The sequence below is a fragment of the Cnephaeus nilssonii genome (genome assembly GCF_951640355.1).
Source record: "Cnephaeus nilssonii genome assembly, chromosome: 20".
Classification (NCBI taxonomy): domain Eukaryota; kingdom Metazoa; phylum Chordata; class Mammalia; order Chiroptera; family Vespertilionidae; genus Cnephaeus; species Cnephaeus nilssonii.
The window spans coordinates 45,399,842-45,468,265 of NC_137091.1; the positions used below are offsets into that span (position 1 = coordinate 45,399,842).

At 60.8% G+C, this 68,424-nt stretch overlaps 3 protein-coding genes across 4 annotated transcripts; all 3 read right to left on the reverse strand.

Moving 5' to 3' along the window:
- Nucleotides 1–15,128: 15,128 nt before the first annotated feature.
- JOSD2 (Josephin domain containing 2) lies at nucleotides 15,129–19,101 on the reverse strand. 2 transcript variants are annotated; one of them, XM_079799340.1, is made up of 5 exons: nucleotides 18,958–19,101; nucleotides 18,279–18,438; nucleotides 16,668–16,793; nucleotides 15,487–15,681; nucleotides 15,129–15,405 (listed from the first exon to the last, which is right to left on the reverse strand). In XM_079799340.1, exons 2-5 carry the CDS (start codon nucleotides 18,422–18,424, stop codon nucleotides 15,306–15,308), a joined length of 567 nt encoding a protein of 188 aa, XP_079655466.1. In that variant the 5' UTR covers nucleotides 18,425–18,438; nucleotides 18,958–19,101; the 3' UTR covers nucleotides 15,129–15,305. The 2 variants fall into 2 exon arrangements, with proteins under 2 accessions (XP_079655466.1, XP_079655467.1); XM_079799341.1 differs by having other exon boundaries at nucleotides 18,279–18,486; nucleotides 18,958–19,095.
- A 418-nt stretch (nucleotides 19,102–19,519) lies between these two features.
- ASPDH (aspartate dehydrogenase domain containing) lies at nucleotides 19,520–21,415 on the reverse strand (the record flags this gene model as incomplete). The annotated part of the gene is made up of 7 exons (XM_079799369.1): nucleotides 21,346–21,415; nucleotides 20,975–21,119; nucleotides 20,628–20,712; nucleotides 20,388–20,537; nucleotides 20,079–20,299; nucleotides 19,853–20,007; nucleotides 19,520–19,563 (listed from the first exon to the last, which is right to left on the reverse strand). Exons 1-7 carry the CDS (start codon nucleotides 21,398–21,400, stop codon nucleotides 19,520–19,522), a joined length of 855 nt encoding a protein of 284 aa, XP_079655495.1. The 5' UTR covers nucleotides 21,401–21,415.
- A 3,027-nt stretch (nucleotides 21,416–24,442) lies between these two features.
- LRRC4B (leucine rich repeat containing 4B) lies at nucleotides 24,443–42,738 on the reverse strand (the record flags this gene model as incomplete). The annotated part of the gene is made up of 2 exons (XM_079800590.1): nucleotides 24,443–26,290; nucleotides 42,442–42,738. 2 exons carry the CDS (start codon nucleotides 42,736–42,738, stop codon nucleotides 24,443–24,445), a joined length of 2,145 nt encoding a protein of 714 aa, XP_079656716.1.
- Nucleotides 42,739–68,424: the final 25,686 nt, after the last annotated feature.

The following is a 68,424-nucleotide window of genomic DNA, read 5'->3' on the forward strand; positions in this document are numbered from 1 at the left end:
ATATATAGCAAATAGAGAGAGAGGGAGAGAGAGAGAGAGAATGAGACAGAGGGAATGAGCGAGAAAGAATGAGATAGAGCAAATGAGAGAGAGAGAAAGGATGAGATAGAGGGAAGGAGAGAGAGAAAGAATGAGATAGAGCAAATGAGAGAGAGGGAATGAGAGAGAGAGAAAGGATGAGATAGAGGGAATGAGAGAGAGAACTGATGAGATAGAGGGAATGAGAGAAAGAATAAGAGAGAGCTAGAGAGAGAGAATGAGATGGAGGGAATGAGAGAGATACAATGATATATAGTGAATGAGAGAGAGAGAGAGAGAATGAGACAGAGGGATTGAGAGCGAGATAGAATGATATATAGCAAATGAGAGATAGAGAGAGAGAGAGAGCGAGCGAGAGAGAGAGAGAATGAGACAGGGAATTAGCGAGAAAGAATGAGATAGAGCAAATGAGAGAGAGGGAATGAGAGAGAAAGGTTGAGATAGAGGGAATGAGAGAAAGAATAAGAGAGAGAGAGAGAGAGAGAGAGAGAGAGAGAGAGAGAGAGAATGAGATGGAGGGAATGAGAGAGAGAGAAAGAGACAGAGGGAATGAGAGAGAGAGATAGAATGATATATAGCAAATGAGAGAGAGAGAGAGAGAGAGAGAGAGAGAGAGAGAGAGAGAGAATGAGACAGAGGGAATGAGCGAGAAAGAATGAGATAGAGCAAATGAGAGAGAGGGAATGAGAGAGATAGAAAGGATGAGATAGAGGGAATGAGAGAAAGAATAAGAGAGAGCTAGAGAGAATGAGATGGAGGGAATGAGAGAGAGAGAATGATATATAGTGAATGAGAGAGAGAATGAGACAGAGAGAATGAGAGTGAAAAAAATAATGAGACAGAGGGAATGAGAGAGAGAGAGATAGAATGATATATAGCAAATAGAGAGAGGGGGGAATGAGCGAGAAAGAATGAGATAGAGCAAATGAGAGAGAGAGAAAGGATGAGATAGAGGGAAGGAGAAAGAGAAAGAATGAGATAGAGTAAATGAGAGAGAGGGAATGAGAGAGAGAGAGAGAGAAAGGATGAGATAGAGGGAATGAGAGAGAGAACTGATGAGATAGAGGGAATGAGAGAAAGAATAAGAGAGAGCTAGAGAGAGAGAATGAGATGGAGGGAATGAGAGAGATACAATGATATATAGTGAATGAGAGAGAGAGAGAGAGAGAATGAGACAGGGAATGAGCGAGAAAGAATGAGATAGAGCAAATGAGAGAGAGAGAAAGGATGAGATAGAGGGAATGAGAGAGAGAACTGATGAGATAGAGGGAATGAGAGAAAGAATAAGAGAGAGCTAGAGAGAGAGAATGAGATGGAGGGAATGAGAGAGATACAATGATATATAGTGAATGAGAGAGAGAGAGAGAGAATGAGACAGAGGGATTGAGAGCGAGATAGAATGATATATAGCAAATGAGAGATAGAGAGAGAGAGAGAGCGAGCGAGAGAGAGAGAGAATGAGACAGGGAATTAGCGAGAAAGAATGAGATAGAGCAAATGAGAGAGAGGGAATGAGAGAGAAAGTTTGAGATAGAGGGAATGAGAGAAAGAATAAGAGAGAGAGAGAGAGAGAGAGAGAGAGAGAGAGAGAGAGAGAATGAGATGGAGGGAATGAGAGAGAGAGAAAGAGACAGAGGGAATGAGAGAGAGAGATAGAATGATATATAGCAAATGAGAGATAGAGTGAGAGAGAGAGCGAGCGAGAGAGAGAGAGAATGAGACAGGGAATGAGCGAGAAAGAATGAGATAGAGCAAATGAGAGAGAGGGAATGAGAGAGAAAGGTTGAGATAGAGGGAATGAGAGAAAGAATAAGAGAGAGAGAGAGAGAGAGAGAGAGAGAGAGAGAGAGAGAATGAGATGGAGGGAATGAGAGAGAGAGAAAGAGACAGAGGGAATGAGAGAGAGAGATAGAATGATATATAGCAAATGAGAGAGAGAGAGAGAGAGAGAGAGAGAGAGAGAGAGAGAGAGAATGAGACAGAGGGAATGAGCGAGAAAGAATGAGATAGAGCAAATGAGAGAGAGGGAATGAGAGAGATAGAAAGGATGAGATAGAGGGAATGAGAGAAAGAATAAGAGAGAGCTAGAGAGAATGAGATGGAGGGAATGAGAGAGAGAGAATGATATATAGTGAATGAGAGAGAGAATGAGACAGAGAGAATGAGAGTGAAAAAAATAATGAGACAGAGGGAATGAGAGAGAGAGAGATAGAATGATATATAGCAAATAGAGAGAGGGGGGAATGAGCGAGAAAGAATGAGATAGAGCAAATGAGAGAGAGAGAAAGGATGAGATAGAGGGAAGGAGAAAGAGAAAGAATGAGATAGAGTAAATGAGAGAGAGGGAATGAGAGAGAGAGAGAGAGAAAGGATTAGATAGAGGGAATGAGAGAGAGAACTGATGAGATAGAGGGAATGAGAGAAAGAATAAGAGAGAGCTAGAGAGAGAGAATGAGATGGAGGGAATGAGAGAGATACAATGATATATAGTGAATGAGAGAGAGAGAGAGAGAGAATGAGACAGGGAATGAGCGAGAAAGAATGAGATAGAGCAAATGAGAGAGAGAGAAAGGATGAGATAGAGGGAAGGAGAGAGAGAACTGATGAGATAGAGGGAATGAGAGAAAGAATAAGAGAGAGCTAGAGAGAGAGAATGAGATGGAGGGAATGAGAGAGATACAATGATATATAGTGAATGAGAGAGAGAGAGAGAGAATGAGACAGAGGGATTGAGAGCGAGATAGAATGATATATAGCAAATGAGAGATAGAGAGAGAGAGAGAGCGAGCGAGAGAGAGAGAGAATGAGACAGGGAATTAGCGAGAAAGAATGAGATAGAGCAAATGAGAGAGAGGGAATGAGAGAGAAAGGTTGAGATAGAGGGAATGAGAGAAAGAATAAGAGAGAGAGAGAGAGAGAGAGAGAGAGAGAGAGAATGAGATGGAGGGAATGAGAGAGAGAGAGAAAGAGACAGAGGGAATGAGAGAGAGAGATAGAATGATATATAGCAAATGAGAGATAGAGTGAGAGAGAGAGCGAGCGAGCGAGAGAGAGAATGAGACAGGGAATGAGCGAGAAAGAATGAGATAGAGCAAATGAGAGAGAGGGAATGAGAGAGAAAGGTTGAGATAGAGGGAATGAGAGAAAGAATAAGAGAGAGAGAGAGAGAGAGAGAGAATGAGATGGAGGGAATGAGAGAGAGAGAAAGAGACAGAGGGAATGAGAGAGAGAGATAGAATGATATATAGCAAATGAGAGAGAGAGAGAGAGAGAGAGAGAGAGAGAGAGAGAGAGAGAGAATGAGACAGAGGGAATGAGCGAGAAAGAATGAGATAGAGCAAATGAGAGAGAGGGAATGAGAGAGATAGAAAGGATGAGATAGAGGGAATGAGAGAAAGAATAAGAGAGAGCTAGAGAGAATGAGATGGAGGGAATGAGAGAGAGAGAATGATATATAGTGAATGAGAGAGAGAATGAGACAGAGAGAATGAGAGTGAAAAAAATAATGAGACAGAGGGAATGAGAGAGAGAGAGATAGAATGATATATAGCAAATAGAGAGAGGGGGGAATGAGCGAGAAAGAATGAGATAGAGCAAATGAGAGAGAGAGAAAGGATGAGATAGAGGGAAGGAGAAAGAGAAAGAATGAGATAGAGTAAATGAGAGAGAGGGAATGAGAGAGAGAGAGAGAGAAAGGATGAGATAGAGGGAATGAGAGAGAGAACTGATGAGATAGAGGGAATGAGAGAAAGAATAAGAGAGAGCTAGAGAGAGAGAATGAGATGGAGGGAATGAGAGAGATACAATGATATATAGTGAATGAGAGAGAGAGAGAGAGAGAATGAGACAGGGAATGAGCGAGAAAGAATGAGATAGAGCAAATGAGAGAGAGAGAAAGGATGAGATAGAGGGAAGGAGAGAGAGAACTGATGAGATAGAGGGAATGAGAGAAAGAATAAGAGAGAGCTAGAGAGAGAGAATGAGATGGAGGGAATGAGAGAGATACAATGATATATAGTGAATGAGAGAGAGAGAGAGAGAATGAGACAGAGGGATTGAGAGCGAGATAGAATGATATATAGCAAATGAGAGATAGAGAGAGAGAGAGAGCGAGCGAGAGAGAGAGAGAATGAGACAGGGAATTAGCGAGAAAGAATGAGATAGAGCAAATGAGAGAGAGGGAATGAGAGAGAAAGGTTGAGATAGAGGGAATGAGAGAAAGAATAAGAGAGAGAGAGAGAGAGAGAGAGAGAGAGAGAGAGAGAGAGAGAGAGAGAGAATGAGATGGAGGGAATGAGAGAGAGAGAGAAAGAGACAGAGGGAATGAGAGAGAGAGATAGAATGATATATAGCAAATGAGAGATAGAGAGAGTGAGGGAGAGAGCGAGCGAGAGAGAGAGAGAATGAGACAGGGAATGAGCGAGAAAGAATGAGATAGAGCAAATGAGAGAGAGGGAATGAGAGAGATAGAAAGGATGAGATAGAGGGAATGAGAGAAAGAATAAGAGAGAGCTAGAGAGAATGAGATGGAGGGAATGAGAGAGAGAGAATGATATATAGTGAATGAGAGAGAGAATGAGACAGAGAGAATGAGAGTGAAAAAAATAATGAGACAGAGGGAATGAGAGAGAGAGAAAGATAATGAGACAGAGGGAATGAGAGAGAGAGAGAGAGAATGATATATAGCAAATAGAGAGAGGGGGGAATGAGCGAGAAAGAATGAGATAGAGCAAATGAGAGAGAGAGAAAGGATGAGATAGAGGGAAGGAGAAAGAGAAAGAATGAGATAGAGCAAATGAGAGAGAGGGAATGAGAGAGAGAGAGAGAGAAAGGATGAGATAGAGGGAATGAGAGAGAGAGAAAGGATGAGATAGAGGGAATGAGAGAGAAAACTGATGAGATAGAGGGAATGAGAGAAAGAAAAAGAGAAAGCTAGAGAGAGAGAATGAGATGGAGGGAATGAGAGAGATACAATGATATATAGTGAATGAGAGAGAGAGAATGAGACAGAGGGATTGAGAGAGAGATAGAATGATATATAGGAAATGAGAGAGAGAGAGAGAGAGAGAGAGAGAGAGAGAGAGAGAGAGAGAATGAGACAGAGGGAATGAGCGAGAAAGAATGAGATAGAGCAAATGAGAGAGAGGGAATGAGAGAGAGAGAAAGGATGAGATAGAGGGAATGAGAGAAAGAATAAGAGAGCTAGAGAGAATGAGATGGAGGGAATGAGAGAGAGAGCTTTTGAGAGAGAGAATGACAAAAAGAGAATGAGAGAGGGAATGAGAGAAAGAGAGAGGGGGAGAGAGAGAGAGAGGACGAAGAAGAAGAAGAAGAAGGAGGAGGAGGAGGAGGAGGAGGAGGAGGAGGAGGAGGAGGAGGCAACAATGAAGAAGAGGTGCCATCCACCCAGAGAAAGGGGGAGGGAGGTGCGGAAGTTCATGGATGAGGGACAAGTAGAGATAGAGCCAGTTCTCTTCCCCTTTCTGAGCCTCAGTGTCCGCTCCTGCTTTCCCAGGTTGTGGCCCAGGGAGCACTCAGGACTTAAAGACCAGAGAAGAGTCAGTGCCCATGTGCCTATCATTGGGCACTCCTGTCTCCCGGGTTCTATTCTAGCACTTTCTATGTCACTTTCTCTCCAGTCTTATTATCTCTCCCCCACTCCCCCGGAATGGCTATTATCATCCACGAAGAAGAAGTAAAGTTGGAGCCCAGTGGTGCTGATTGAAAGCCCCAGGACAACTAACCTCTCCGTCAGGAAAACCTCAAACCCCCAATACTGAGAGGGAAGGAAAAGGGAAACGAGGAAGCTGGGGGAGTGGAAGGGGCAGGAGGAGCAGAGGGTGGAAGGAGACGCCTCAGGGAGTGGCAATCACCCAGCACACAATTAGTGCCCCTTCCCTTTCCAGGTGGAGCACATAGAGAGCAGGGAGAGAGCTGGAGGCAGCAGGAGGGGAACTAGAAGGAGAGAGTGTGAGGAGGGGAGGCCATGCTTATAAAGTGCCTGGCACACAGTAGGTGCTCAGGAAAGAGAAATCATTGAGAAGGGAGGTGAAGAAGTCACCACAGAGGAAAACAGGAGGAAAGAGCCTTGGAAGAGAGGGCTGCCCTCACCGGTGTCACTCATTGGTTAGAGCATCGGCAGGAACACTGAAGGGTCTCAGGTTCCAGTCAGGGTGCATGCAGGGGGCAACCCATAGGTGTGTCTCTCACATCCATGATTCTCGTTCTCTTTCTTTCTTCCTTGCTCTCGCTCCCTCTCACTCTCCCTCTCTCTCCCCCTCCTTCCCTCCCTCCCTCTCTCTGAAAAAGCAGTGGCAAAAAATATCCTCAGGTGAGCATTGACGACAAAGAAGAAGAAAGAGGAGGAGGAGGAGGAAGGAGAGGGAGGAGGAGAAGGAGGAGGAGAAGGAGAAAGAGGAGGAGAAAGAAAAGATGGAAGAGGAGGAGGAGGAGGAGGAGAAGGAGGAGGAGGAGAAGGAGATGGAGGAGAAGAAGGAGGAGGAGGAGATGGAAGAGGATATGGAGGAGAAGGAGGAGGAAGAGGAAAAGGAGATGGAGGAGAAGAAGGAGGAGAAGGAGGTGAAGGAGGGGAAGAAGGAGGAGGAGGAGGAGAATGAAAAGGAAGAGAAGGAGGAGAAGGAAGAGAAGTAGAAGGAGGAGGAGAAGGAGGGAGAAGGAAGAGAAGGAGGAGGCAGAGGAGAAGGAAGAGAAGGAGAAGGAGGAGGAGGAGAAGGAGAAGGAGGAGGAGAAGGAAGGAGGAGAAGGAGGAGGAGAAGGAGGAGGAGAAGGAGGAGGAGAAGGAAGGAGGAGGAGAAGGAGGGAGAAGAAGGAGGAGGAGGAGGAGAAGGAGAACGAGGAGGAGAATAAGGCAGAGGAGAAGGAAGAGAAGGAGGAGGAGAGGAAGGAGAAGGAGAAGAAGGCAGAGGAGGAGGAGGAGGAGGAAATGAAAGAAGAGAAGGAGGAGGAGAAGGAGGAGGAGAAGGCAGAGGAGAAGGAAGGAAAAGGATGATAAGGAGGAAATGAAAGAGGAGAAGGAGGAGAAGGTGAAGGAGGAGAAGGAGAAGTAAGAGAAGGAGGAGAAGGAGGAGGTGAAGGAGGAGAAGGAAGTGAAGGAGGAGGAAAAGGAAGGAGGAGGAGAAGGAGAACGAGGAGGAGAAGAAGGCAGAGGAGAAGGAAGAGAAAGAGGAGAAGGAGGAGGAGGAGAAGGAAGGAGGAGGAGGAAATGAAAGAGGAGAAGGAGAAGGAGGAGGAGAGGAAGGAGGTGAAGGAGAAGGAGGAGGAGAGGAAGGAGGTGAAGGAGGAGAAGAAAGGAGAAGGAGGAGGAGAAGGAGAAGGCAGAGGAGAAGGAAGAGAAGGAGGAGGAGAAGGAAGGAGGAGAAGGAGGAGGAGAAGGGGGAGAATGAAGGAGAAGGAGGAGGAGGAGGAGGAAATGAAAGAGGGGAAGGAGGAGAAGGAGAAGGAAGAGAATGAAGGAGAATGAGGAGGAGGAGGAAATGAAAGAGGAGAAGGAGGATGAGAAGGAAGAGAAGGAGGAGGAGGAGGAAATGAAAGAGGGAAAGGAGGAGGAGAAGGAAGAGGAGGAGGAGGAGGAAATGAAAGAGGAGAAGGAGGAGGTGAAGGAGAAGGAAGAGAAAGAGGAGGAGAAGGAAGGAGGTGAAGGAGGAGGAGAAGGAGAAGGAGGAGGAGAAGAAGGCAGAGGAAAAGGAAGAGAAGGAGGAGGAGAAGGAAGAGAAAGAGGAGGAGGAGAAGAAGGAGGAGGAAGGAGGAGGAAGGAGAAGGAAGGAGGAGAAGGAGGAGGTGAAGGAGGAGGAGGGAGAAGAAGGAGGAGGAGAAGGAAGGAGGTGAAGGAGGAGGAGGAGAAGGAAGGAGGTGAAGGAGGAGGAGGAGAAGGAAGGAGGTGAAAGAGGAGAAGGAGAGGGAGGAGGAGAAGGAAGGAGGGCCAAGGGTGGACATTGCCAGGCACACAGTAGGTGCTTGTTTAGTGTTAGTTCTGTTCCCAGAAGAGAAGAAACAGAAAAGGGTGGGGGGACTCCAGCAGAGAGAATGAACAGGAGAAGCTGTGAGGGAAGGAATATATGTAAGGCTGTGGTCACACAGTAGGTGCTTATTAAATGCCTATTCCCCTCCTGGCAGAGAGTCCAGAGAAAGCAGCAGGGCTGATGGGGGTGGGGGAGGGGCAAGCAGAGGGGAAGGAAGAAGGGAGAAGGCAGACTCTGACCCACAGGCATATGGAAGAATACCCAGCAGGCGCTCAATGCCTGCCTGCCTCCTCCCCAGGAGATGGCCTGCGGGGCTGAGAGGAGGGGTGAAGCAGAGGAACCCGGAGGAGAGTGTGCAGGTGAGGCAGGGGGCGGGGGGGGGGGGGTGCCAGGAGTCGCTCTGTATGTGCACACCATCTTCTCTGGAGGAGAGACAAGGAGAAAAGGGAGGCCCAGACACAGGCGGGAGGAACGGAGGTTGGGGGCCAAGCACGTGACAGGCTGGGGGTCGGGCAAAAGGGTCCAGGTGCCCAGGAGAAAAGTCCAGTAAAGGAGAGGACGCACAGGGAGGGATCAGCGGGCAGATCCTGGAGCACAGTAGGCGCTCACTAAAGGCTCTGTACTCTCTCCTGGATGAGGACCCAGAGAACACAGCGAGGGAGATAGAGGCAAGAGGAGACGAGGTGGGATGTTAATCGTCTGGGATACAGTAAGCGCTCCATATTGAATGTTTTAAGAAAGAGCAGATGGAGCAGAAAAAAAGAAGTGAGAGATGTAGGAACAGGGAAAATTGAAGGAAATTGTCTGGTATACAGTAGGTGCTCAATAAATGAGTATTTCTACCATCCTGGCAGAAAGCAGAAAGAAGCAGAGGACAGCAGAGACCACAGGTCTGTGGAGACCGGAGGATAGAGGAGAGGAAGCACAGACAACTGCTTGGCATACCACAGGTGCTCAATAAGTGTGTGTTCCTTGCCTTGGAGGAGCAGAGAGGCCAGAAAGACAAGGAGGGGACAGAGGAGAACAGGTGAGGAAGAGAGTGTGAGGAGGGGAGAGGGTAGTAAACTGCCTGGTACACAGTAGGCACTCAACATGTGTCCATTCCTTCCCCCCCCCCCGCCCCCCAGCCCTCCAGAGGGGCCAGAAAGTCAGAAACCAGAGGAAATAGAGAGGGAAGGAGTTCGGGAAGGAAAAAGTGTAATGAGAGGAGACGGTGCAAATTCCCCTGGCACACAGTAGGTGCTCAGTAAATGCTCATTTCCTTCCCTTCCCAGGAGAGACCAGGCAGAGCAGGAGGAAGTGAACAGAAGCAGGGTGGAATGGACCGGAGAGGGGAACAAGTATGAGGTGCAGAGGCAGTGTGTGAAACTGCAAACACTAGGAACTTAATAAATGCCCACGTCCCCCCCGGAAGGGAGCCAAAAGCACAGGAAGAACAAGCAGAGGGCACTGGAAGGGCCAGGGGAGAGAATCAGGTGCCAGAGAGGCAAGGAGGCAGTCCAGGTACATACAGCAGGTGCTTCATACATGCTGGAGGCAGGCGGGCAGCCAGAAGGGAGGCCAGAAGGAGTGGGAGTCTGAGGGTGGAGGCCTCCTGGTGGATGTCCCTCCCCCCACCCCAGCTCAGGCCTCCCCCTTCCCGCCCAGCCCACCCCCAGCTGCCCTGACTGGAGCCAGGACAAGGGTGCATTGTCCTGGGCCTGGCACAGCCTGGTGGGAGGGAGGGGGGCTGCCCAGCCCTTGTCGGCTGTGTCTGGGGGGACAGGGGTTGGGGCACCTCCTGATCTCTGTCTCTCAGTCCCTGAGTATCTCTGCATCTCTGTATCCTGCAGTCTCTCCCACCTCTGAGTCCCTGCATCTCCCTGTCTCTGGGTCTCTCTGTATCTCCCTGTCTCTGGGTCTCCCTGCATCTCCCTGTCTCTGGGTCTCTCTGCATCTCCCTGTCTCTGGGTCTCCCTGCATCTCCCTGTCTCTGGGTCTCTCTGCATCTCCCTGTATCTCCCTGTCTCTGAGTCTCCCTGTCTCTGGGTCTCTCTGCATCTCCCTGTCTCTGGGTCTCTCCCTGCATCTCCCTGTCTCTGGGTCTCTCCCTGCATCTCCCTGTCTCTGGGTCTCTCTGCATCTCCCTGTATCTCCCTGTCTCTGAGTCTCCCTGTCTCTGGGTCTCTCTGCATCTCCCTGTCTCTGGGTCTCTCCCTGTATCTCCCTGTCTCTGGGTCTCTCCCTGCATCTCCCTGTCTCTGGGTCTCCCCCTGCATCTCCCTGTCTCTGGGTCTCTCTGCATCTCCCTGTCTCTGGGTCTCCCTGCATCTCCCTGTCTCTGGGTCTCCCCCTGCATCTCCCTGTCTCTGGGTCTCTCCCTGCATCTCCCTGTCTCTGGGTCTCTCTGCATCTCCCTGTCTCTGGGTCTCCCTGCATCTCCCTGTCTCTGGGTCTCTCTGCATCTCCCTGTCTCTGGGTCTCTCCCTGCATCTCCCTGTCTCTGGGTCTCCCTGCATCTCCCTGTCTCTGGGTCTCTCTGCATCTCTCTGTCTCTGGGTCTCCCTGCATCTCCCTGTCTCTGGGTCTCCCCCTGCATCTCCCTGTCTCTGGGTCTCTCCCTGTATCTCCCTGTCTCTGGGTCTCTCCCTGCATCTCCCTGTCTCTGGGTCTCCCCCTGCATCTCCCTGTCTCTGGGTCTCTCCCTGCATCTCCCTGTCTCTGGGTCTCTCTGCATCTCCCTGTCTCTGGGTCTCCCTGCATCTCCCTGTCTCTGGGTCTCTCCTTGCATCTCCCTGTCTCTGGGTCTCTCCCTGCATCTCCCTGTCTCTGGGTCTCTCCCTGCATCTCCCTGTCTCTGGGTCTCTCCCTGTATCTCCCTGTCTCTGGGTCTCTCCCTGCATCTCCCTGTCTCTGGGTCTCCCTGCATCTCCCTGTCTCTGGGTCTCTCCTTGCATCTCCCTGTCTCTGGGTCTCCCTGCATCTCCCTGTCTCTGGGTCTCTCCCTGCATCTCCCTGTCTCTGGGTCTCTCCCTGCATCTCCCTGTCTCTGGGTCTCTCCTTGCATCTCCCTGTCTCTGGGTCTCCCTGTCTCTGGGTCTCTCCCTGCATCTCCCTGTCTCTGCCCCCATCTCTCAGTCGGTCTCTGGGCCTCTGTTTCTTGCTATCTCTGAGGGAGGACCCCCAACCCAAGCCCTGGACCCAGCCCCCCCACCCCCCAGGATCAGGGCAGGGCGCCCAGCTAGAGGCAGAGTGAGGAAGGAAGAAGGAGGCAGAGGAGCGACAGTGGTGAGGACAGAAACAGCTTTATTCATAGAAACCGCAGCAGAGGTCCCGACAGGCCTCCATCGGAGAGCTGGAGAGAGAGCTGGAGAGAGAGCTGGAGCGGTGGGAAGAGAGGTGGGGTCGGGAAGAGAGAGAGAGAGAGAGAGAGAGAGAGAGAGAGAGAGAGAGAGGCTGAGAGACACAGAAAGAGAAAGGGAGAGAGACACACAGACGGGAGGAGGGAGAGAGCTGGGCCCAGGAAGTCAGATGGAGAGGGAGATGGGAGAGACAGGGGGAGGGGGCAGGGAGAGGGAGAGAGAGAAACGGAGAGAGGAACAGAAACAAAGACAGGTAGAGCGGTAGAGACAGGCGGGGGAAGAGAGATGAGAGAGACGATGGGGGAAGAGAGGAAGGACAGGCAGAGATTTACAAAGGGGACGGGAGAGAAATGGAGAGCAGGAGGGACAGAGATGGGAAGAGACACAAAGACAGATGGAGAGGAGAGGGAGAGGGAGAGGGAGAGGGAGAGGGAGAGGGAGAGGGAGAGGGAGAGGGAGAGGGGGACAGAGAGGCAGAGAGACGGCGCTGAGAGACTGAGGAGGGAGGAGAGCGGGAGAGGCTGGAGCTGCTGGGGAAGTCGAGGAAGGACGCCCCTCTCACCTGGCGCTGGCGGCGGCGGAGCCCGGGGCCGGGCCGGGGGATTTAAGGGGCGCCCCGGGGGCGGGGCTGCGCCCTCGGCCGCCTTATCGGGCAGCCCGCGGGGCTGCGGAGCTAAATCCGGCCTCAGCTGTCAGCGCCGCGGGGCGCGGGGCGCGGGCAGGGACAGCTGCGCCCTCCGCACCTGCCGCCCCCTGGCCGCCCCTCCCCCCGCCAGGCGGGCCCCGGAGGCCCCTGCGGTCTGAGTGGCGCCCCAAGGGGCAGCCGGGCGCCCCGGGGCAGGTACGGCCGGGTCAGGGGTGACGTGGGGCCGGGCAGGTGGGGGCGGCCCCCGCACCACAGGGGGAACAGTGACCGCCCCATCCGCGCGCAGCGGGGGGGTCAGAGGATGAGGGGGCTGGGCCCTCCCTCCCCTCCCAGGCCCCCTCCCGCCCGCCGGCTCCTCTTCGGACCATATTAGGCCGCAGCTGCGAAGGCACCTGCGGTCACTCAGGCCCGGAATAGAAACACTTGGGGGTCCGCCAGGCTGTCTGGGGCCCGTGGGCCGGGGGCAGGCCCAGCGGGAGGAGGGGGCCCAGGGGCCAGGGAGGCACAGAGACAGGGAGAAGCCTCCAGAAAGAGCGGGCGAGAGAGGGGCCCAGGGGGGAGCCAGCTGGGGAGGCGGAGGGAGGGGACCCCGCAGGGAGCCGCCGCCCAGGGCCGGCTGGGGGGCCCCAGGTCCGGTGTCTGTTTCCCTCCTGTGCTGTTTGACTTCTGACTTTTTAAAAACATATTGTTATGGACTTCAGAGCGGAGGGAGAGGGAGACAGAAACACCAATGATGAGGGAAATCATTGATTGGCTGCCTCCTGCACGCCCCACACCTGGGCCGGAGCCAGAAACCCAGGCCGGTGCCCTGACCTCCTGGGTCACAGGTTGGCGATCAACCACTGGGCCACACTGGCCGGGCTCACTTCTGACTTTACCAGCTGCCCTTTGACCTCTGGGAGTCTTGGAACCCAGAACCCTTCAAGCCCCAGCCCCCACCTCCCGCCAGCTTTTCAGGGTGACAGCTGCTCCCTGCCTGCTTGGGGGGCAGCTCCTTGAATGACTTACTATTTGGGTGACGCCGGCCTAAGGCTGAGTGGGGACACCCTGCCTCTCCCAGCTGCTCCTCCCTGGGCCTCTGGTCCCCAATCCTGCTTAGCCCTGTGGGGTCCCTGCTGCTGCCCAGGCCCCTCTCTGCCTGCTTCACCCCCGCACCCGGCTCACACACCCCTGTCTCCCAGGTCAGACCCTTGACCCCTGGAGCCATCTGCCTAGTCCCGCGCCCCCCCCCCCCCCCCCCCCCCCCCGTCACAGCCTGTGAGGGCCCTTTAGCCCAGTGAGCACACCGTGTTCCCAAACCACTGCTCCTCCCCCTCCTCCCGTGCCTCAGGGTCACACCCCTGGGCACCCTCTTCCCTCCCTCCCTCCCTCCCTCCTTCCCTCCCTCCCTCCCCCCCCCCCCCCCCCAGGGCCTGCCAGCCCCAGACTGTCCTCTGTCCCCTTGTCTCTGTCCCAGGGCCCTGCTCAGGCCTCGTCCTCTCCCATCTGGGCCCGGAGCCTTCCGTCAGCCCAGCAGCCCAGAGGGTCGCTCTGCACCCAGGACTGACCAGCCCCCCTGCCCACAGCGCCCCCCCCCCGCACCCCCCTCACAGCCGCCTTGGAGGCTGGGCCTGGGCCTGGCCAGCATCCACCTCATCTCTCATCACCTCCTCAGATAACCGCAGGGCAGACGGCTCCGCTCAGCCTTCCGGGTCTGGAAAGGCTCCCTCCTCCGCTCCCCCTGGCCCTCTGGACACCCCTCAGCCCGGCCTCCCAGGTCCCCTCACCTTCCTGTGACCCCAAAGTGTCCCATGGGACCCCTGTTAAAGCCCCCCCCCCACCCCCATGGGGCAGGGGAGGTCTTCCTGCCCCGTTGCTTTCTCCTCCCTGTCTGGGGAGACCTGGGGTGGACACGCGCCTGGCTCACAGGCCCACCCAGAGCTGGGGCTCAGGGGCCACCGGGAAGGCAGACCTGACGGGGAGCTGCAGGGAGGGCCAGGGCCTGGGGGGAGGACACGGGACAGGGGCCTGGGGGGGCGGGTCCTTGCTCTGCCGCCTCCTGGGCATGGCTTCCCCATTTGTCAGCTCTCCACCCTCCCTCCTGCCCTGTCTCCCTCCTCCACGCACATGCCTGCCCCAGGGCCTTTGCACTCGCTCCTCTCCCTGCGGGAAGGCTGGTCCTCCGGACCTGCCCATGGCTCCCTCCTTCCGGTAGCGCTCAGTGGCGCCTTCTCTGAGGCCACGCCCTCGCGGATGCCCACGACGCTGCATTCCTTTGCCAAGGCCGTTCTTTCCAACAAACCTCGCGGACGGCAACACACTTTAACACTGTGGCAGCCGCACGTCCACCAGGAGTCCAGTGTGGGCGGGGCCGGCGCCTTTTTTAAATCTATTTTATTGATTTTTTACAGAGAGGAAGGGAGAGGGATAGAGAGTCAGAAACATCGATGAGAGAGGAACATCCATCAGCTGCCTCCTGCACGCCCCCCACTGGGGATGTGCCCGCAACCGAGGTACATGCCCTTGACCGGAATCGAACCCGGGACCCTTCAGTCTGCAGGCTGGTGCTCTATCCACTGAGCCAAACCGGTTAGGGCGGGAGGGCTGTTCCTTGCCTGTCGGGCCCTCACTTCCTGGCTCCTGGCCCCTCTGTCCTTAAAGCTTCGTGTGAGGGTAGGTGCCTGGCCTGGCCCATCGCTGGGCCCTGCCTCGTCTTTCTCGGACTTCTCTCCTGCCTCCCTCTCCGCTTCCCAGGACCCTCGTGCTTCTCAGAGACCCCATGCCTCTCCGCCTCAAGGTCAGCTTCAAGGTCAGCGCCGAGCGACCCGGATTCCCGCTGCAGCCTCCACTGCCCTTGCCACGTGCCCGCACCTGTTCCCAGTTTCTGGGGATTGGGGTGGGCCCGCCTTCTGGGGCCATTACCGCAGCCCACGGAATAGAAATGAGAGACAAGGAATGAACCCCGCCTTCTCCTGGGCGCCGTCCCACAGGACACGCTGGTGGCACCCAGGTGCCGGCCTCTGCCCGCTGGGGACCTGGGCCCACAGGGCGGGGGGAGCAGGCCGGGGCTGGGACTCACAGGTCAGCTGGGAGGCAGGGCAGGGCCGTGGGGACCAGCCTCGCTGGGAGAGGCAGTAACGGGGGGAAAGGAACAAATCTGATTTATTGAGGCAGCAGCAGCGACAGGGGCGTGGGGGGGGGGGCGGGGCCTCCTGGGGCCCCTTGAAGGGAGGCGTGAGGTCGGGAGGCTCCTGTGGAGCTGGATGCTGGATGGGGACGCGAGCAGGGGCAGGCAGGGCGGCAGGGGCTCCCTCCGCGGGGTCAGTCGGTCTGCAGCCAGCTGCTCTTCTCCTCCACCTCCTTGGTCACCACCACCAGCACCTGGCACAGGCCCGGGGCCAGCACGGCCCCCAGGAAGGCCCTGGGCGGGGAAACGGGGAGACTGAGGCCCTGGGGCCTGGCGCGGGCTCTTGGGGGGCGGGGGCTCCCCATGTCCCCTCACCTGAGGCCGTCCTCATCCCCCAGCGCCTCCGGGGCCCGCAGCTTGGAGTCCAGGTTGTAGTAGACTCCGTCCACCTGGCGCAGGGCCACCCAGTGCCGCCGGCGCAGCGGCAGCGACAGCAGCCCCAGCGACACGGGCGCCGGCAGGTTCAGGATCAGCCCCAGCACCTGGGGCAGGGCCAGCTGGGACAGGGGCCTGCGCGGGGGGAGGGGGGCGGGTGGGGGCAGGGACGCCGTGTCAGGGCTTTGTCACTGTGCACGGCCCAGGCCCAGGCGGGCGCAGCAGCGGTGGCCGGGGAGCCACCCAAGGACTCGCCTCCCCAGCCCGCCGTCTCCTTCCACCCGTTCACCCACCCGACACAGGTCCCTGCTCCTCCCTCCACCACCCATCGGTCCCCTGCCCACCCACCTCCCCATCCACCCACCCCTGCCCACCCATCCGACCCCCAGTCAACCCCTCCCGCCCCTCCACCATCTACTGTTCATCCCACCACCCACCCATCCAAGCCCCCAACCACCATCTACCACCATCTCCACCTCCCACCCAACTCCCCATCCACTCCACGCATCTGCCATTGATCTACCCATTGCCCATCCACCCTACACCACCTGTCCTCCCCCATCCAAAGCTCCCAGCCATCTAACCACCCCCACCATCCAGCTGCCCATCATCCCCAACAGCAGTCACCTGCTGATGCAGTCAGCCGCCACCCAGCTGGCTCCCTACCCACAAACGTACCCACCACCCCCACCCGACTCATTTACGCTACCCACCCAGCCACCCATTGCTGTCCACTGCCTGTCAACTCATTATCCATCCTTTGTTCACTCAGCCCCTCCCTCACCTGTCCATTCACACAGCCCCTCACCCAGGCACCACCCACTCCACACATCCAACCACCCATCCCCCCCCCCGTTAGTCACCCAGTTCCCGTGAATTTACCCACCTTCCAGCCATCAATATCCATCCCACACATCCTTCTTCCACCTCCAACCCATCGCCCACCAGCCAGTGTCCCCCATGCAAACCTACAGCCATCTTCCCCTCCCTCCCTCCCTCCCTCCCTCCCTCCCTCCCTCCTTCCCTCTGTCCCCCCTCCTGCCCCCCCTCCTGCCCCCTCTGTCATCACACCACACCCACTGTGCCAAGCCCAGCACAGGACACGGAGCTTCAGGTCCCACCTCCTTCGATCCCACCACACAGCGGACAGGCCCAGCCCCTGCAGGGCCGCCATGATCACATTGACGTCATAGTTGCCGGTGCCCAGGAAGCTGCGATGGGGGTTCAGCCGGCAGTCCGGGGCCAACCTGGTTGCGGGGGGGGGGGGGTGGTCAGAGACTGAGCTGGGCCCCTAGAAAGGTCTCCCCCTCCCCACAAAGCATGAGAGCCCCAGGGTCTGCGAGTCACCAGCATCGGAACTCTTCCCCCTATCCCTCCTCCCCGCCACTCTATCTGCCTCCCTCCGCCCACCCCCCTCCTCCAGCCACACCTCCCTGCTTAGGCCTTGTCCTCCTCCACCTGGACCCTCACCCAGCCCCCAGTCCCCCTCCAGCGCACCTCCCACAGGGCCCAAGGCTCTTCCCATGCCTGTCACGGCCCCTGCCCCTCCCACACTCCCAGGCCTCCCTGGTGCGCCATCACCAGGATGGAGGCCCAGTCCCTCAGCCTAGCCTTCAAGGTCCCACAAGGCCAGGCCCCTGTGGCTGCCTAGCTTCAGTCCCCTCCCCCCCTTTCCCAGCCACAGCTCTTGTGCCCCTGCTCCCAGCCTCTCTCTGGGCCCTCCACGTCTGAACAATAGGGCCTTTGTCCTCTCTCCTGGCCCTTGGTGGGCAGGGCAGGGCAGGGCGGAGAGGGGCAAATTTGTGTGTGGTTTTTCTGTGTATGTTTCCCTGACCCCTCGGGGCAGGGCTCCCATTGGACTCTCGGTCTCCGGCAAGGCCGTGGCGTGAGAGCGCTGAGGGCTCCCTGTTCTGAATGACAGAGAAGAGCCAGTTCTCAACAATCAGCCTCAGGGGCTGAGACTCAGCCTGAGGGTGCGGGGCGCCCCGAGGGCTGCGAGCAATGACACAGGGTCACCTCCCGGCTGAGGATCATATGGGGACCCGGGTGGAATGGGGAGACTGGAGGCCAAGGGGAGGGCCTGGGGGACGATGGGACCTGAGCTGGGGCCAGGGGTCTGTGTGTATGTGGGAGGGGGGCGGTGTGTGTGTGTGTGTGTGTGTGTGTGTGTGTGTGTGTGAGGCAGAGAGACAATAAAGAAGTGTTTGAAATCTTGAACAGTGAGGAGGAACATTCCAGGCTGCCAAGGGGACGCCACGCCAGCAGAACAGGCCACGCCAAGGCCCAGAGGCCTCATAGCGGGGCTCCTCCATCCCTGGAGAGGAACGCGGTTTGGGGGAGCAGTGAGACCTGAAGCTGCAGGGCAGTGGGGAGCAGAGCACGCAGGGCCTGGGGACTTCTCCCAGGGGTGCTGGGGAGCCAGGGCAGGGGCAGGGCAGCGCTGGGGAGGGTGCAGATGGATCGGAGGGGAAAAACCAGAAGCTGGTGGCCGGAGGGGAAGTGGGGCCCAGGGCCCAGACAGGACAGGGTGAGGGGGATAAAGGCCCAGAGAAGGGAGGGCGAGGCCTGCGTGGGTGAGGCCCTGCGGATGGGCAGGTGCAGGAGGCCGCACGTCCATCTCCCAGTCCCAGGGGCCGGCCCGGGGGGCGATGTGGCAGCGGAAACCCTGGGCCCTGCCCCTGCCTCGCTAAGACCCCGGTGGGTGGTCCCGGGGCGGGGGTGGGTGAGGTCACCTCTTGCAGATCTCATCGGCAGCCTCCTGGCTAAAGAGCCGCTGCTGCAGGACGTTGTTGAGGGCGTGGATGGCACACAGCTCCAGGCGCTGCCGCTCGTGGTACACAGAGGGTGGTCTCGGCTGCGCTCCTGGGCCCTGGGACATGCCGCCCTCCGCTCCTGCGTGGGGGGCGCAGGAGAAGGTGCTCAGGAGACCGGGACCTGGAGCTGGAGGCCCACACTGTCAGCAGGCTCCGGAAGCACCACCATTTACCACTGAGGCGGGGGCTGGGTGCAGTCTGAGGGAACGCTGGGCCCTGACCCTGCTCCCCGGTCCCTCTCCTGGCAACAGGGTACCTCCACCCCCCATTCCTAAGCAAAAGGCTCCCTTTTCTGCTCACCCAGCAACAAAGGAACCCCCCTCCTGTCTGTAGGTAACAGGCTACCTCCCTGGTTACCTAGCAACAGAGAACCCCCCACCCCATTAGATAACAAGTCTCTCCTTTAGTTACTTAGCAACAGAGGAATCCTTCTCCAGTTTCTAGGTAACAGGGTCTCTTTTGGTCGCCTAGCAACAGACGACTCCCCTCCCATCTCTAAACAACAGGGTTTTCTCTTCCTGTCACCTGGCAACTGAGCCCCTTCCCCAACCCACACCCCAACCGCGGCGCTTGCCCGTTGCCAAGCAACGCCCCTCACCCCGCCTGCTCTCTGCTCCCCGGAACCAGGGGCTCCCGCATCCCCCTGGGCGGCGACTCTGGGCTCCGATTGCGGAGCAGGAAGCACGGCGCTGACTGGACAGGCGGCGCAGACTACAGCTCCCGGCGCCCCCGCGTGCCAGACTACGACTCCCGGCGGCCTCCGCGGGGAACGTCTGGGCGGCGAGACCGGAAGTCTTCTAAGCCTCCGCGATCGCGGGAGGGCAACTTCCGTCTCTCTCCGCGGTGAACCTCGGTAGTGCGCTCTGCTGAGGCCGTCGCCTTCGCTCACCCCCCCCCCTCTCCCTGTCGCTCAGAGGATTCTGGGAAATGTAGTGGATAGGTTCTCGCGATGGCTTCCGGGCTTTTTGCTCCCAGCCGAGCCCGCCCCCCGAGGTGGCGTGATGCCCCGTGTGCAGACGCAGCGTGACGTCACAGAAGGGTAACCAGGCTGTGCATCTTTACTGAGACAGGAGGGAGTCCGGGGAAACTGAGGCCAGGGCAGCGGCCGAATGGCGGTGGGGGGAGGGAAATGAGATGAGGATGTCCTGGGAGGAGACTTCTCAGCAGATGTGGATTCCGGGCCTGGAAGGGAGCTGGCAGCAGCCTGCGGGGAGATACCCGGGGCATGACAGGCTGAGGCAGACACACCTGGAGGAAGGAACAGAGGGGCAAACCCGGAGCGGGACAGACCCCGGGAGAGCGGCCAGAGATGGGGAGAGAAGGGAAAGGGTTCAAAGCCATGGCGCAGGTGGCTAAGGAGACCCCGAAATAAAGATCAGCCAACAGGGACTAAAGCAGAACTGCAGAACCAGAGCCCGAGACCCAAGCTCTGCGGGGCCCGGGGCCCAGGGCCGGGGACCGGGGCCACTAACACTGCAGGGGCCTGGCCATACCCAGGAGGCTGCGCCAGAAGGCAGTGACCGTGGCAGAGCCCGTGACGGCGCCGGGCTCGGCGGGGTTCTCTCTGTGGGTGTGCACAGCGAAGCTTCGTCCTGTGGGGCCTGGGGGTCCGCTCAGCTCCACATCCACCACGTGCATGTCCGTGAGGCTGGGGCAAGCAGGGTGGTCAGTCTGTCTGGCTGGCCCCAGTCCAACCCCCAGGGGCTCAGCGTATCTCACCTGAGGTCCGCCACAAGCACCCCGATCACGCGGTCGAAACCCAGGCTGGGGGCCGCCAGGGCGGCAGCTGCCATGGTGTTGGAGTTGCGGGGGGCAAAGGGGCAGAGCCCGCGGACAGGGCCTTCATAGAGCACAGTGCGAGGCCCAGTACTCTGAGCTGCAGCCAGGGGTCCCTCCAGCCGGAAGCCATCGGGATGGGTAGCCATAGTGACACGGAGGCTCTGGAAGTGACAGCCAGGGTCAGGGGGGTGGAGGGTGGGGGTCTCTGCAGAGCCCCTCCGCTTCCTGGGGACCCCAACAGGCCCTCACCTGGAGGCCCCCAGCTGAGTCCAACCTGCTGATGTCCTCCGTGCCCCACAGGGCCCCCCGGGCCACGAACACAGCGTGGTTCCAGCGTTTTGAGGCCTCCAGGAGCCGCCGCTCTGTGGCCTGGTCAGCCAGGGCTGAGGGGGACCCCACCTGGGGTGGGTGAAGGTGCGTGGGCAGAGGTCAGGGGACCCATCCCACTTTGGGGTGGGGTGGGGCCAAGGAGGAAGGGGCAGGGCTCACCAGGAGATTGGCATGGCGCAGGATCTGTGCCCCCGATTCCTGGATTATTTTGGGATGGGCCACTTCCACCACAAGGTCAGGGTGCCTAGGAGCGGGGAGAGATGGGGAGGGCCTTGGAGAGAGAGCAGGCCTCCCCTCCCCAGATTTCCTCAGTCTGTAGTGGCCTGTCGCTCTTCACTCAGGCCTGGGAGGGGAAACGGGATGGGTGGGCTTGTCCCAGGTCATACTTGGGTGACGCAAGGCCCAGAGCGGGTGGGGGACTTGCCTGAGGTCACACAGAAGCTAAGGGAGGCCAGAACTGGAGCTTCGCTCCGGGAGCCCCGCTCTCTCAGGGCAAGGTCACTGACCTCTCCCCAAGGGCAGCGAGGTCCTGCAGCTGCAGGGAGGGGGGCACTTTCCCTGCCAGGCGTCCTGGGTCTCGATTCCAGACAAAAACCAGTTCCAGGCCCAGTTCCGGCCCCTGAGTCAGCAGGTGGGAGACCAGGGACTGTCCTGGGAGGAGGGAAAGAGACTCAGAGAACAGGGGACAGAGACCCAGGGGGAGGGGGACGGAGACCTAGAGAAGGGGGCAGACCCCACGGTGGGGAGTAGAAGCTGCTCAGGCAGCCGGCCAGGGCGCAGACACAGACCTGGGTGAAAGGTGTGTTTGTGGCGACACAGGGCTTTGGGGGCTTCAGGAAGGGACCTGGGGAAGAACCCCAGACGGTCAGGGACTCACCGAGACGGCCGTAGCCCACCACCCCCACCCTCCGCGGGACCCTGTCCAGGGCCATGTCCTTGAGTCTGGTGGTCTGGTCTGCGGTCCGAGCTCCGTCAGCTGCTGGCTGCCCGCCCCGCACACACACACACGAGGCCTGGGCAGCCGCTGATCTTTGGACATTTGACCCTTGAGCCTCTCCCAAGCCGGTCCCCCTTCCCCGCAGCCCAGAGGCGAGGGTGCCAGTTTGCTGGGTGGAGGCGGGGTGACGATCCTCGGGGCGGTGGGCATGGTGATCTGGGGTTCCAGGGGCCCTGCGTGGCCCCCGCCGTATGGGCCATTTCCTTCCCTGCATCACACCTCCTCCCTTGCTGCTGATGTGGAAAATTTCCTCTGCAGTCCCCCGCCCCCTTTTCTGGCCGGCCAGGTTGTCATGGAAACTGCATCCTGCTTGGGGTGGGGGTTGAGGTTTGGGAGCAGGGAGAAGAGATGGTGACAGGCTCTCAGTCTGTGCCCTAGCTCCTGCGTTTCCAATGCCCCCCCTCCAACCCCCCACCCCATGGCCACTCCCCCAGACCTTGGCAAACGTTCCTCCGTTTGGGTCTCTGTGTCTCTCTCTGATCCCTCTGCTGGCTCTGCTCTGTGCCAGCCTCCCTGGACCTCCATCTTTCCAGCCCCCTCCCCCATCTCACCTGGGCTGGCTGCCATTCTGTCCCCCGCCAGGCCAGGCCCTCATCTCCCCACCGCAAGGTCTGGAGGCCTGGGCTGGCCGTTCCTCGTCTCCCCACTAGGCGGCGGGATGGAGTCAGCTACCCCAGCCCCAGGCCAGGACCTCCCTCAGTTCACCTTGACTTCCGACCATTCATCCTCCTCCTCCTCCTCCCCGGCCACCAGGCCAGCAGCACCCCTCCCAGTGTTGTATTCTCACCCCCACACTGTCCCTCCCGCCTCCCCACGTCCCATCGGTCAAGGAGAGGCCTGTGAGGCCTGGGGAGGCCCAGTGCCCCCCAAAGGAGCCCCCGCCAGTGCGCCTGGCGGGTGCCTGGCATCGGAAATGGCGGAGTCTGCAGCAGCGCCGGCTCCCTGCCCCCAGCCGCCACCTGGTACCCGCTGCAGCGTTGCCATGGCAACCAGGATGGCTCTGAAAGAGGACGAGGGAGAAAGAGAGCATGAAAGAGGGAGCGAGGGAGAGTCCCAAGTCGACAGGCGCAGAGCAGACCGGCGCCGACAGGAAGGGCCCAGGATCCCAGCCACGGCGGCTGCTGCCCTGCCCACGAGGGAAGAAGCTGCTTTAAGACAGACGGCCGTGGGCCCCCACCTCGGTCCGCAACTCCGGGGCCTGGGTGTCCTTCACAGCACCCAGCCCTGCTCTGTACGGGGCCAGGCTGGGCTGGGGTGCGGGGGGGAGAGGGGGCTGAGACCCGGCCTGCTCCGGGGCCCAGCCCTGCGTGTGCGTGGCCGAGCCCGAGTGGACCCGCCTCTGTCGGCCTCTGTCTGTCTACAGCACGGATGGCCGCCCCGGGGCCCAGTCCTAGAGGCTCAAACGCCAGCACCTTGGCCTCCCTGCTCACCCCGGGTTTGCTCCCACTGCCTGCTGCTAGCCCTGGGGGTGGGGCTCTGCATGCAGACCTTCCCTGAGGGAAGGTGTAGCCCCCCCCCCCCCCAGGCCTGGACCCCGTTCCTCCGGCCTCTGCATTTACAAGACAATGTATGGCTCCCTTTGGTCCAGCGGCCCCAGGTCACCCCCCTTCCCAGAGACCCGCTTTGCTGGGCAGTGTGAACAGTGTGCAGAGGAGACGGGGCGCTCTGGCTCGGCTCTGTAACGGCTGGAATTGTGCCCCCCCCCCCCCCCAGACACGCTGAGGTGCTGACCGGGACCTGTGAGTGTGACTGACGTGGGCACAGTCCTGGCAGATGGGCCGGGGAGGCGAGGCTGGGGGAGGAGGGCCCTCACCCAGCATGACCGGCGCCCTAATGAGAAGGGGGAACTGGGACCCAGAGGTGGGCACGCTCAGAGGGACGGCGACGTGGGGACGCAGGGGAGGTTTGGGTAAAGCTGCCGCCAGCCTAGGAACGTCTGGGGTCACCAGCCAGGCCCCCCCCCCCCGGCCCCCGCCCCCAGACTCCCGGATCCTGACCTGTGACACCACATTCCGGCTGTCCTGGGCCGCCCAGTTTTTATGGCAGCCCCAGGAAATTAGTACGGGCCCCTCCATTTCTGCTGAGAGGTGGGGACGGAGAGAGCACCCCGGGACCTGCCTCAGAAGGGCTGCAGGGAGATGACATACTAGTGCCAGGTGATGGGGCCCCTCCTGGGGCCTCCGAGGTCAAGGGTGAAAAGGGTGAAGGGTCACAATCCCCTGCCGGCCCCGTGACACCCTCTCTTTTAGCTCCCCATCCACATTCACTTCGTTTTCTCTCTTTTCCATGCTTTCATGACCCAAAAAATATTTTTTTACTTTTTCCGTGTTTTTTTTTTAAAGTAATTACAGAGCAGGTAGTCGTTGCCGCAAACCTCCCTTCAGTATCAAAAGAGTCTGTGTGTGTGTGGGGGTGAGCGCTGGGGCGCCCCCCCAGCTAAGGGCCCTGGGGACCGAGTGGGCGCGGGAGGGGGCGGGGCCAGGGTGTCTGGAGGCGCCGACGACCACGTGTCTGTCTCTTCCGTTTCGAGGGTGGATGGGTGGGAGGGGGGGCAGGCGTCAAACTGCAAAAAATGAATCTTAAAAGGAGGGTTGTTGGGGGATGAGGGGAAAGACGCCCCTCAAAAAAAGCTCCTCTCTCCCCTGGAAGGTGGAGGGCGGGACGGTTGGTCGGGAGAGCCGCGAGGAAAAGCGGGGGGCGCGGGAGGGGGGGTCCTGGCCACTTAGGAATCCCGCATCCCCTCCAGTCACCGGGGTGGGGGCGAGGCCGGAACCACGGGCTCCGCGCCCGGGGCCCAGCCTGTCCCCGCTGGGCCAGCCGCCCTGCGGTCCGGGCGGGCTCCGCGCCCGTCTTCCCCGACCTGACCGTCCCCCCAGCGGGTCCGCGGGGCTGGGGCTGCGGGGAGCGTCCCAGTCCGGCCCGAGCCGGTCCCGCCCCGGGGCGGAGCCAGATCTGCGCCTCCCGCAGGGTCCCCGCGTCAGATCTGCGTCTCCTGCACGTTCTCCTTGGAGCCGCTCTTGAAGAGCAGAGGTTCGTGGATGGAGTTGAGGCCCGGCGGGCCCTTGCCGCCGCAGCCGCCGCCCGGGTTGCCGCCGTAGTGCGCCTTGAAGGCGGCCGCCACGTAGTGGTGGTGGTTGAGGTGGTCGCGCTCCAGGGCGGGCAGGGCCAGGTGGCTGTCCCCGCCCACGCCGCCCCCGCCCGCCACGGCGGCCGCCGAGGCCACGGACACGGCCGAGGCGGCGGGCAGCTCGTCTTCCACGTTGATGATCTCCACGGTGCGCGTGGGCCCGTGGTGCTTGTGGAGCTGGTGCTGCTTGCGCAGCTTGTAGAAGGCCACGAGCATCACGGCGGCCATGAACGTGATGGCCACGAAGCAGCCGATGATGATCTTGGTGGTCTTCATGACGTCGTCCAGGTCCTTGAGCGCGTTCTCCGTCACGTCCGTGATGGGCACCGTGAACGCCTTCTCCGTGGGCCGCGAGGAGCGCGGGGCGGGCGCCGTGGTGGACGACGAGGCCGCGCCGGCCGCCTCCCCAGGCCGGCCCCCGCCCCAGACGCCGTCCGTCGTGGGCCCCGGCGGCTCCTTCTCCGTCCCCCGCGTCTGCAGGACCTCCTCGCCGGGCTGCGTCTCCAGCGTCTCCACGGTCACCGTGGTGAAGTAGGTGTAGCCGCCGCTGCCCCCGGGGCCGCCCCCGCCGCCCCCGGGGCCGCCCCCGCCGCCGCCGCCGGCAGCGCCTCCCGCCGCCACGGGGTCCACGGCCGAGACGTTGAGCGTGGCCGAGGCGGTGGTGTTGCCCGCCGAGTTCGTCACCATGCACGTGTACTGGCCCGTGTCCTGCACCGTGACGTTGGTGAAGTTGAGGGTGCCGTCGTGCAGCACGGAGATGCGCACGCGGTAGGAGCCGTGCGTCATGAGGGTGCCGTTGGGCGTCAGCCAGTTGACCGAGGTCATGGAGGTGCCCGTGCGGCACTTGAGCTCCGCGGCCATGCCCTCGGTCACGTTGAGGTCCGTGGGCGGCTCCACGATGACGGGCGCGTAGCAGGTGAAGTGCGACTGGTCCAGCTCGCCGATGTAGCGCCCCTTGAGGCCGGCGGGCGCGTGGCAGCGGGCGCAGCAGGTGGTGTTGCTGGGCACCGTCTCCTTGAGCCACCAGCTGAGCCAGAGCACGTCACAGTTGCAGTGCCAGGGGTTGTGGTTGAGGTGCACGCGCTCGAGGCGGTGCAGGGGCGTGAAGAGGTCGTGGGGCAGCGACATCAGGTTGTTGTGGGACAGGTTGAGCTCCTCCAGCGACTTGAGGTCGTCGAAGGCGTTGCGCTCGATGGTGGCCACCTGGGCGTGCATGAGCCACAGCTTGCGCAGGCTGGTGAGGCCCTGGAAGGAGCCCGGGCGGATCAGGTCCAGCCGGTTGCCCGACAGCTCCAGCTCCTCCAGCCGCACCAGGGCCGTCAGGTTGGGGATGTCCTTGAGGTTGCACATGCCCAGGTTGAGGTAGCGCAGGTTGACCAGGCCCTCGAAGGCCGCCTCGGAGATGTACTCCAGCCGCTTGAGCTCGCCCAGGTCCAGGCGCCGCAGCGAGGGCACGCGGTTGAAGGCGTAGGACGGGATGCTCTCGATGGGGTTGTTGCGCAGCCAGAGCTCCCGCAGCTTGGACAGGTACTCGAAGGCCTGCGTGGGCACCGTGGTCAGCCGGTTGTCGAACAGCTCCAGCGTGTTCAGGCTGGGCAGCCCGTTGAAGGCGCCCACCTCGATCTTGCGCACCAGGTTCTTGCTCAGCTGCAGGATCTCCAGGTGGCGGAGGTGCTTGAAGGTGTCGGTGCGGATCACCTGGGGGGCGGGGGGGGGGGGAGGGGAGACACCATCAGTAACTCAGGTAACAACGAACAATAGGCACCAGGGCGCCAAGTGCTGGCGGCCGTGGGCAGAGGGGCCCAGCTCTCCCGCCTCTGCTGGTGGGAGAGTATGACCATGATGCCATTTTTGAAAAACGGTTTGATTTAAAAAAATTATATATATTTTTAAAATATATTTTATTGATTTTTTTTTTACAGAGAGGAAGGGAGAGGGATAGAGAGTTAGAAACATTGATGAGAGAGAAACATCGATCAGCTGCCTCCTGCACACCTGCTGCTGGGAATGTGCCTGCAACCAAGGTACATGCCCTTGACCGGAATCGAACCCAGGACCCTTGAGTCCGCAGGCCGACGCTCTATCCACTAAGCCAAACCAGTCTCAGCAGGCCACATTTACTTTTATAATAAGTACACAAACCCTTTTTAAAAAGTTTGAGAAACAAGATGGTGCCTGGGAGGCACCCTGCATGAGGAACGCGGGCTCCGGGGAGTGTCACGCTCATGGAACAGTGACCCGCCCCGTGTGCGCCACTTCAACGAAAACGCAGCGAGGACACTTATTTAATCCCGTGTTTCCCAAAAGCCACGTTCGGAGAAAACGCAAGCCCTGGCGGGGGCTCAGGTGGTTGGAGTGTCATCACGTACACCAACAGGTTTCAGGTTTAATCCCTGGTCAGGACAGTACGGGAGGCAACCGATCAATGTTGCGCTCTCTCTCTCAAATCAATAAATATATCTATCCTCGGGGCCCAGCCAGTGTGGCTCAGTGGTTGAGCATCAACCTATGAACCCGGAGGTCATGGTTCGATTTCCGGTCAGGGCACACGCCCGGGTTGCAGGCTCTGTCCCCAGTGTGGGGCGTGCAGGAGGCAGCCGACCCATGATTCTCATCATTGATGTTTCTCTCTCCTGCTCCCTTCCTCTCTGAAATCAATAAAAATATATTAAAACACACACACATATCCTCGGGGTGAGGATAATAATAATAAAAAAAGAAAACCCTGAACAGGTGAAATCAACTTTAATCGTGTTTATTTAGCCCACTAGATCCCAAATATTATGATTTCAACGTGTAATTGAGCTGAAACTGACGAGGGAGAGTTTGCCAGTCTTCACACTCAGCCTTCCAACCCCCTGGCGTGTTTTCCGTCCGCGTGATGGCGTGTGAGGCTGTGCGGGCTGCCAGGCGCTTCCTGGGCTCCCGAGCTGCGGGAGCACAACCGCATTTTGCCCCCCCCCCCCCCCCCCGCCCTCAGTCTATGAAACGGGACTGCCAGGAGGGAGGGGCCTCCAGCCCTGAGCCGCTGACAGGCCACACAGCCGCCACCGGTGGAGGCGGCCCCAGGGCAGCGACACCCAGAGATGGCTGGTCGGTCTGACACTTGCTGTCTCCCCCCCCCCGCCCCCGCCCCCCCCCCCCCGCCTCACCCGCGGAGCCGGCCCTCAGTCCGCTGACTCCCTATTGCATCCCCGCCTCTCCAGCTCTCCAGTCCATGGCTTGGGCCCCCCTGGACACCCGGCCCCAGGAGGTCTGTTCCTACCCACAGTCCCCAGTCCCTCCTGCTCACAGCCCCCCCCCCCGCCCCAGCCCCTGTCACTCCCAGAGCCCACACCTGCCGCAGACCAAGAGGACCGAGTGTGACGGTCCGTCCCATATAACACACAGTCCCTGCACAGGGGCCTGGCATGACTGCCCCCTCCCCTTCCCCCATCCTTCCCGAATTCCCCCCCCCCCGCCCCCCAGCAATTCCCTGAGCCCAGCGCATTCCCCCATGCCTCTGCACTTGCCTCTCCCTCTGCCTTCCACACCCCGCTCAGGGGTCACCTGCTTGGAGGCTTGTCCTGGCCCTGTCACCCCCACCTGGGCCCCCACTGCACCAGCTGCCTGTCTGCTGTCTCTCCCCAGACACCCCCCTCCCGGGAGGCAGGCCTGGGTCTCAGCCTCAGGGCCTGCAGCCAGCAGTGCGCCCTCAGGCTCTGGGTTTCGTAAGCGAGTGAATTTGAAAGGAGCCCCTCTCGGACTCTCCCATCGTGGGGGGGGGGGGGGTCCTCTTTGACCAGAATCGGGGTCCATTCCCTGCGTGGAAACCAGATTCCTGGGAATTCGGAAAACAACCTGGCACCTGGCCTGAGGGAAGGTCCTTGGGGCCTCAGGGTGCAAGAGACAGTGGGCTCTTAAAACGTTGGAATCTGACCCGGCCGGGTAGCTCAGTGGTTAGAGCACCGTCCCGCTACACCAAGGTTCCAGGTTCCATCCCTGGTCAGGACTCATACAAGGTCAACCAATGAATGCATAAGTAAGTGTAACAACAGATCCATGTCTGTCTGTCTTTCTCTTTCTCAAAAAAGTAAAAATTAAAAAAAAAACAGACTTGGGGCTCCTTAGCTTACTTTGAAGGGCTCACAGAGACAAGAGGGTGGACCTGGGCTGACAGAGCACGGAGGAGCGGTCCAGGAAGGGGCTGACCCCTCCCCGCTCCCCTACTAAACACCCCCGGCCTCTCCCGAGGCCAGGCCCACGCTGGGTGCCAGGTTAGACTAACAGAGCAATCCCCATCCACCTTTTTATTCTGCCGAGAAAGTAATATATACGCATCCTGGCTGGGTGGCTCAGTGGGTTGCACATCGTCCTGCATACCAAAGGGTTGTGGGTTCGATTCCCAGTCAGGGCACATACTGGGGTCGTGGGTCCGATCCCCGGTTGGGGTGCACACAGGAGGCAACTGATCCGTGTTTCTCACATCGATGTTTCTCTCTTTCTCACCCTTCCCCCCCCCCCCCCCCACTCTCTTCTTAAAAAACGATACAGCCGCTTTATTATTTTTTAATCCTCACCTGAGGGTATTTTCCCATTGATTTTTAGGGAGAGTGGAAGAGAGAGGGAAAGACAGAGAGAAATATTGATGTGAGAGAAGCATATTGATTGGTTGCCTCCTGCACGCACCCTGACCAGGGCCGGGGCTGGGGAGGAGCCTGCAACCGAGCTACGTGCCCTTGACCGGACTCAAACCCGGGACCCTTTGTTCTGCAGGCTGACGCTCTACCCACTGAGCCAAGCCGGCTAGGGCCCCTCTCTCTTTACAAATCAATGAGAAAAAAAAAAATCCTCTGGTGAGGATAAAAAAATTAAAAAAGCAATATATGCTCATTTTAGGAAAAAGCAGAAGAAGAAAAGAAAAATCAGAAAACTCAGCCAAAGGGCCTCTACCCAGAATTCACTTCTGTTAGCGACTTGCGCACACCCTCCCGATCCCCTTTCGACGCGTATGGCGCAGGGAGGTCTCCCCCATCACCTTTTCATCTTACACACTTGGGTGACGCACTCCCTCTCCCGGCCGCGCTTCCCGGATGGTCACGGGCTCGGCCTCAGTGACGCCGCCGTGGCCACAGACCCCTCCCCAGGCCACACCTCTGACGGATGGACGGGTCCGTTCTTTCTTTCTTTCTTTTTTTTTTTTTAAGTCAATTGTTTTATTTATTTTTTATTTTAATTTTTTTTGTTAATCCTCACCCAGAGGATATTTTTCCATTGGTTTTTAGAGAGAGTGGAAGGGAGGGGGAGAGGAGAGAGAGAGAAACACTGATGTGAGAGAGACACATTTGATTGGCTGCCTCCTGCACACACCCACCAACCAGGGCCAGGGAGCCTGCAACCAGGGTACGTGCCCTTGACCGGAATCGAACCCGGGACCCTTCAGTCCGTGGGCCTACGCTCTATCCACTGAGCCATACCGGCCAGGGCGTTTATTTCTTCAATAGGCTCTCGCTTTCTCTAGCTTCCTCCCGGGACATGCCGGCTCTCAGAGCTGGAGAAACCCCCGCAAAGGAGGGGTGAGTCGCTTCCGGAGGGAGCTGGCTGGGGTGACAGGCCTCAGGAGTGGCCCCTGCAGGACGTGGCTTCCTGGGGACGATGGCCTGGGAGGGGGGAGGGCTGGAGAGACCCTCGTTGGCCCCGCGGCTGTCCGGGAGGCTGGGGGCTGAGCCCTGCAGCCCCGGCTCCGCCATGCGGGCCCCGAGCCTCGCCTCCTCCTCCTCCCGCGGCGGCCTGAACGGCGCCCCACAGCAGCTTTCCTGGTCAGACGTCTGGAGCCCGGGACGTCCGGGGAACATCGTGACCACGCACCCGTCTTACGTCGCCTTTATCATCGCCCTGCGAAACGCTGGCGGAGCTCAAAGCAGGCCTCGCCGCTGCTTCTGTTAATACTATACCACCCCCGCCAGTGTGGTGCAGTGGATAGAGCTGAAGGACTGAGGACGGAAGGGTGCTGGGTTCGATTCTGGTCAAGGGCACGTGCCCGGATTGCGGGCTCGATCCCCAGTGTGGGGCGTGCAGGAGGCAGCCAGTCCGTGATTCTCTCTCATCATTGATGTTTCTATCTCTCTCTTCTCCCTTCCTCTCTGGAATCAATAGAAATATATTTTAAAAAACCATTTAAAAATAACAGTCACAATAATAATGGAGAGGGAGTTCCCATCGGCTGGTCACCGGGGCGCCTGTGAGAGCCTGGACCTGCGTTCGGGCTGAGAAGCTGAGACCAGGAAGCGCTCTGGGAGGCGGCCCCTCGTCCTGTCCTGGTGACACGTGGTCGGGGGGGGGGGGGGTTCCCGGGGAGCCAGCCAGCCCATCTGCAGGCCCACAGGATGCACTGCCTCCCCCCTGCCCCCCGCTTCCTCCTGGGGTCCCTGTTCTCCGCGTGGCCCCTCCGGTTCGCCTGCAGCCTGGACCCCCGCACCACCCAGGGCCTCCCGCGGGGTCCGCCGGCCCGCCTCGCAGTTCTGTCCCTTGTTAATGTCTCAGCCAACTTCTCTCCACCCCGTGACCCAGCTCGGGCCGCAGCCTGCCCGGCCTCCAGCCTCTCCCCTCCACCCTCATCTCCAGGGCCTCGCCACACCCAGGGCTGACCCCGCTGTCCTCCTCCACAGCCCTCCATGGCTGGCCAGTGCCCTCCGCGGCCATCCAGCCTGGCCGGGCACCTGCTGCCTCCCCCTGCCCCTCCGTACGACCCCCTCCCGTGCAGCCTCACTCCAGCTGCCTGTCGCCAGTCTCAGCCCCTGGAACTCTCTCACCAGGTCCCCCACCTTCGCCTATGCTGTTCCCTCTGCTCAGAACGCCCTTCCCTTTCATCTGCCCGGACACCTCGGGAGCACCCTCTCGGGGCCCATCCAATGCCTCCTCTTCGTCCACTGCCCATTTCGTTACTGAAAAAGCGACTCTGGAGCGGATGGGAGGCCTCATCTGAGGAAACCATCACAGGCCAGAGGGAGCCAGGAGCAGCCCGCTTCCCCTGAATCTATTTTATTTTAGTTCTTTAATTTTCTATCCTCACCCGAGGAGATGTTTATTGCTTTTTAGGGAGAGAGGAAGGGAGAGAGAAACATGGATGTGAGCTAGAGACGTGGATCGGCTGCCTCCTGCACACCCCCTGCCAGGGGTCCAACCTGCAGCACCGGGCCGCCTGCCTGCCTTCCCCGCCACACGCCCTCCCTCCGGCTGCTTGGGGAGTCGAACCCGCGGCCATTTGGGGCACGGGATGACACTCTAACTGAGCCGCCCGGCCAGGGCTCTCCGGGATCGGAGCACGAGGTCCCCGCCCCGCCCGCCGTGTCAGAGTGTGTCTGAGCGGCTCGGCCCGCTCCGTGCTCAGACGTCACCGTGTGTCCGTGGCTCACTTGACAGGTAGTCCCTGGCCGCCTGCTGTGTGTCAGGCTCCACGCCGGGCTCCGGGGACGCAGCCGTGGACGAGAGAGCCGCAGCCCTCTTCCCGGAGCTGGGAGCTGACCCGCGGTGGGGAGGGGAGACACTGAGCATGATAATGACGCACCATCAGGAAGCGCCATGGGGACCGGGGCCGCCCGGGGGGCAGCGGGGAGGCGGGCCTGCAGCCCCCCCACAGCAGAGCAGGTGCTCAAACTCTCTCTGAGGCCGGGGCGGGCACCCCGGTGGCCACAGTCACGGGCGGCGGGTTTGGGGGGGAATGGACAAGGTGGGCCTGGTATTGGGGCAGACACTCCCCCTGCCCCCAGCAGAGAAGCGAGGCCTGGGGTCCTGCCTCTGACAGCCGCCTACCTGCCTGAGTCCCCTGGTCCCCTCACTCCTTCCCCCCATTTACTGGGCCCACCCCCACCCAGGCCGGCTCTGTGTCCCGTGTCAAGGACACAGACACCTCATGGGGCTTCTCCCCCCTCATCCTCCGGCTCCCGTTGTGGTGAGCACATGTTACTGACGCTGGAAAAAAACCACTGTGTTCTGTTGGGGTTTTTAAGAAAACAAACTGCCGAGAAATCCTTTATTAAAATTTAACCGAGGTAGGAAAATGATTAAGTGCATCGTTCATCTTAAACTCTATGGAGATAAATTGTTTTTATACGTTTGGAATGCAATGAAACGGTAAAAATTTCGTAAGCTCCACTTTTGTGTTTTTTCCCGTTAGTTTCTTTTTTTACATTCGCAATTTTAAAAATCATTGGTTATTTTTCCAACCACTTTCACGGGGACTTCTCATATCTCCTCCTTCCTGGAGATAAGGGGGGGCACCCGGAACCCCTAGGCATGGCTGGGGCCTGGCGGGCACCTCACTCAGTGAGCCACTCAGCCTAGACTGGGCCTCCCCAGCCTCCTGGGCCTCCCCAGCCTCCCGGGCCTCCCGGGCCTCGCTGCCTCTGCAGTGGGGACAGGGCCCTGAGGACTAAATGAGAAAAAGCGCAGACGGAGACAACACAGCCCTGCCCAGCGCCAGGTGGCCACTCAGAACCAGTGTCTCCCTGGCCGGTTTGGCTCAGTGGACAGAGCGTTGGCCTGCGGACTGAAGGGTCCCGGGTTCGATTCCAGTTAAGGGCACATGCCTGGGTTGCAGGCTCAATCCCCAGTAGAGGGCGTGCAGGAGGCAGCCAATCAATGATTCTCACTCATCATTGATGTTTCTATCTCTCTCTCCCTCTCCCTTCCTCTCTGAAATCAATAAAAATATATTAAAAAAAAAAAAAAACCAGTGTTTCCTCCCTTAGGGAAGACCATTATGCTATTTCGGTCAATATCACCTCACCTCCGCCTCCTCCAACAACAAATACTAACTGTCCCTGCTAGGAGGCCCCAGGCCATGCCCCCTCCTTCCCACCTGGCCTAAGGCAGTGGGGTCAGGGGTCAGCCCTCCCAGGAAGGCCCCCCCCTGCCCCCCTCCTGCCTGTTTGGCTCAGCTCTCAGCTCTCAGCTCCAGCCAGCAGTACTGGCCTCGAACAACCAACCGGGTGTGAGCTGTGCGGGTCCACTTGTAATGTGGGCTTTTTCCGTTAACCCTGAGCTGGTTTGGGTCTGTGGTTGGGAGCCCGCGGATGCTGAGGGCGGACTCTGCGTTCACTGCTCCACACCGTTTCCCACTTGAGCATTCGCAGACACAGGTGTCTGGCAGGGGTCCTGGAATCAACTACCCCCTCCCCTGGTAGACACCGAGGGACAAGCAAGTTTTGGGGGAGTAAAAGTTGTATGTGCTTTTTTTACTGTCCAGGGGTTAGCTGTGCTGTGCGCCTTCTGCCTGTCTCTCCGCCCAGCTTCGTGAGGGGCAGCGATGTGAACCTGCCCTGCTCACTGTGCTTGGGGCAGCGCCGGGCACAAAGTAGGTGCGCAATAAGGGCACACAGTAGGTGCGCAATAAGGGCACACAGTAGGTGTGCAATAAGGGCACACAGTAGGTGTGCAATAAGGGCGCACAGTAGGTGCTCAATAAACCAATCAGGAACAGGACTGGGTGCTGCAGGTACACTAGCCGGGCCTGTCAGACACGCGGTGGGGGGCGCAGGGACTCAAGGTGTCAGCTGGGTTCCCGCTCAGAGCTGGTTTCTAGGTGGAGACGGGACCCAGGAAGAAGAGCGCCTGGCGTGGAGCACGTGCGGAGGGACGCGGGCTGGGGCTGCGTCTAGGCCCAGCGGAGGGCGCCCCAAGTGTGGTGTGGCTGGGACCCTACAGCCCCCTGGGGCAGGTGCCTATTGCAAGGGGAACAGGGGTGATGTGGCGGCTCCGGCTGGGGGTGGGGGGAGGGGAGGGAGACAGAGGCCAGGAGGGGGGAGGGAGGTGGGTGAGCATCCCAATGGGCAAGGAGGAGGCCAGAGCCCTGAGGGCTGTGCCCACGCAGCCAGGACTGGGTCACAGTTCTGTCACCAGGCGCGGAGCCCAGAGAGCTGCGAATTGGGGAGCATCAGAAGCACGATAAGAAATCAAGTTCAAACAAAAGAAAAGAAAAAAGAAATCAGGCTCAGCCCTAGCCTGTCTGGCCGAGTGGATAGAGTGTCAGCCTGCAGACCAAAGGGTCCTGGGTTCAATTCTGGTCAAGGGCACGTAGCTCGGTTGCAGGCTCCTCCCCAACCTGGCCCTGGTCGGGGCTCGTGCAGATGTGTTTTTCTTATATCGATGTTTCTCTGTCTTTCTCTCTCCCACTTTCTCTTAAAATCAATGGAAAAATAACCTCGGGTCAGGATTAACAACAACAAAATAATAAATAAATAAAATTGTTTTTTAAAAAGAGAAAGAAGTCAAGTTCAGCCCTGGTCGGGAGGCTCAGTGGGTTGTAAGGTTGTCCTTGCACCGAAGGGTTGTGGGCTCGATTCTCCGTCAGGGCACATACCCAGGTTGTGGGTCCAATTCCCGCTTGGGGTGCATATGAGAGGCAACCAATCGATGTTTCTCTCTCACATCCATGTTTCTCTCTCTCTCTTTGTCCCTTCCTTTCTCTCTAAAAATCAATAAAAAAACATATCCTCGAGTTAAAAGAGAGAGAAATCAAGTTCTGCAGCCAGCCTGCCCGGCTAAGTCCCAATCCCCTTGCTAACGGTGGCCTCCTGCACAGCACTCTCACGCTCCCTGCCTCAGTGTCCTGGTCTGTAAAATGGGGATAAGAATAGGGCCGGGGGGTGGGGTGGGGTGGCCAGCATGTTGAAATTAGCGGACTGTGGAACTAGGACTTGGAGCCATGGGGGGGGGGGAGATGGGGGGGGGAGGGCAGGCGATGCACTCAAAGTGGGGGGGGGGGCGTAGTGGCGGCCAGCGTCTTCTGGCTCTCGGGCCTCAGTCTGCTCAAGTGAAACGTGGGGATGACACCCCCACGGTCCCTCCCTGGGGCTGTCATGAGGCTCAGAAGCCACGTGGCTCTCCAGGACGCGGCGCTTCTCCCATTCGGCCATGTCACGTTTCAACTCTGAGCTGAGCACTGGGCCAGCGGTGACGGGGGCCGGTGTCCACGAAGTGGGGGGGTCGTGCACTCCGGGGCGGGGGCTCGACTGGGCTGGGCTGGGCGCTCAGCAGGCGCCTGAGGCCCACGCTCCTCTGAGTGCAGCAGGATGACAGTGACCGCGGCGAGGCCGGCCTCGCTGTCGCCTGCTCAGCTGTGATCTGCTGGCGACCTCGTCCCCAGGGCCACGGAGCGCGCCTGGCACATGGCGGTGCTTAGTACACGCTGTCCGGGAAGGAGGCGCGACTTCTCAGTGACGGGGCAGGCGGCGGCCGTCCCCAGGTCGGTGACGAAACTGAGGCCCAGCGGGCTTCACAACATGTCAGATCCCCACTCCCCCAGTCCGAAGCGCTGCTGACAGTTTTGGGTGGTCCCTGCTGCTGTTGCTTTTTAAATTAAGTTGTAAAACAAATCGGACATCCTGCTCGCATCCTCTGAAAACTCGATATTGCATGTGACGCACTTTCCTGTGTCATTCAATATTCCTCCAACTCCCTTCTCAGTAGCCGCTAACCTCGCGCGTGAGATCCACGGCCACTTGCTTACCCATGACCTCCCGCGTGAGATCCACGGCCACTCGCTTACCCATGACCTCCCGCGTGAGATCCACGGCCACTCGCTTACCCATGACCTCCCGCGTGAGATCCACGGCGACCCGCTTACCCATGACCTCCCGGGAGAGATGCACGGCGACCCGCTTACCCATAACCTCTCGCGTGAGAGCCACAGCCACTCGCTTACCCGTGACCTCCCGCGTGAGATGCACGGCGACCCGCTTACCCATAACCTCCCGCGTGAGATGCGCGGCCACTCGCCTACCCATAACCTCCCGCGTGAGATCCACGGCCACTCGCTTATCCGTGACCTCCCGCGTGAGATGCACGGCGACCCGCTTACCCATAACCTCCCGCGTGAGATGCCCGGCCACTCGCTTACCCATAACCTCCCGCGTGAGATGCTCAGCCACTCGCTTACCCATGACCTCCCGCGTGAGATGCACGGCCACTCGCTTACCCATGACCTCCCGCGTGAGATGCACGGCCACTCGCTTACCCGACGCCCATCATCAGACCCGCGGGCTGCCTCTGCAGCCCCATGGAGGCTGGGCTGCCCTTCGGCCAACCCTGCAGCACCCATGAGTGTCTCCTTGGGATGAGCTGATTGTTTCTGAGGACAGAAGCGCAGTCTTTGCCAAGAGCTGTCACACATCCCGTGCACATGACCTCACGGGCCCCGAGGGACCCAGGGCAGCCGGCTTGTAGCCTCGGTGGATCGGTGGATCGTCGGTCGGTTATTAGTTATTAGGCCGAGTGCATGTCCTCTGAGCCACCAGTCCCCCAGGGGCACATTCCAAGACATTGTCACGCGGGCGCCAAAGGGTCCCCAGGGAGGATTTGTGGTGGGAGCAGCTGGAAGTCTCCTGGGTGTCTGTCCTGACGGGTGGGGGGCAGGGCGTGAGGGGGCGCCCACCAAGGGGAATTCTGCAGCGTTAAAGCAACGGAGCAGGCCGTTGCCCGCGCGCGCGCGCGCTGCGCGCGCGCACACACACACACACACACACAGCCACGTGGATGGCGCTTAACAACCCAGGCCGAGGGAAAACAGCGAGACAAAGAAAGCCATCTATAACCCAGCGTCATTTACATGAATTAAAAATACACGCACACAAAGCAACAATAAGCGCTTTCCAGGACACACACACGCAGAAAGACCCACAGTAAACAGATGAGGGTGGCTGGCTGCGGCGAGGAGGGGACGGAGCGGAGGAGGAGCAGGCGGTGAAGGAGGACGGAGACTGCAGCCAGGGCCTCACCGGGGAGCAGGAGCAGAGCCCAGGGGTGGGAGCTTGCCCCTGCCCCCCCCCCCCCCCCCAGGACACCGAGGGGTGCCTGGCTACGGATGCTTCCCCAGCCAGTGCCCCAGCCCAACCCGCTCCTTCAGGTCACTGTGGCTACAAGGCAGAGGGAGGCCTCTCCGTGGCCCCCGCTCACACGCCCAGTCCAACCTCAAACAGAATGAGGGACCTCACGGAAGGCCGGTGATTAAAAAAAAAAATTATCTTGCCCACAAAGGCATTCAAACCACCACCTCCACCCCCCCTCCACCCCCCTCCCTGCCATGTCACAGAAGGGCATTTAACTCTCCCCAAGACTAAACCATCATCCCAAGGAGAGGCCCCGGCCACCTGTGCACTTGGCGTTCCCACATGAAATGGCGTGCTTTCATTTTTTTTTTTTTTATTAATCCTCACATGCGGATATTTTCCCATTGATTTTTAGGGAGAGTGGAGGAGAGAGGGAAAGACAGAGAGAAACATTCATTGGTTGCCTCCTGCAGGAGCCCCGACCAGGGCCCCCACCGGGGAGGAACCTGCAATCGAGGTACGTGCCCTTGACCGCAATCGAACCCGGACCCTTTGGTCCACAGGCCAACGCTCTATCTGCTGAGCCAAACCAGCTAGTGAGAAACAAAGAAAAGCTATAAGATAAGTGGGTTTCCTAATCCCAGCCCATTGTGCATCTGCTGAGGATGTGTGTGGAGAGCGTCCCGGGCGGCTGTGGAGTCTCGTTTGGCTTGCCCTGTGTTTTAGCTGTATTTTCTAGTGTTTCTAAATGAATTTGCATTCACTCTGTAATCAATAATTTAAAAATACATGCACAGAGGCACACAAAAGAGCCAGGAAGGCTTTTAAAACAAAAGCTGAGCAGCAGTTATTTATATCCAGATGGTGGGACTAGGGGTGGTTTTTAAACTTTTTTTATTTGTATAATTAAAGAGTTGTTATTTTTAAAAGCGCCTCTAATTGCTCCCCAGATGGTCCCACTCCAGCCACCTACAAGGTGCCTGGTAAGGAGGCCAAATCTACTGCTCTTAAAAGAAAAAAAATCCTCACCTGAGGAAATGTTTTCATTGATATGTAGAGAGAGGAAGGGAGAGGGAGAGACAGAGAGAAACATCCATGTGAGAAGGAAACATCGATCGGTTGCCTCCCACACGCGACCCGATTGGGATTCGAACCTGCAACCCAGGTACGTGCCCTGACCGGGAGGGAGTCAAACCTGCGGACACCCTCTCCTCTCGGGGAGTGGGCAGTGTCAGGAGTCGGTGGTCTCCAGAGTGGGGTGCAGGAACCCCAGGATGAGGAATGAAAGTGTTGGGATTTGGATCCGTGAAGGCAGCCCATTTTGGTGTGCCTTTTCTTTTTCTTTAAAAAAATATTTTTATTGATTTCAGAGAGGGAGGGAGAGGGAGAGAGAGATAGAAACATCAATGATGAGAGGAAATAATTGATCGGCTGCCTCCTGCACACCCCACACTGGGGCTCAAGCCCACAACCCGGGCACGTGCCCTTGACCAGGAATCGAACTGTGACCTCCTGGTTCCTAGGTCAACGCTCAACCACGGAGCCACGCCGGCGGGGCTGTGTGTGCCTTTTCGTGTCCACGGTGCAGGAGACTGAGCGAGACTTACACGTGGACTCATGTATGTCCGCGGGACCACATGTGCACTCTGACAGGGATGTGGACCCAAAGGTTTGGAGGCCGGTGGCCTGAAGTCGGGGTGACAGGCGCATGAGTGAGCAGGTCCCACCAGAGGGGCCAGCTCAGGCTTAAAACCCGGGGCCATCTTCTCTCTCTGCCTCCCTCCCACCTCCCCCCTGCAGGGAAACCCCCGACATTTCCACCTTCAAACAGTCCTCTGGTCACCGCCGCCCCCCACCTGCCTGGCTGAGCCTCCGCAGCCCTCCTGAGCTCTGCGCCAGCCGCCGGCTGTCCCGGGTCCGTGGCCTGTGCCAGCGCCTCAAACCCCCATCAGAGCCCGCCCGGCCTCTGCCACAGCCACCCCGGCTCCCTCTGTGACCCCAAGTTCTCACTGTGACCGCAAGGCCCAGCGGGCTCTGCGTCACTGTCCCCTCTCAGCCCCCCCCCCCCCCCCACACACACACACACAAGCCCTGCTGGGAACGCGCTTCCCCAGATGCCCGCAGGCTCCCGACCTCCTCCCAACCTGTGCCACCTCCACCAGCCTCCCTGCCTCCCTGCCTCCCCAGCGGCGCCCCCGCCCCTCCCCCACTCCTCCCCACACCCCTGGGCACACGCCACTGACTGACCGTGTCTGTGTCTCCACGGGCCGTGGGCGCAGGGGGGCAGGGCCTGGCTGTCGGAGTCGGGCACCGATGTGTCCCTGTGTCCCGAATGCCCAGGTCACGGCCTCCCACACAGAAGGAAACCGGGAGGCTTTTAACAGGTTCGTTTAGGGCAGGGCTGGGGGCCTGGGGGAGGGGCTGCGACCCAGAGAGGAAGGCGGGGACCGGGAGGGGCTCATGTGGGGGACCCAGGGCAGGAGGACTAAGTCCTCAGCGCTGGAGAGTGACCGGGAGGCTGGAGAGGTGGCGCCCCTGAGGGGACCTGGGTGGTAATGAAGAGCCTGGACTGAGGTCCTCAGAGGGGTGAGTCCCGGGCGCCTCTGGTGGCCGCTGGGAGGATGGGCGGGGCACTGGAGGTGCGAGGAGCTGGGGGTGCGGGGGGGCCCTGTGGGCCCCCCCACCCCCCGTGAGCTCCCTGTGTCCTGGGTGGGTCTGTGCTGGCGCCCAGAGCAGGCCTGGCACCTGGCGCTCAGCGGCCGCCTGTGGGACTGGACTGTCTGTTTGGTGAGCCCCCCCCCCCCCAAGAGAAGAGGGGGCGCTGCCATGGCCTTGGGCTGCTGTCGGTCGGAGGGGACTCAGAGCTCCTCCCAGCCGTGCCCTGTGGACCAACTCCACAGCCGCCGGGCTTCTCGAAGGCCATGGCCCGCCAAGCGCCATCCCTGTTCATCATTGCCCGCCCCCTAGGACGGACAGACGGACGGATGGAAGGCAGCGGGCAGGATGGGCTGTGCGGATCTGGGCATCACCCGGGACTGGCATCTGCTGACCGCCAGGTGAGGAAATGGGGGACAGGTGGAGGGCAGGGCGGTGTGTGTGACAATGGAGTCAGTGTCCCCCCCTCAGGGGCTGCAGCTGGGGGGACGGAGGGGGACCTGGGAGGTGACAGGGAGGCGGCCCAGAGCAGAGGACACGGTGGGTCCCACAGGAGCGGGGTGGGGCCATGTGGCCAGGCCCCGATGTTCCTGGACCCCGACTCTGGCTTCCTGGTCCTGGCGCCATGGCCACCCCTGGGCGCTGCCCCCTCACAGCCCTGGTCCCAGGCCCCCAGGACAGTCGGGGGGCAGGGAGAGGCTGCAGGGCGCTGGGGACTGATGGACACCTGTTTTCTCGTTGAACAGCATTAGGAAAATTCATGGGTAAAAGGTGCTCAAAGATGACCCAGCTTCTGTTGTTGCCTTCACAAACTAGACGCTCGCTGGCTGCGAACTCACTGAGAAACGGGGTCTGTGCAGACACGGGCAGGCTCGCCTTAGCCAGATGCAAGTTTAACTCGGTGTGAAATCCTAAAGTAGAACCTGAGCCCACACGTTTGGAACGTGGGTCTCAGCCAGGGGCCAGGCCCCCCGAATGTGTGGCAACATCTGGAGACATTCTGGGAACTGGACCTAGTGGCCAGGGATGCTGCTCAACACCCACAGTGCCCAGGACACTCCCACAGTGCCCCAAACACCCCACTATGCCCAGGACAGCCTCACAGTGCCCAAAACACCCTACTGTGCCCAGGACGCCCCCACAGTGCCCAGGACGCCCCCACGGTGCCCAGGACGCCCCCACAGTGCCCAGGATACCCCCACGGTGCCCAGGACGCCCCCACGGTGCCTAGGAACCCCCACGGTGCCTAGGACACCCCCACAGTGCCCAGGACGCCCCCACGGTGCCTAGGATGCTCCCACGGTGCCCAGGATGCCCCCACAGTGCCTAGGACACCCCCACGGTGCCCAGGACGCCCCCACGGTGCCCAGGATGCCCCCACAGTGCCCAGGATGCCCCCACAGTGCCCAGGATGCCCCCACGGTGCCCAGGACGCCCCCACAGTGCCCAGGACACCCCCACAGTGCCCAGGACGCCCCACAGTGCCCAGGACGCCCCCACGGTGCCTAGGACACCCCCACGGTGCCCAGGATGCCCCCACAGTGCTCAGGACGCCCCCATGGTGCCTAGGACGCCCCCGCGGTGCCCAGCACACCCTCACAGTGCCCAGGATGCCCTCACAGTGCCCATGATGCCCTCACAGTGCCCAGGATGCCCCCAAAGTGCCCAGGACGACCCCACGGTGCCCAGGACGACCCCACTGTGCCCAGGACACCCCCACGGTGCCCAGGACGCCCTCACAGTGCCCAGGACGCCCCCACGGTGCCCAGGATGACCCCACGGTGCCCAGGACGCCCCCACGGTGCCCAGGACGCCCCCACGGTGCCCAGGATGACCCCACGGTGCCCAGGACGCCCCCACGGTGCCCGGGACGCCCCCACAGTGCCCAGGACACCCCCACAACCCGGATGACCTGGCCCCAGGCATGGACAGAGCAGAGGAGGGACCCAGCTCCCAACAGGCACATTTCTCCCCAAAGCCTCGCTCAGGGCCCCTGCGTCACAGCGTAATTAACCAGGTGGCAGCCGCCCCGCGAGCACCAGCCGCGTGCAGGGCGCCAGGCGCGGGCTCAGTCTCCCATGCTCCCTCCAGCTCCCGTGCGAAGCCGCACAGCCGACAGGCCGCACACAGACCGCAGAGCGGGCAGCGCGGCCTGCGACTCCGGGCCAGGCCTGTCCCGCTGTGCGGGGCGCAGGCGGTTCCGCCCCAGCCCAACATGGGGTCCAGGCACCGTCTCCCCAGTGCCCAGGGGCCGCCCTGAAGAGCGGGCGGGGTCGCTCAGAAGGCCCTCGCCCACGCAGGGAGCAGGGACTGGCCACCCCTGTGCCCACCCCTGTGCCCACCCCCGTGCCCACCCCCGTGCCCACCCCCGCCGGCGGCCGGGCTCACCTGGATGCCGTTCTCCTGCAGGTTCAGGTACCGCGTGTTGACAGGGATGCTGGCTGGGACCTCGGCCAGGTCTCTCCGCGTGCAGATCACCCGGCTGGCCTGGTTGCTGCAGGAGCAGGCCGCGGGGCACGAGGTGGCAGGCGGGGAGCCCCCTCCGGCCGCCGAGGTCAAGGCCACGCCACCCCCGCCGGCCCCCAGGGGTGGGGAGAAGAGCCAGAGGAAGAGTAGGGCCCCGTGGGGCCAGGACATCCTACCGGGCGGCAGTGGGGGGCACGTGGAGCCGCAGGCGCGCGCCATCCTCACTGTTCATGCTCCGCGTGGGCGCCGGGGGGCTGTGGGGAGAGAGAGAGGAGAGGCTCAGTGAGGGCCCCGTCTGCTCCCCGGACACCCAGCTCACGGCCGCTGCTGCCTCCGTCCTCACCTCCCTGCCCTCCTCTCATCCCATCCTCTCCCTGTTGGCAAGACTGTGCCCATTTCACAGAGCTGAAAACTGAGGCCGGGAGAGGACGTGCTTGGCCAGTCAGTGGAGAACTCAGCCAGATTCAGAACTTAGTTCTCGCCCAGCTGGTGTGGTCCCGTGGTTGAGCATCGACCCGTGGACCAGGAGGTCACAGTTCAATTCCCAGTCAGGGCACATGCAGGCTCGATCCCCAGGGTGGGGCGTGCAGGAGGCAGCCAGTCAATCATTCTCTCTCTCATCATGGATGTTTCTCTCCATCTCCCTCTCCCTTCCTCTCTGAAATCCATAAAAAGATATTTTTAAAAAACTTAGTGCTTTGCATGATTTCAAAAAGGTGGATAAATAGGTGGGGATGGAGAGAGAGACAGACGAGACAAAGGTGGCCGAGAGAGGGGAAGAGCCCAGCAGAAAGGCTCCCGCCCCCCCCCCCCCCGGGGCCCCTGGCTGCCTGCACGAGCCCCTGCGAGCAGGTCCCAGTGTCCTGTCCTGTCCCCTCCCCGGCCTCTCCCTCCTGGAGTGTTTGCAAGGAGGCCCAGCCCCCCCCCACCCCCCGCCCCGCGGCCAGGCCCCCAGCTCCACGCTGCTCTCAGCCCCTCAGCGGGTCCGGGCCCCGTGGGCCTCACAGCAGCTGCAGGGACTTGAGTTAGACTCACAGGGGAACCTGAAGGACTGAGAGGTGCCAGACAAGGAGCAGTGATGGGCGAGGCAGGGGCTGGGGTGGGGAATGGGAGGGTGGGGTGGCAGGGAGGAGGCTGGAGGCGATGCTGGGGAAGGGGACCAGGCTGCCCGGAGCGGCAGGTGCTGGAGGCCACGGCGGTGCCCACGGGCCTGTGCTGGGCCCGGACCCTGTGCCTGAGTCCTGGGAGCGGGGGCAGAGTGGCGTCAGGCCTTCCCACCCCCATTTCCACCGGACAGAGAAGGAAAGGAAGACAAGCTAACGGTACCAACGGTGATAAAACTGCCGGGGGTTCTGAGGAAGCCCTTTCCTCGCAGACGTCCCCCCGAGCCTCCTGGGGACCGTGGAGGGAGCGGTTAGGGGCCGTTTCTAGGTGAGGACACAGGTGCCGGGGGAGGAAGTGGCTGTCCCAGGCCTGGGGCCCGTGGGGGAGGGCGGAGGGCTGTTGGCCTGGATCCCCCCTCGGCTCCCAGCCGCTAGTGCACTGGAGGACACACAGGTGCACCCATGCGACCTGAGAGTCCCCCACCGGCCGCCGCACGCTCACACCCCCAGCAGCGCCGGGCACGCCCTCGCACGCGGCCTCAGGCCCAGGACACAGGCCCCACGCACATGCGCGCACATCCCCTCTCTCCTTCCGCAGTTTCCTACATCATCTCAACTCGGATGAGGATGGCTGTGCGTTTGTCTGTGCCGGAGTGTGTGAGAGCCAGAGGGAGACAGAGGGACAGAGACAGACAGGGAGACAGAGACAGAGGGACAGAGATAGACAGAGGGACAGAGGGACAGAGACAGACAGGGAGACAGACAGACGGACAGAGACAGAGAGACAGAGACAGGCAGAGGGAGACAGACAGAGGGACAGAGAGACAGCGACAGACAGGGGGAGAGAGACAGAGGGACAAAGACAGACGAACAGAGACAGAGGGACAGAGAGCGGTTTGATTGTGTCTGTGCCCGAACTCATTTTTCTGCCGGGGGAGGGGGGGGGGCTGTGCGTCTCTCTGGCAGGAGGTGCTGGGGTCCTCGCTCCCCCAGTGGGACGGGAGGCCGGTGCCTGTCCTTGTCTGAGCCCAGGGCCCCGGTTCCACCTCCTAAGACTGGCGCCCACCCAGCCCACACCCTCTGAGCCCGGGGCCTGGAGGCTGGGGGACCAGGGGCCAGGATGCCTGGGGTGAGGGAGCCGCAGCAGCGGGGTCCAGGCCTGGCTCCCGTCTACCTCCTCGCCCGCCGTCCCCATCTCTCCCGCCGCCGCCAGCCCACACCCCCCATCGCCGCTTCTGCGTCTGCAGCCCCCCCTTCCCCCCAGCCCCGGCCGCCCGGTCCTTGTCCCCCCCCCCCCCCCCCCCAGCACAGAGCCCAGCGCGGACACTCACCCTGGTGGCTCGGCTTCCGCAGGGCCTCTCCCTGCACCCCAGGCCCCCCCTCCACATGCCGCCAGCCGCCGGGGCTCTGCCTCCCCAGTTCTCTGGGGTTTCGTTCAGGTCGTGTTGGGGGGGGGGGGGACGCAGGGGCTTCCTGGTCTCCCCGCGCCCCCCCCCCTTCTTGCCTGTCGCCCTTCCCACCCCAGGGGGCGGCTGTCTAGGCAGCAGTCTCCTCCCTCCCTGCGGCCTCCCCTGGGCCCTGCCCCCACCCCACCTCCACCTCCACTCCCCCCACCGACAGCCGCTCTCCTCGCCGGCCGGCGCGGACCCCACCCCGCTCCTCCCCCAGCCCCTCCGCCTCCGGGGGTCCCCGCCTCAGGCCGCCACCCCTGCCCGGCTGCCCGTCTCTGTCCTGCTGCCCCTGGGACCTCCGGGCACCCCCTCTCCTTCCTCCATCTCCCCCACTCCGCGCTGTCCCCGTCACCCTCTCATTGTCCGGGAGCCTGTCTCAGTCAGACTCTCTGTCCGTCCGTTCGTCTGGGTCTCCGGCCCGGGCTCTGCCTCTCTCGTTCCCAGATTACAATTTCTAGTCACACGGCAGTGCAGAGCCGCTGTGCTCCGCGCCGCCTCCCTCCCGCCGCCTTTCTCTCCTTCTGGACGGGGAGGGCGCCTCTCCTCCCTCCTCCTGCCCCTTCCTCCGCCCAGGGGCCCCCGCCCCCGCTAATCAAAGGCCCGTTATCTAATTAACCCATTGGTTCTGGGCGGCGGGAAGGTCCGGACGCGGGGGAGGACGCTGATGGCTGGGCTGCCCGGGAGGGGGTCTGGGCCATGCCAAGCCTGCCTCATGGCACACACAGCTCCTCACTGCATAAGCAGGCTGACCCCACCCTCCCAGGCGGCCACCCCAGCCCTCTGCACCCACCCCAGCCCAGGGCAGACAGCCCCCTGCAGCTCCTGTAGGCTCCTTCCAGGACCCCAGGGGCTCCCGGAGCCCCCGCCATCCGCACAGCCATCCACTCCAACACCCCCATGCACCAGCCAACAGGGCCACCTCACAGACGCCCGGACCTGCAGCCAGGCCAGCCCGCTGGTGCCACAGAGAACCCTGTGCAGCTCTCTCCTGACCTCAGCCACGTCCCGATGCCGCCTCCTGATTCATTTCTGCAAAATGGGCAGGGAGCTGCATTTGTCCATTTGACTCACCCAGACATCCACCCTCCATCCATCCATCCATCCTCCATCCTCTATCCATCCATCTATTCATCCACCCTCCATCCATCCATCCATCCTCCATCCTCTATCCATCCATCTATTCATCCATCCTCCATCCTTCATCCATCCATTCATCCTCCATCCATCCATCCATCCACCCATCTATTCATCCATCCTTCCATCCACCCATCCATCCATCCATCCATCCATCCATCCATCTATTCATCCATCCATCCATCCATCCATCCATCCTCCATCCATCCATCCATCTATTCATCCATCCGTCCATCACCCATCCATCCATCCATCCATCCATCCATCCTTCATCCATCCATCTATTCATCCATCCATCCATCCATCCATCCTCCATCCTCTATCTATCCTCCATCCTCTATCCATCCATCTATTCATCCATCCTCCATCCTTCATCCATCCATTCATCCTCCATCCATCCATCCACCCATCTATTCATCCATCCTTCCATCCATCCATCCATCCATCCATCCATCCATCCATTCGTCCATCCATCCTCCATCCATCCATCTACTCATCTATCCATCCATTTGTCCATCCATCATCCATCCATCCATTCATCCATCCTCCATCCATCCATCCATCTATTCATCCATCCATCCATCCATCCATCCATCCATCTATTCATCCATCCGTCCATCACCCATCCATCCATCCATCCATCCTTCATCCATCCATCTATTCATCCATCCATCCTCCATCCATCCATCCTCCATCCATCCATCCATCTATTCATCCATCCGTCCATCACCCATCCATCCATCCATCCATCCATCCTTCATCCATCCATCTATTCATCCATCCATCCATCCATCCATCCTCCATCCATCCATCCATTTGTCTGTTCATCATCCATCCATCCATTCATCCATCCTCCATCCATCCATCCATTCATCCATCCTCCATCCATCCATCCATCCATCTATTCATCCATCCATCCATCCATCCTCCATCCATCCATCTATTCATCCACCCATCCTCCATCCATCCATCCATCCACCCATCCATCCATCTATTTGTCCATCCATCCATCCATCCATCCTCCATCCATCCATCCATCATCCATCCATCCATCCATCCATCCATCCATCCATCCATCTGTCCATCTATTCATCCATCCTCCATCCATCATATTCGTCCATCCATCATCCATCCTCCATCCTCCATCCATCCATCTACTCATCCATCCATCCATCCATCCATCCATCCATCCATCCATTTGTCCATCCAACATCCATCCATCCATTCATCCATCCTCCATCCATCCATCCATCCACCCATCTGTCCGTCCATCTGTCTGTCCAATATTTTCCGAGTCCCTGGTATGTGCAGACACTGGTATAGGTGCTGACAAATGCCACCTCCACACTCAAGACCCAGGACAGCCACGGCCATACCAGACAAGTAGCAAGAGGAGTGACACCGTCGGGCCAGGGCCTGGGTTCGGCCGCTGGGCCTGCCGTCCACGCTGCGTGGCCTCAGCCAGTGATTTCCCTTTTCTGAGCTGCAGGACAATGCTGGGAAGCGAGGAGGACAGTATCCATCTCACAGGGCCCTCGGGCCTGACTAGCTACCTGCTCAGGAAGTGCCTCCACCTTTGGGAGACATGCGGACCAACCATGGCCCTGGCCCGGCCACCCCCAGGGATCAGCGGAGCCTCCTCGCTGATCTCCCCACCTCTACCCTCGCCTCCCTCCCAGGCTGTTCCTACGCCAGCTGCAGCCGGAGTGTCCCTTCAACATCCCAGTCAGATCCAGCTCTCCTGTCTTAGCAGCCTCCCCCAGGCCCCTCCCCCAGGCCTCTCCCCCAGGCCCCTCCCCCAGGTCCTTCTCCCAGCCAGGCTGCTTCAGCTCCCACCCGCCTCTTCCTGTTTCCAGAACAGGCTGTGCACGCACCTGCCTCAGGGCCTTTGCACATGCTCTGCCCGCTGCCTGGGCCTCACGTCCCCAGCTGTCCCTGACTCCTCAGGTCCCTCTGAGATGTCCCCTTTCCCATGAGGCCATCCTGACCACCTCCCATCACACAGCCGCCCCCCCCCCCCCGCTGCTTTATTTCTCTGTGTAATCTTTTCTCGCCATCGCCCTCTTGTAAGCCCACACACGGGAGTGTGAGCTCCCTGAGGGCAGGGGCTGCGTCTCCTCCGTGCGTGCTGTGGTTCGAAGCCTCTGCAACGGAGCCTGGCGCGCGGTAGGTGCTCAGTAAACATCAGGCATACGGTGTCATCGCCATGAGTCCATATTCCTCCCGCTACCCCGATTCCCTCCCGCAGTCGCACCGCGGCACGCCCGCCCCACATCCCCCGCTCTGCACACCCAGCCTGGGACGCACCCCAGAGCTGCACACCCCGGGCTCACGCCTCACGTCCCCGATCTGAGGTCCTTCCCATCCCAGGAGGCCTGCCCAGCGGAGGCAGCGCAGCCAAATGCCACAGACACCGCTGCCTCCAGCTCAACCCCGGGCCAGGCCACGGCGCCACCTGCTGGCTCCGTCTCAGACACCAGACCCCGGGTCCAACCTGCAGGTGCCCAGTGCACCCCGTACATGCCATCCCTGAGGGAGCTGCACCTCAGACCCCGCTTGAGGGAGCTACACCCTCCGACACCCACCACAGGGGTGCTGGCTCACCCTGCTCTTCCCAGCACGTCCCCAAAGCCAGGCACCCGTCCGCATGGGACACGTGTGACACCTCGAATGACACGCCACCGATAACAGTAACGTCCGCCGCTCACCTGGACGGACCAGGCCCCGCTCTGTGGTCCCCCATCTGCCCTCTGAGAGGAGACTCCTATCACCCCATTTCACAGATAGGGAAACCGAGGCACAGAGGCAAGGCCAACACAGGGGGCCCCAGAGACCCCCGGGGGGCGGGTAGAACAATGCTGCCCGTCCTCCCACAGGCCCTGCCCCCCTCCCCCCAGGATGTGACAATGTCACCCCTGGCCCACACCTGCTGGCGGGAGCTCTGTGACCTCCCTCCTGTGACCCCCCCCCCCAGCCACCACCCACACCGACCCAACACCTGCCCTTGCCTAGTCACACGCCAAGCGCGGCCCAGGCCTCAGGCCGCTGGCTTCTCCCCACGGCCCTCGGAGAAGGGGCCTGTGCTTGCGTCCATTTTACAGATGGAAAAGCAGATCCGGAGGGCCGAAGGCACGGGCCGAGGGTCACCCAGCCTGCACAAGACAGCTGGGATTGCACCCCAAGGCCAGAACTGGGCCGGGTCCCCCACGGTGCCTCCCTAACCAACGCCCCGCCCCCCGGGAGAGGCCTCCATGCCAGCACCTGTTCTCCACCCCCACCTGTGCAAGACAGATGCGGGGGGGCCCCGGAGAGAGGAGGTGCGGGAGGCAGGAAGGAGCAGATCGAGGCTGGGGGGTGAGGGAGAGAGAGAAAGAGAAAGAGAGAGAGAGAGAGAGAGTCAGGGGACAGGGGTGTGAGCTGAAACCAGGGGAGGCAGAGGTGTGGGGTGAGGCCTGCTGTCCTCCCAGCCCGAGCTCTGAGAGCGCAGCAGGCTCCGTGCCTGAGAGCATCCAGGCAGATGGCAGATGGGAAGCTCGGGGATCCAGGGGGGGCGGGGCGGGGCGAAGAGGGAGGCAGGGAACATTCTCATCAGGCACACTCATTTTTCTGGGGGAAGTTCAGAAGGTGAGAGGAAAGATAGCAAATGGACTGACTTCACAGCAAGAGGGATGGAGGTTAGATCTAAAGAAGAACTTCCCGACTGTGAGGGACGGGGCAGAAGCGGAGCCTGGAGCCACGAGGGTGGTGAGACATCAAAGCCGGGGAGCGCCGGGCACTTCTCTCTCCGGCGGCCTGTCCTGCGGGCGGGGCCGGAGCTGCCAGGTGGGAGGGGGAGGGTACCGGCAGTGCAGGCTGGGGGAGGGACGAAACCACGTCACGTGTGTGTCCCTCAGAGCCAGCCGTGTCCTAAATACTTTAAAAATAAAAGCCAGCCGCCCTGGCCGGTGTGGCTCAGCGGGTTGGGCCTCGTCCTGTACACCAAAGGATGGCCAGTTCAATTCCAGGTCAGGGACCAGGTTGTGGGCTCCATCCCCCGTGGGGAGAGGCGGGAGGCAGCCAATCGATGTGCCACTCTCACATCGATGTTTCTCTCTCCCTCTCCCTTCCTCCCCGTCTAAAAAATAAAAATAAAAAATAACCCTCCATAAAAATTATTTTTAAAAATATATATTTCATTGATTTTTTTTTTTTTACAGAGAGGAAGGGAGAGGGATAGAGAGTTAGAAACACCGATGAGAGAGAAACATCGATCAGCTGCCTCCTGCACACCTCCTACTGGGGATGTGCCCGCAACCAAGGTACATGCCCTTGACCTGAATCGAACTGGGGACCCTTGAGTTCGCAGGCTGACGCTCTATCCACTGAGCCAAACCGGTCAGGGCCATAAAAATTATTAAAAAAAACAACAACCACCAAAACCCAGGTCTGCTTGATTCCAAACCTCACAGTGGGGGTTGGGGGAGCCAGGAAGAGATGAACCAAAGACCGTAGAAGCATAACCCCTGGACACAGACAGTGGCCTGGGCAAGGCCTGGGGTGGGGCGGGCACTGGGCGGAGGGGGGCAAACGGGAGAACATGGGAGACATCTGTAATACTATCAACACCAAATAAATAGCCCTGGCCGGTTTGGCCCAGTGGATAGAGCGTCAGACCACGGACTGAAGGGTCCCAGGTTCGATTCTGGCCAAGGGCACATGCCCATGTTGTGGGCTCGATCCCCAGTAGGGCGGGCGTGCAGGAGGCAGCTGATCAATGATTCTCATCATTGATGTTTCTATCTCTCTCTCCCTCTCCCTTCCTCTCTGAAATCAATAAACCAGACAAAACAATAAATAAATGAAATGAAATGAAAGGAACCCCAAAGCCCTAGGAATGGACAGGCCCCTAACATCTGAGCTAGAAGGGAAAAGGGCGGCCCAGCCCCCTCCTGGCCGGCTCAGCTCAGGACTCGCCCAGGCCCCAGCCTCTAGGCAGCAGGGCCTGGCTTCCCAGCGGCAGGGGTGGGGCGGGGAGGGGTGGCTGCTTGCTCCGAGGAGCTGCTGACTGGTCCTTTATTTGGTCTTCCTATGTTCACTTAACAACTAGTTCCTGAGTGGCTCCTGCCCCTGCTGCGGCCACAGGCCTCCTGAGGCCACACACACACACACACACACACATACACACACACACACACACACACACACACACACACACACACGGGAGCCCCAGGCCTTTGCTCCCGCTGTCCCCTCTGCCCAGAGCGCTCTTTCTTGCCTCTGCCAGGCTCTCCTGTCTCCGGTCCGGTCCCGGTCACAAAGCCACCTTGGGGAGGGTCTCTGTGCCCGCCCCCCTCTCACACTGCTTCCTCTCTGCAGCCTTCCCAGGGCCTGGCGAGGCCCACGGACCAGCGTGGTCTGTGTGCATTGTCTGTCTCCCCGCTAGAAGGTGAGCACCCCAGGCGGAGAGTCTGGTGCCGCCTGTTCAGGGCTGGGTCCTCCGTGCCGGGGACACGCCTCCTGCCCCCCACAAGCCAATACTCGCTGAGTGCGCCAGCCAGCGCCATGCCCTGGGGCCAGTGAGACCTGGGTATGTTTTGTTTTTTGTGTCCTGAGGGAGTTAGTGGTCCACGCGGGCAATGCTCAAAGGCTTAGCGGAGGGTGGGCACCGGGGGGACCTGGACCATGGGATGGGCACTGCCCTGGCCTGGGGGAGGGGATGGCGAGGACGTGCGGGAGGGGGAGGGACCCCTGTGGGCCCAGGCCTGCTGGCTGGAGGGGCAGGTGGAGTCCGCCGGCTGAGAGGCTGGGTGTGGGGCTGTGAGCGGAGGGCAGGGCAGCTCTGGGTTGCAAAGACCCCCCTCGTGGGCTGGAGGCTGCGGAGGAGCTGGGCCAAGGGTCTGGGGGGCGGATGAGGATGGGGATGGAGAGGAGGGAATGGGTGACAAGACACAGCGAAAGCAGGCGTTGCAAAGGCCGAGCTGGGAGACAGGGGAGGGGAGGGAGAGGGGCCAGGCTCTCCTGGAAAGGGGAGAGGGCGGGGAGGGGCGGCGGAGGGAACCGGAACCGGGCCCTGGGCTCCCGTTTCCTCCTTCGTGAAGCAGGACGTGGTGACAATCGGGGCTCGGAACTGTCCCTCCATTTCCTCACCCGCAACGGGAATCAGTCCCAGACGCCGCGGGGCCCGGGGCTGGGAGGCCCTGAGCGCCGCGGGGGCCGCGGGTGCGCCGCCGCCTCGGGGCCTGGAGGCGGCGCTGTCCGCCGCGCTCTGCCTCGAGGGCCGTGCGCCCCGCCCTCCCGCCCGCGGAGAGTGCGGCCGCGGGACCGAGCTGTTAATTTCATTGAAATTAATCTGGATGTCAGTGGCCACACGTGACGGTGGCTGTGGTGGCTCCAGCTAGACAGTGCGGTTCCCACCACCGCCCCGCGCCTGCGTCCCCACTGCTCCGCTCCTGCCGCTGCGCCGGCCGCGCTGCCCGCAGGCCTGTCGCGGGGCTCCGAGCAGCCGGGAGATCAAAGCCGGGGACGCCAGCTTCACGGAGTGGGACGTGCCTGTGTCGGGGGAGGTGCCGAGGGAGGCGCTGCCCGCCCTTTCTGAAGGACAGACTGAGGCAGGGCGAGGTCACAGCTGTCCCGGGTCACCCAGGCCCTCCGGACTCCCTCCACTCTGCAGGACTGTGGGGGGTGGGGGCGGCTTAACACCCCCCCCCCCCAACGGAATCTACCCGGGAGCGAGGTGGGGCCTGGCCTGGTGTTGGTGATTTTCAGAACAGAGGCCATTGCCAAGGTCATTGCCAAGGTTTCTGCAGGGGTGCGTGAGGCTGTTTGCAGGCGGAGAGGGGCGCGGGGCGGCGCAGCCTGACCCTGGCCTCCTTCTGGCTGCTCCCTGCCCTGCTGTCCCCTAGAGGCCGATGCTGCCATGTGTTCTGTCTCAGGAGGTGCACAACTACTTTATTTTTATTTAAATAGATTTTTATTGATTTCACAGAGGAAGGAGAAGGTGCGAGAGATAGAAACATCAACGATGAGAGAGAATCATTGATCGGCTGCCTCCTGCACACGCCCCCTACTGGGGATCGAGCCCGCAACCCGGGCATGTGCCCTTGGCCGGAATCGAACCTGGGACCCTTCAGTCTGCAGGCCGAGGCTCTATCCCCTGAGCCAAACCAGCGAGGGCGCAACTACTTTATTTTTAGAAACGGGGTGCTACTCCAGTCAGAAGGAATGTCTGCACCCCTATGTTCATAGCAGCACAATGTACAATCGCGAAGATCTGGAAACAGCCCAAGTGCCCATCCGTAGATGGGTGGATAGAAAGCTGTGGTACCTGTACACCGTGGAATACTATGCAGCCGTAAAAAAGAAGGATCTCTGACCCTTTGAGAGAGCACGGAGGGACCTGGGGAGTATCGTGCTAAGTGAAATAAGCCAGCCAGAGAAAGACAAGTATCACATGATCTCCCTCATATGTGGAATCTAATGAACAAAATAAACTGAAGAACGGAGTGGATCCAGAGACACGGAAGTATGAAACAGAGTGCAGAATCTCAAAGGGAAGGCGGGGAGGGAGGGTGGCTGTGAGGTAGTCAACCAAGGAGCTTACAGACATATATGCATGGCCCATGGACACAGACAATGGGGTGGTGAGGACCTGGGGTGAGGGGGGCGGTTGGGGGCAGGGGTGGGTTGAAGGAGGTCAATGGGGGAAAAAGGGGAATCTATGTAATACTTTCAACAATAAAGAATTATTTATTTATTTTTTATATATATTTCTTTATTGATTTCAGAGAGGAAGGGAGAGGGAGAGAGAGATAGAAACATCAATGATGAGAGAATCATTGATCAGCTGCCTCCTGCACGCCCCCTACTGGGGATCAAGCCCACAACCCAGGCATGTGCCCTTGGCCAGAATCGAACCTGGGACCCTTCAGTCCGCAGGCTGATGCTCTATCCACTGAGCCAAGCTGGCTAGGGCGATAAAGAATTATTTTAAAAAATAAAAAGAGGGTGCTACTGCCCGGCCTGTGTGGCTCAGTGGTTGAGCATCAACCTATGAACCAGGAGGTCACGGTTCGATTCCCGGTCAGGGCACATGCACGGGTTGTGAGCTCCATCTGCAGTGCAGGGTGTGCAGGAGGCAGCCCATCCATGATTCTCTCTCATCATTGATGTTTCTCTCTCTCTCTCTCCCCCTCTCCCTTCCTCTCTGAAATCAATGTGTGTGTGTATGTGTGTGTAGTAGTACTAAAAGTAATAAAATGTTGGAAACTTCTTGAACTGGAATGTTTCTCAGACATCACCGTGAGCCCAGACCACCTGGGGACCTTGTACAAGCACAGGTGCTGGGTTGGTGGGTCCTGGTGGGGTGAGACTCCGCATCTCAGGGGATGCTGGCCCGAGCACCCTGGGAGGAGCAAGCAGAGGCGGGTCTTCACGATGAATAAGGGTGGCTCTCCCCTCCCCCCCTTCTGTAGGGGTGCGCCTGACCAGTCAGAACCTCAACAACTAGCCCTATGGCCCTGGATAGGGGAGTCACTCTCGGGCCTCAGTCTGCTCCTCTATAAAATGGGGACATCGCTAACCCACCTCCTAGGGTGACGGGGCTTCAATGGTCTGATCCCTGTGCGAGGCTGAGCGCAGGGTCCAGCACACAGACCGCTCTCAACGAAATGACTCTCACCGTGCTGAGCCCTCCAGGAGGGTGGGAGCGGGGGCAAGAGACTGGGGTCAGGGAACCCTGGGGTTGAACTCCGACTCTCTCGAGGGGGCCCCTCCTGCCCCCCCGGCTCTACCTGTGAAGGTGATGACACCTCGCGTGGTGGTGGGACGTGCGCAGCGCTGGCACTGAACGGCAGCAGAGTTACAAGTGACCGCGTTGGGCCCTGGCCAGGTAGCTCACTTGGTTAGAGTGCCGTCCCGATTTGCCAAGGTTGCAGGTTCGATCCCCCGGTCAGGACACATACAAGACTCAACCAATGAAGGCGTCAATAAGTGAAGCTACACATCCACGTTTCTTTCTCTCAAAATCAGTAAATTATTTTTTAAAAATTTTAAATCTCTTTTTAAAAAGTTATTACTTTTTCTCACTGGGTTGGAAGAACAAATCTTTTCCTCATTCTGTGACTCTGCCTCCCCCCCGCTTGTGTCAATCCAGCATTTCTGGCTGAATGGAAACCACTCATTCATCACAGGTTGTGGCGGGGGGGGGGGGGGGACGGGTTGGGGGGGGTGTCTCTTAGAGTTGCCTGAAAGGTCTTTGCCCCTCCCCCCAGCTGGACCGGGACTGCCCCCGCCACTGGGTGTGGGAAGGCCCCTGTGGGAGTGGGGGGGGGGGGCGCCCCTCCCCTCTGGAGGAGGAAGATCACCAAGACCCAGAGGCCGGAGCCTCCAAGTTAGGGCAACTCCAGCGTCTCTTTGGAAGTCCGGTCTCCCACAGTCCACGGTTCCCCGCAATGTAGTCACTGTGGTTACCAGCAATACCCACTTCCCACTGGGAGGGCCTGGCGCTTCCCCCTCCGGGCCTCGGTTTCCCCTCTGGACAGCAGGGGTCGCCGCTGGCGAAGGCCAGGGCCTGGGTTCGCAGTCCCAGGCCTGCCGCTTCCTGCTGTGTGATCCTGGGCAGGGGGCCTCAGTTTCCCCATAGGCCACCCTAGGGATGAGGATGGTGCCTCCCTGGCAGGGAGGAGTGAAGGAGGGACCATGGAGGCTCCGCACGGAGCCTGGCTCCCGGGGAGGGGCGCTCGTGGATGGGGGCTCACCATCACCATCACCATCTGGCCTGCCTTTAGGGTTTCAGGCCAGAGGAGGGCCAGTCCCTGAGCTGGTGCCTGGGGTCTGCTCTCCGGGAGCTGGGGCTGGCACTGCGCTCTGACCTTCCTGTTCGTCCCTGAACGAGAGCGTGGGCCCCAGTTCAGCTCCCTGGCAGGACACGGGGCTGAGCGGTCCAGGGGACACAGCCGAGACAGGAAGGGGGTGGCCTGTGCTCGGCCCCCAGCCCCCCTGCATCCGAGTCATACACAGGTTCCTCAATCCCCCTCCAGGACTCAACTTTCTCTCTCAGCTGCCCTCTTGGGGACCCAGCCACCCCCTGGGACAGATTCCTGCCCCACCCCCCACCCTCTACTACAGGGCCCCACAGCCCATCTCCCAGGTCTCCCAGGCAGCCCCTCCGCCTCCACCTGCCATGACAACAGTTGCGACAGGTTTCCAGGCAACAAGGGGCATCCTGCCACCCTTCTCACTTCCCTGCCACCCCCCTCAGGGACCGGGAGGGAAGGGAGAGGGGTCCCCTCCCCATTGGGGATGGGGGTGTCTGGCCAGACAGGTCACGAGCACATGCTCCTGCACTGACCAGAGTGATGGTGAGGCCTGAGGGTGATGGTGAGGACCAGGGTGATGGTGAGGACCAGGGTGATGGTGAGGCCTGAGGGTGATGGTGAGGACCAGGGTGATGGTGAGGACCAGGGTGATGGTGAGGACCAGGGTGATGGTGAGGACCAGGGTGATGGTGAGGACAGAGGGTGATGGTGAGGACCCAGGGTGATGGTGAGGACCAGGGTGATGGTGAGGACAGAGGGTGATGGTGAGGACCCAGGGTGATGGTGAGGACAGAGGGTGATGGTGAGGACAGAGGGTGATGGTGAGGACCCAGGGTGATGGTGAGGACCGAGGGTGATGGTGAGGACCAGGGTGATGGTGAGGACCAGGGTGATGGTGAGGACAGAGGGTGATGGTGAGGACTGAGGGTGATGGTGAGGACTGAGGGTGATGGTGACGACCCAGGGTGATGGTGAGGCCTGAGGGTGATGGTGAGGACCCAGGGTGATGGTGAGGACCGAGGGTGATGGTGAGGACCCAGGGTGATGGTGAGGACCAGGGTGATGGTGAGGACAGAGGGTGATGGTGAGGACCAGGGTGATGGTGAGGACCAGGGTGATGGTGAGGACCGAGGGTGATGGTGAGGACCGAGGGTGATGGTGAGGACCAGGGTGATGGTGAGGACCCAGGGTGATGGTGAGGACCGAGGGTGATGGTGAGGACCAGGGTGATGGTGAGGACCGAGGGTGATGGTGAGGACCAGGGCGATGGTGAGGACCAGGGTGATGGTGAGGACCAGGGTGATGGTGAGGACCCAGGGTGATGGTGAGGACCGAGGGTGATGGTGAGGACCCAGGGTGATGGTGAGGACCCAGGGTGATGGTGAGGACCAGGGTGATGGTGAGGACAGAGGGTGATGGTGAGGACCAGGGTGATGGTGAGGACCAGGGTGATGGTGAGGCCTGAGGGTGATGGTGGAGGACCCAGGGTGATGGTGAGGACCCAGGGTGATGGTGAGGACCCAGGGTGATGGTGAGGACCCAGGGTGATGGTGAGGACCAGGGTGATGGTGAGGACAGAGGGTGATGGTGAGGACCAGGGTGATGGTGAGGACAGAGGGTGATGGTGAGGACCCAGGGTGATGGTGAGGACCCAGGTTGGGCCTGAGCACTACCATCTGCTCCCTGACCTGGCGTGAGACCACTGGAAGGCCCTGTCTGGAGGGACCGGGTCCCACGCCTGGCACTGTGGTTTGATGTAAGTGCCACACCCACCCCGTCCTCTGAGACCTGGAACAGATAAACTTCCAACTGCCCCCCCTACCCCTCCCCCCCCTCAGGGAAACCTCCTCCTGCCTGTGGTGTGCAGGCCCACAGTCTAACACACCTACCCGGGCAACAGCGTGGGGTCTCGCCCAGGCCCGGTGGCTCTGTTGGTTAGAGTTTTGTCCCGATTTGCCAAGGTTGTGGGTCCCGTCCCCAGTCAGAGCACATACAAGAACCAACCAATGAACGCATCAATTAGTGGAACAGAAAATCCATGTTTCTCTCTAAAATTAATGAAAAAAAAATAAAAAAGAAAGTGTGGGGCCGTGGCTGGCCCAGCTGTCACCAGCTGAGGACGGTGTGCACATGCGGCTTTGTGCACCCCGACTCTAGAGCACTGGCAGGGCCCACAGTGGCCACGGGCACTGGCGTGGGCTCTGCGCCTGGTCCCGAAGCAGGCCCGGCCCCAGGGCAGCCGGGAGCTACGGCCACGCTGCCTGGGATGAGGAGGAAGAGGGGGGCGGAGACCCCTGGCAGAGGGGCTCGGAGTCTGGGAGGAAACTGAGGGAAGGCGTGTGGAGAGTGATAGGGCCACAGTGTGCCCGTGGAAAGGAGAGAGACTCAGCCTGTGACCGGCAGGGGAGGGGCTGGCAGGGCGGGTGAGGGGATGGCAGGGCAGGTGAGGGGCTGGCAGGGCGGGTGAGGGGATGGCAGGGCGGGTGAGGGGATGGCAGGGCAGGTGAGGGGCTGGCAGGATGGGTGAGGGGCTGGCAGGGCAGGTGAGGGGGATGGCAGGGCGGGTGAGGGGATGGCAGGGCGGGTGAGGGGATGGCAGGGCGGGTGAGGGGATGGCAGGGCAGGTGAGGGGCTGGCAGGGCAGGTGAGGGGATGGCAGGGCGGGTGAGGGGATGGCAGGGCAGGTGAGGGGATGGCAGGGCGGGTGAGGGGCTGGCAGGGCGGGTGAGGGGATGGCAGGGCAGGTGAGGGGATGGCAGGGCGGGTGAGGGGCTGGCAGGGCGGGTGAGGGGCTGGCAGGGCAGGTGAGGGGCTGGCAGGGCAGGTGAGGGGCTGGCAGGGCGGGTGAGGGGATGGCAGGGCGGGTGAGGGGCTGGCAGGGCGGGTGAGGGGCTGGCAGGGCGGGTGAGGGGCTGGCAGGGCAGGTGAGGGGATGGCAGGGCGGGTGAGGGGATGGCAGGGCGGGTGAGGGGAATGGCAGGGCGGGTGAGGGGATGGCAGGGCGGGTGAGGGGCTGGCAGGGCGGGTGAGGGGCTGGCAGGGCGGGTGAGGGGATGGCAGGGCGGGTGAGGGGATGGCAGGGCAGGTGAGGGGATGGCAGGGCATGTGAGGGGATGGCAGGGCGGGTGAGGGGGATGGCAGGGCGGGTGAGGGGGATGGCAGGGCGGGTGAGGGGGATGGCAGGGCGGGTGAGGGGATGGCAGGGCAGGTGAGGGGATGGCAGGGCGGGTGAGGGGATGGCAGGGTGGGTGAGGGGGATGGCAAGGCAGGTGAGGGGCTGGCAGGGCAGGTGAGGGGATGGCAGGGCGGGTGAGGGGATGGCAGGGCGGGTGAGGGGCTGGCAGGGTGGGTGAGGGGGATGGCAAGGCAGGTGAGGGGCTGGCAGGGTGGGTGAGGGGGATGGCAAGGCAGGTGAGGGGCTGGCAGGGTGGGTGAGGGCAGGGTAGGACTTGGTGGCCCACTGTTGGGGGGGGCAGGGTGGTTTCCACAAAAGCTGATAATCTGGATTTTTTTGGAGACGTAATTGGCGTCACATTATATTAGTCTCGCTGTACAACAGAGAGCTCCAGTATCTGTGAGCTGATCCCCACAGTGAGTCTCCTCACCCATCTCACACAGTTACAATGTTTTTCTCGTGGTGAGAATGGATGATGTGAAATCGCTAAGCTCCTGAAAACAAGTTGGCCACGAACGAAGCGTTTTGGTAGCGCTGGGGAAATAACGCTCAGCCACCGGCCCACAGGGCGCCAGGGAGGGCTCGGGGGTGCGGGCAGAGGCGGGAGGAGGGGGCGCGGGGGGAGGGGACACAGGTGCAGAGACCCTGTGAGCAGAGGCAGACGGGAGGCAGGTGTCACAGCAGATGGGGTGGGAGAGAGAAAGGCGGAGAGTGAGTCCAGGGCAGACAGATGAGTGAGGACAGGAAGGCGGGGGCTGGGGGGCCGGGGGGCGGGGTGAAGGGTCAGCCCAGGCGACAGGTGAGAGGCTGAGAGGCTTGATAGGGACAGTGCAGGTGACGCCTTATGACAGATAGCAGGCCAGACAGGTGGGGAGACTGGAGAAATGATGAAGGTCCCCACAGGCAGGCCAGGTGAGCGGCGGGGAGGGGGTGGGGGGGTGGGGTGGGGAGAGCAGACAGAGGTGGGGATGGCTGTCGAGCCTGGAGCCTGAGCGGGAAGAGGAGCACGCGCCCCGCCCCCTCGCCTCTGCCTGGAGAGCGGCCTCTCTCCTGCAGCCTCTGTGCAGGTGTGCGCGTGCGCTCATGGGTAGCTCTACTTCCGCCAGGCATGTCAGTGGCCCTCAGAAACCTACATTCTTTTTGTTTTATTGATATATTTTTATTGATTTCAGAGAGGATGGGAGAGGGAGAGAGAGATAGAAACACCAATGATGAGAGAGAATCATTGACTGGCTGCCTCCTGCATGCCCCCTACTGGGTATGGAGCCCGCAACCCGGGCACGTGCTCTGACCGGAATCGAAACCTGGGACCCTTCAGTCTGCAGGCCAAAGCTCTATCCACTGAGCCAAAGGGCAAGGTTTGTTTGTATATATACACTGAGTGGCCAGATTATAATGATCTCTGAACCCATAATAATCTGGCCACTCAGTGTATATCCTATATAATAAAAGGCTAATATGCAAATTGTCCCCTCGACCAGGAGTTCGACCAGCAGGCAGGCCGGCCAACCGCCCATGTCCCCTCCCCCTGGCCAGGCTGGCCGGACCCCACCCATGCACGAATTCATGCACTGGGCCTCTAATATATATATATGTTTCAGAGAGGAAAGGAGAGAGAGAGAAACATCAGTGATGAGAGAAAATCATTGATTGACTGCCTCCTACATGCCCCCTGGCTAGGGATCGAGCCTGCAACCGGGACCTGTGCCCTAGGCCAGAATTGAACCTGGGACCCTTCAGTCTGCAGGCCAAAGCCCTATCCACTGAGCCAAACCGGCTAGGGCTGAAGTCCTGATTCTGCGGTCGGTCCCCTCCGACAGCAAGGAGCCCCCTGCCTGGTGGGAGGGTTCTCCCAGCTGCCTGGTGGTGGGACTGGGGCGGCGCTGGGCCCCACGGGGTGGACTCCGTGCTGGGCTCTGGGCCTGTGTTGCAGCCTGTGGGCCGCGGTCCTGGCCCTGAGGCCACCCGCGTGCCCCTGGCCTGTGTCTGTGTCAGTGAGTGTGAGGTTCCGGGGGGCCTCTCTCCATGAGGGCTGCCTCGGTCTCCCCTCCGGGCCTGGCTGTGAGGGGCTGTGTGTGTGTGTCAGTGTGTGCACAAGACTCCGGGCCTTCCTGCCGCCTCCGCTGACTGTGGGTCCGCAGCCACGTGTGTGACCGGGTCTCGGAGCCCACATCCGGGTCCCTGGCTGCTGGTGAATGAGTGAGTGTGTGTGTGTGTGTGTGTGTGTGTGTGTGAGTGTGCCCCTCCCGCACCTCTGCCTCCCCGTGCCTCCGTGCCTTGCTCACACACTCCCACCCTCTGCTTCTGGCCCACCAGGCCCCTCTGACAGTCACACACTGGGCCCCGCACCCCGCCCCGCACCCCGCACCCCGTACCCCGCACCTCTGCCTCCTTCCTGCCAGCACCGTGGGTCCGTCCCACCCTCCCCGAGTCTGTGGCTCCCTGGGGCTCTGCCTCCTCAGTGTGAGCCCCTGACTCTCCCTTTCTTTTGGAAATTGAGTAACTGTGTGTGTCTGGCTCCTTGCGCGTGTGTGTGGGGGGGATGGGGGTGGGGGGGATGGGGGGTGGGGGGCCCTCTCGCTCTCCAGCTCGCACCTCCTCTGCCCTGTCTGAGCCTCAGGCCTCCACCCGCCCCACTCCGTCCCTCCCCGCGTTGCCCCGAGGCTGCACCGGACACTCAGGCGGCGGGATGGGATGGGATGGGAGGAGACCCAGGCCGAGCCGGGGGTGCGAGGGGAGAGCAGGCCGGGAGCCGCAGGTCAGAGGTGAGGAGCCGGTGCCGCGGGAAGAGGGCGGGGCCGATCGGCAGGTCCTGGGGGTGGGGGGTTTGGGGGGCTGGGGTGGGAGAGGGTGCTGCCGGCCGCCGGGACGCGGAGGGGAGCAGGGGGAGCGCCTCGGCTGCTCCCAGCTGCCGCGGGAGCCGGGCTCCGTCTGGCGGCTGCGCCCGCCGGGATGTGAGGCGCATAGCAATGGGCGCTGCGCTGCGGAGGCCGGACTGCGGCTCCGGCTCCGGCTCCGGCTCCGGCTGGGAGGGGCGGGGGGCGCGGGGCGGCCTCCCCGCCCGGCGGGCGCTCCCCGGGGATTTCCCACCCCGAGAAAGTGTCCTCGGGAGAGGGGGGCCGCGGCTGCGGGGAGCGGGCAGGATGGGGGCGCCCGGGAGGGGCAGCGGAGGGGGGCGGGGGGCAGGGGGGAGTGGCGGGGAGAGGGGACGGGACGGGTGGGCGAGGGGGCGTCGCGGGCAGGGCCCTCAGCCCGGAGGGGGCCCCGGCCCGGAGGGGGCGCCCAGGGAAGGGGTGGGGTGGGACCGTGGGCGGGACCCTGGAGAGCGCTCGGCCGGCCCCGGAGTTGGAAGGAGCTGAGGGTCGGAGCGGGAGCGGCCGGTGGGAGGGCCCCGCCCCGGGGGGTCTGGGGTTGGGGGGTCCCGCGGTGAGGAGACAGGAGGAAAGGTCACAGGAGGGGGTCCCACACCGACAGGGGCCTGCGAGAAGGGGGCGGGGCGTGCCAGGAGAAAGGCTGAAGTTAGGGTCTCCTGGAGAGCGGGTCCGGGAGGGAAATGGGGGGGGGGGGGTCCGAGATGGGGGACCCCGAGGGGAAGTGAGGTGCAGGGGAGAACCCCAGAAGAGCAGGTGTGAGGGTGGGGAGGCTCTGGGTGGCAGCAGATGGGGGAGGGGGTCCCCGAGAGGAGCGGGCTGAGGACCGAGGGGGGAAGGCAGTGGCCCCGAGAGCCACGTGCCCAGGGACGGAAGGCCCCGCGCCGAAGGGGGTGGCGGAAGGGGGTCTCGGAAGGGGGGGCGGGGGTCGGCGCTCGCCGGCAGGCGCTGGGCGGGCCCAGAGGGAGAGGGGCTGAGATTGGGGAGGGGGTTGCCGCGCTCTCCAGTCACCCCCTCCGTCTCTCCCATTCTCACTTCCCAAACTCCCCGGTTCTCCCCGGTTGCCAAGGCAACCGCTCCTGCCAGGCGCGGTCACCAAGGAAACCCCGTGCCCGCCTCTCCCCCCGCCCCATCACTGGATGCCCCCCCCATCCGGCAGCGCGGTGTGGAGGGTGGGAGGGGCCATGGGGGGGGGGGAGAACCCGAATAGGGTCCCGGACCTGCACCCGCGAGCCCCCACCCCAAGCTGCACCCCCAACCCCGCAGCTGGGTACGCAGCGGCCGCGGGACGTGCACCCCCACCCCGCCCGTCCCCAGGATGCGGCGACCCCCCAACACAGAACTCGCCAGGCCCCGAGACACCCCCCGCCGCCTCCCCCACCCGCGGTGCTCCCCGCAGGCCCCTCCCACTGCCCTCTGCCGCCGCCCCCTCCCCAGGAGGCCCGGGACCAGGTCCCCTAATTAGAGAATGCCCCCCCCCGCGCCCCACGGTTCCGCCCCCCGCCCCCACCGGGCGCCCCTCGGCGTCTACTCACAGCGAGGAAAGGGCTCCTTCCGGGGGGCAGCATGCCCGGCCCGCGGGGGGAGGACCCCCCCAATGAGGCGCGGGGCCGTGGGGTGCGCGGCCGCTGCGGGGAGGCGCGGGGGGCGGGGCTGCGGCCGCGGGCCTCGCGTGCGCCCCCCTCCCCGGCTCCGGGATGGGGAGGGGGCTCCGCAGCTGCAGGGGCCGCCGCCCGCCGCCGCCGCTCCCGGCCCGGCGCCCTCGCCCGCGGCCCGCCGCCCGCCTTCCCGCTCGCCTTCCTTTCTCCCCTCCTTTCTTCCCGCTTCCTTCCTTCCAGCCGTGCCCGCCGCCTTCACCCCTCCGCGGGCCGCGCGCCGCTCTCCCCCCACCCACCCCCCCCAGGCCCCGGCCCCGGCCCCGGCCCCCGCCTGGGACGGTGCGGCAGCGACCGGGAGCAGCCGAGAGCGGCGGAGACGGGAGCGGAATACTGATGTGGAGGGGGAGCGAGGGAGGGCGGGCGGGAGCGGGAGCTGCCCGGGAAGGAGAGGAGGGGGGAGAGCGGAGAGGGGAGGGGAGGCCAGAGGAGGAGAGGGGGGGAGAGGGGGGAGGGAGACGAAGGGAGAGGATGGGTGAGGGGAGGGAGAAGAGAGGGAGGATGGAGAGGCGGGGGGGGGGGGAGAAAACAGAGAGGAAGGATGAGAGTGGGAGAGAAAAAGAGGGAGGGAGAAAGGGAAGGGGAAAGGGGGGGAAGTGGGCAGAGGGGGCAGAGGGGGCAGAGGGGGGCAGAGATGGACAGTGGGGGGCAGAGGGGACAGAGATGGACAGAGGGACAGAGATGGACAGAGGGACAGAGGGAGCAGTGCCCCAGGTGGAGGGGGTCCCTCTGGGTGACTGCGGGAGGAGGGGTGGGTCAGAGGGAGGAGGGAGGGGAGGAGGGAGGTGGTGGGGCTGGGGCAGGCCCCGCAGCTGAAAGGGGGGACGGGAGGAGCGGAGAAGGCAAACTTTGGGGTGATGTGGGGAGAGGGGGGGACAGGGGACCAGGGGGAGAAGCTGTCACTAAGACCCAACGGATCCCCACCCTCCCCACCCGGGGTCCTGGGCTCTGGAAGCAGCGAGGAGACACGGGGCCCCGGTTCAGAGCCGGCCGGTCAGGTGCGGGCGCCTGGGGGGAGGGGGCAGAGGGCAGGGCCCACACCTCGCCCATCCTCTCACCTCCCGGCGAGGCGGCGGGTGTGGGGCCGCATTTAGAACTGTGAAGCCGGCCGGCACCTGGGGTGCAGGGAAGGGCGGCCGCAGAGGCTGGGAGAGGTCGCCTGGCCCCCCCTCGCCCCTTCAGCCCCCTGTCTACTCCCCCCAAGGCTTGGGCACCAGCCAAGGGCGCCCGGCTGGGGGAATTGGGGGGCAAAGAAACCCGGCCTCGGCGGAAGGGCCACAGCCCCTGCCCAGGCCCCGGATCCCCTCCAGGCTCTGAAATGAGGGCAGGAACCCCGTCTGGTCCCTGTCCCCTCAGCAAGTCTGGACACGGAGGAGAGAGAAAAGATGAGGTTCCCGGACCCGGACCCCACACCCCCTGTTCGCCCTTCTCATTCTGAGAGGCCCGGGTGGGGAAGGTGTGGCAGAAATGGGGCGAACCGGAGGCTGTCTGGGGAATGAGGGGGCCAGAGACAGACTTTTGTAAGGAGGCAGAGCGGGAGACAGACCCCGAGTTCACGGGACAAGTGAGGTCACATTTGGGTGCCTACGACGTGGCTGTGGGTGGGGGTGGGTTAACCCAGAGATGTGAGAGCTGCAGAGAGGGGAAACTGAGGAAAGGAGAGACAGGTGAGGGCCAGGGAGCAACAGGTGGGCTCCCACCTGGGCGCCGCTGCGATCTGTTTGGGAGACGGAGGCGTGAAGCTGCGCGCACCCCAGGGGGCCGCAGAGCGCAGCCCCAAGGTCAATGGCGACGCTGGCAAAACAATAATAATAAGCGTGGCCAGCGTGCCCTGTGTTCTCGCCGCGGGCTGATGCCGGGCCGAGGGCTTCAGGAACTCCTCATTGATTCCTCACCACCACCCTGAACCGGGATCCTCAAGGCCTGGCCGGGCCCAGCCTTAACCCGTTAGTTACTAGAGGGTGCGGGGGGAGAGGCCAGAGCGGGAGGGGGGGCGGGGGGGGGGACATATGGGGAGAATTTCAACAGCTTCCCAGCCCCCGAGGCCTCCTGAGGAGGGTCTGAGCCCTCCCTGCCTGTGGTGTGTGACGCTCGCTCGCTGTGGGACCGAAGGAGAAATGAGTGGCCATCAGGCCCCAGGGCTCACGGAGGCCTAATGGGTGCCAGGCACTGGCGGGGACCGGGAAGCAGCTGCATGGAGCTGGCCTTCCCGAACAGGCGACCCGAGGGCCCATCTCAGAGAAATCAGAGGTCCGGCCCGAGGGGGGGCAGGCGGGCTGGAGGCACCAGGGGCACAGACTTACCTGTGATCCAGGAGGTCCTCCTGCCGAAAGTGGCTTTTTAAAATACACATTTTTATTGATTTCAGGCAGAGAGAGGAAGAGAGAGGGAGAAACATCAACGATGAGAGAGAACCATTGACCGGCTGCCTCCTGCACGCCCCACCCCGGGGATCGAGCCCGCAACCCGCACGTGGCCCCGACCGGGATTCCAACCCTGACCTCCTGGTTCATAGGTCGACGCTCAACCACTGAGCCCCGCTGGCATGGCCGGGCGGGAGAAAGAGGCTTTTAAGATGAGATGAAACGATGAGAAAGAGGCAGCCACGTGGGTGGGCGGGGGAGTCCCCCGGTAGAGGAATGTGGAAACAGAAGCCCTGGCTGGGCCGTGAGCTTGGCCCCTTTGAGGGGGGAAACAGGACAGGCGTGGTGGGATGTCCAGGGGCCCGGACAGGGGAAAAGGGGGGACGGAGGCTCGGCTCCAACACACACCAGTCCTCAGGGCCAGTCTCCGTCCCCTGGACGTTGCCTTCAGTGTAACTCCAGCAGCAGTCCTGAGCACCCCCCCCCCCCCCTTTTCTTTTTAAATCCTCACCTAAGGATATGTTTTCATTGAGTTTTAGGGAGAGTGGAAGGGAGGAGGGAGGGGGAGAGAGAGAGAAACATGGATGTGAGGGAGACACGCCGATTGACTGACTCCCACACGTGCCCTGACCTGGGCTGGGGATTGAGCCTGCAACCCAGGGACGTGTCCTTGACTGGGAATCAAACCCGAGACCCTATGGTCTGTGGGCCGACGCTCTAACCACTGAACCAAGCCAGCTAGGCCCACTTTTCATTCCCATTTTCCACATTGACTGAGGCCTACCCTGCACCAGAAACCCTATTACCTAAGAAGACGGGTGGGGGTAGGCACTCCCGTAGTAATGGAGGCTCAAATGGTATGTTTACCATTTCAAAAAACGAAATGGCAATCATAGATTTCCTCTGGGATGGTGTGTCAAGGGTTAAACATCACATTTCTTGACTTCAAGCTCTAATTTTTTTTTTTTAGAAGTCCACTCCGTGTTTTCACTGCTCGTCTCAACCTGATCAGAGGTTCTGATGGGCCTTGGCTGGTGTGCTCAGTGGTTACAGCATCGGCCCATGCACGGAAGGGTCCCGGGTTCAATTCTCGATCAAGGGCACATGCCTGGGTTGCAGGTTCCATCCCTGGCCCCAGTCAGGGTGCATGTGGGAGGCAACCGATCAATGTGTCTCGTGAGGATTTAAAAAAAGAAAAGTTCTGATGGGCAGTTAGGTAAACCTTTGGTAAATAAAATACGGGGAAAGTGAGACATTTTCCACTTCATGCAGTTTGGTTTGCTCAGAAAACCCTTTCAAGGTGGGACCCCCCAGCGCTCCTGTGTTTTGTTTGATACACTTACACTGAGCGCCTGCGGTGAGCCTTCCCCTCCGCGGGTAAAAGGATCCAGATTGTCAGGGATGGAGAAGAGGTCTGGGATGGGAACCTCACCAGGTGTGCTCAGCCAGGCCCTGCCTTACCTCCAGTTCTGGCCCTCACTGTGCCTCCATGCCAAGCCCTAAACCGCTGTCACCTGCCGTCTGGTTTCCATACATCGATATTTGTCCTGAGTCAGTGGGGCCGACCGAATTTCCCAAAGATGGCTGCAGCAATTGCCACCCCCACCCTCCCTGCCACCCTCCGCATTCTGACACTCTTCCATGAGCACTTCCCTTGGCCCTGGGAGAGCTTTTGTGATTTTTTTTTTTTTTTTGGACCAATGGAGTGTGGCGGAAGTGACGCCACGTGGTGCTAAGAGAGATGCAGCTTCCTCTCTACTTGCTGGAATATTTGCTCTTGAGCCTTTGGTGCTATTTAAGCCAGCTGAAGGCCCTGAGGCCGCCATGCTGGGAGGAAGCTCAACTAGCCCACGTGGAGAGGCCCTGACAGTGAAGAGGGAGAGAAGCCGGGACAGCACACAGCTGCTTTAGCTCTCCTCTCTTGCAGCTCTTGCCACCATCTCACGGAATCCTCTTTAGAGACCCAGAGCTGGAACTGCCCAGCAGAGTCCTTCCCAAATTCTTTTTTTTTAAATTGATTTGAGAGAGAGAGAGAGAGAGAGAGAGAGAGAGAGAGAGAGAGAAACATCATTGATTTGTTGTTCCACTGATTTATGCATGCTTTGGTTTATTCTTGTTTGTGCCCTGACTGGGGATCGAACCTGCAACCTTGGCATATCGGACAATGCTGTAACCCCATGGTCGGCAAACTGCGGCTCGCAAGCCACATGCGGCTCTTTGGCCCCTTGAGTGTGGCTCTTCCACAAAATACCACAGCCTGGGCGAGTCTATTTTGAAGAAGTGGCTTTAGAAGAAGTTTAAGTGTAAAAAATTTGGCTCTCCAAAGAAATTTCAATCGTTGTACTGTTGATATTTGGCTC

Excerpts from the sequence above, each read along its gene's own strand:
- JOSD2 (XM_079799340.1), bottom strand. The coding sequence starts at position 18,424 with ATGTCCCAGGGCCCAGGAGCGCAGCCGAGACCACCCTCTGTGTACCAC. Across the intron at positions 16,794-18,278 it reads GCCGATGAGATCTGCAAGAG|GTTGGCCCCGGACTGCCGGC; the intron begins GTGACCTCACCC and ends CCCCGCAACCAG. Across the intron at positions 15,682-16,667 it reads GTGTGGTGGGATCGAAGGAG|GCCCCTGTCCCAGCTGGCCC; the intron begins GTGGGACCTGAA and ends CCCCCCGCGCAG.